General features: G+C 48.6%; 2 protein-coding genes across 4 annotated transcripts in view; both read right to left on the bottom strand.

The window, feature by feature from the left end:
* Positions 1-8,840: 8,840 nt before the first annotated feature.
* SPOCK2 (sparc/osteonectin, cwcv and kazal-like domains proteoglycan (testican) 2) lies at positions 8,841-38,735 on the bottom strand. Of its 3 annotated transcripts, XM_011927707.1 has the most exons (12): positions 38,650-38,735; positions 37,809-38,281; positions 22,264-22,272; positions 21,868-21,913; positions 21,509-21,623; positions 19,713-19,827; positions 17,587-17,701; positions 17,025-17,144; positions 16,307-16,525; positions 13,858-13,920; positions 12,826-12,963; positions 8,841-12,705 (listed from the first exon to the last, which is right to left on the bottom strand). In XM_011927707.1, exons 2-12 carry the CDS (start codon positions 37,995-37,997, stop codon positions 12,560-12,562), a joined length of 1,275 nt encoding a protein of 424 aa, XP_011783097.1. In that variant the 5' UTR covers positions 37,998-38,281; positions 38,650-38,735; the 3' UTR covers positions 8,841-12,559. The 3 variants fall into 3 exon arrangements, with proteins under 3 accessions (XP_011783097.1, XP_011783090.1, XP_011783104.1); XM_011927700.1 differs by lacking the exon at positions 38,650-38,735 and having other exon boundaries at positions 37,809-38,649; XM_011927714.1 differs by lacking the exons at positions 8,841-12,705; positions 12,826-12,963; positions 13,858-13,920; ... (5 more) ...; positions 21,868-21,913; positions 22,264-22,272 and adding an exon at positions 35,990-36,666.
* A 7,392-nt stretch (positions 38,736-46,127) lies between these two features.
* ASCC1 (activating signal cointegrator 1 complex subunit 1) overlaps positions 46,128-70,806 on the bottom strand; it is a 120,937-nt gene continuing 96,258 nt past the window's right edge. Inside the window, exon 9 of the mRNA XM_011927760.1 lies at positions 46,128-47,057. Coding sequence (XP_011783150.1) covers positions 46,941-47,057 — 117 coding nt within the window. The 3' untranslated portion in view covers positions 46,128-46,940. The remainder of the gene's footprint in view (positions 47,058-70,806) is intronic.

Raw genomic sequence — 70,806 nt, forward strand, 5'->3', positions numbered from 1 at the left:
TCACTCACCTCTTGTATAGAGAGGGCTGTTGGTTTTGTGTCTTTCCAGGGTCCTTCCCCTGGTAACAGACCCATGCCCTGGAGACAAGCATGGGCACATGACTGGCCCAGACCTGGCCAATCACTGCATTCCATCCACCTGGCAACAGTAACGGATCCAATCAGGGTCATTCCCTGGGATTAATATACAGATTCTGGGTGCAACCAGCTCTCTGTCTGCTGGGGCAGTCTTGTTCCCTGCCACATGGAGACAGCCCATCAGGAGTCAGACGGACTGAGGCCAACAGCTGAAAAGAAACAGTAAAGCAAAGACAGTCAGCATGGAGGAGCCCTGGGGGTGCTGAACTCACAGTTGCCATCCCCGAAGACCTGGTTCCTCAAATTCTTCCTTCAATTCCAAGACCTGCTGCAGGATCCCCACCTTCTATGAGAGCCAATACATTCTTTCTCTGTCTAAGCCAGTCGGAGTTAGGTAGGTGTCTGTCACTTGCAACCAAAGGCTCTTGGCTGGTACAGTCCTGTTTCTGAAACCCTGCCCCTGCGGACCAAGCAACCAGTGAAAGCAAAGGGAGATGGTGCCCATCCCGGCAGCAGCCCTCTCTCCGGTTCAGACAGATCACTCCAGGGCACTTTCTGGTGGGTGCTTGGTGCTGAAAAAGGTGACACTGAAAAAACACAGGGATGTGAACTGAAGTCAATTATGAATAGGGTAGAAAAGATAACAAATCAGACTCTCTCCAAAGGACGCACATGTCCACCCTCAGTCATTCCTTTGGATTACGGCTCCCTTTGAAATAGAAACTAGGACAAAAGTTCAGGAGGTAGAAAGTAGGCCAATTTTCCAAAATACCAACATGCCTTAGATGCAGCCACCAAATTTACTGGTGCAAATTTTGTAAATCAAAATTACTAAAAACTTGTTTCTTTTAACTAAAGATAACATTTTCAGAAATTCATGTAAAGTATTGACATTTTGGTTTCCAACAAGAAGCAGCTGGGATACATTGACTTGGAAAAAATTTACAGAAAGATTCTGAAGGGAAAAGTAAAATTGTTTAAAGTAACTGAAAAGAAATGAATCTCCAATGGTGAGAAAAAGTACTAGGAGTGCTTGTAGATGTTTTATTTATTTCTTTATTTATAGAGACAGGGTCTTGCTCTGTCACCCAGGCTGGAGTGCAGTGGCATGATCTCGGCTCACTGCAACCTCCGCCTCCCAGGTTCAAGCGATTCTCCTGCCTCAGCCTCCCAAGTAGTTGGGATTATAGGCACGTGCCACAACTTCCAGATAATTTTTTAAATATTTGTGGTAGAGATGGGATTTCACCACATTGGCCAGGCTGGTAGATGTTTTAGACATGGATGATATTCAAATGACAGGTAGAGAAGGTAGCGTAAGGGTGATGTCAGGGCTGAATTGGGTCAAGATCATTCATTCATGCATTCATTTCAATGTATGTCCTGGTTACCCACCAGGCCCAGGCCTCAGGGATACAGATGTGACAAGACATGATCTGTGCCCTAAAGAGCTTGGCAGGAGGAGCTTCAGGGAGTCAAGAAGATATGACCCAGTTCTATATCCTTATAGATATATCCCATATCTAGCCCAGGGCAGGGTAGAGGCCTGTGCAAGGCCATTAAGGAGCAGAGGCAGCCTGGTTCTCTCTGCCTTCGGAGGTCAGGGAAGTCATGATATTTGAGCTGGGTTAATTTTTTTTTTTTTTTTAGATGGAATCTCACTCTGTCACCCAGGCTGGCATGCAGTGGCGCGATCTCAGTCCACTGCAGCCTCTGCCTCCTGGGTCCAAGCGATTCTCCTGCCTCAGCCTCCTGTGTAGCTGGGATTACAGGCACCACCAGGCCAAGCTAATTTTTTTGTATCTTTAGTACACATGAGGTTTCGCCATGTTGCCCAGTATTGAACTCCTGGGTTCAAGCGATCCACCTGCCTCAGTCTCCCAAAGTGCTGGGATTACAGGCATGAGCCACTGCACCAGGCCAATTTTCTTTCTTTCTTTTTTTTTTTTTTTGAGACGGAGTCTTGCTCTGTCGCCCGGGCTGGAGGGCAGTGGCCGGATCTCAGCTCACTGCAAGCTCCGCCTCCCGGATTCACGCCATTCTCCTGCTACAGGCACCCGCCACCTCGCCCGGCTAGTTTTTCGTATTTTTAGTAGAGACGGGGTTTCACCGTGTTAACCAGGATGGTCTCGATCTCCTGACCTCGTGATCCGCCCGTCTCGGCCTCCCAAAGTGCTGGGATTACAGGCTTGAGCCATCGCGCCCGGCGTAAATTTTCTTTTTTTTAAGAGCAAGGGTTCCCTATGTTGTCTAGGCTGGTCTTGAACTCATGGACTCAAGTGATCCTCCAGCCTCAGCCTCCCAAATAACTGGGACTACAGACATGCACCACTGCACCTGGCTTGGCCTGGATTTTGAAGGATGTGTAGGAAAGTCAAGAAAGGAGTGGTGAACATTTTCAGGCAGGGGGTGCAGCCCTAAGCAAAAGGCTGTAAGGCACAGAGGGTAGAGGGAAAAGGGAGGACAATGAGGCTGGTGACAAGGGCGAGGACCAATTCTCCTGGCTTTCAAAAGGTGAAGGAACTTGACCTTCACCCTGTGGATAATAGGGAGTCATTGAGGGTTTTATGTAGGAGAAAGACCCCACCTCACCCATCCCAATGGTAGTTATGACAAAAATGGATGAGGAGCGCTAGAAAGAAAGGGGCTAGAAGCCCAGTTTGCCAGCTGCTGCAACTGTCCAAGTGACAGGTGATCAGGGCTGAGCTGGGGAATGCATTCATTCAGCAGGTATGATGAATCCATACTCAACTAGAAGGCAGACTTTATCCTGGACAGTTTGGCCTCAACTACTTCTCCAGTCTTCAGTTGAATCCTTTCCTGCCTCCCAGCCATAGCACACACAAGGTCTGCAGCCCCCTCTGCACAGGGTATGCACCCAGCAGACCGCCACTGTTCCCAGCCCTCCCTACTGTCACACAGGCCCCGTCACCCCTTCACAATGAGTTTGCAACCCCTGGGGAAGCATCTTCCTGCCCGAGAAGAATCACACTGGGACACATGTTCTTGTGTCTTTTTTATTGGACTGTGGGCTTCCTAAGGCAGGCCAGGCACTATTTCCCTCTGTATCCTCTTTTGCACCACCTAACTCAATTTCTCCAAGCCTGATAAGCAAAGAGCCTTGCATACAGCAAGGGTTCAATAAACCCATCCAAGTTGACATCCCATCTCCAAGGGTCAAGGGCAGATGGTGTAGCTCTAAGGAAGGGGCAGACCAAATGAGCTTTGACATCTCTGGGATTTGATGATCCCAGGATCCTGAATCCAAGAATCTGGGGTTGAATGGGCTCCTTGGAGCCCAGTGTGTGAGCAGAGGGAGAGGACAAGGAGCAAAACCAAAGAGACCCAGCCTCAGTGGAGTCCCGAGCCTGCTGGAAACAATGCTGGAGAAGGGGTACAGGGAGAGAAAGGTAGGAGCCCGCGTCTCCCTCGCTGCCCTCTAACCGCTGCAGGACAGGCCATCACCTGCCCATCAGCACCTCAGCAAGTGAACAGGCCCCCTCAGCCCTGGCCCAGGGGTCTTGCCTCGCCTGATGGGGGCCCCTCCAGGGTGGTCCTAGGGGCCCTGGGGCAGATCTCCTTCATGTTGAACAACTGGGCATTGCCAGGCCCCAGGCTGGCCCTCAGGGACAAGGGGAGTGCTGGAGAACCCGGCTGGAGCCAGCTGCCTGGCAGATTCGGGGAGGAGGCTGGGGCTGCGGAGGAGAGAGTGCAGTCTCTGTTGGTGTCACTGACTGTGATATCGTGATATAAGAAGAAATATGTATTTGGTCTTTGTCCCAGTTCCTGACCCAGAGTTCAAAACCTTTGTAATTTCCTGAGTAATAGGAACTACTGACGCAGAGCTCTGAAATCCCTTGGAATTTCCGGAGTGATGGAACATCTATTGTTCCAATGAGGTGACTCCTGGGGGGCTCCTGGATACCCTTGGAATAAGGGCTGGCTGCCAGGGGAACCAGCTCCCCAACCGCTGGGGAAAGGAGAGGGGCCAAAGGTTGAGGCGATCACCAGTGGCCAGTGATTTCATCAGTCATGCCTACGTAATGAAGCCTCCACAGAAACCCAAAAGACAGGGTTCGGAGAGCTTCCTGAGAGCTGAACACGTGGAGGTTCCTGGAGGGTGGTGCCCATGGAGGGCATGGAGGCTCCACGTCCTTCCCACCCACCTCACCCTATGCGTCTCTTCCATCTGGCTGTTCATCTGTGTCCTCTGTAATGTCATTCACCATAAATGGGTAAAGGTGTTTCCCTCAGTTCTGCAAGCCACTCTAGCGAATTAACTGAACCTGAGGAGGGGAGTGTGCGAACTCTGATCTGCAGCACACCACCATGGCACAAGTATACATATGTAACAAACCTGCACGTTATGCACACGTACCCTAGAACTTAAAGTATAATAATAATAATAAAAAAAAGAGAACCCTGATCTGTAGCCCGTAGGTCAGAAGCACAGGTCAGAACCTGGGGCTTGTGACTGGCATCTGAGGTGGGGGCAGCCTTGTGGGACTGAGCCCTTTTTAAAATTGTTAAATTCATTAATTTTAATTTTTTTAGATAGGGTCCCACTCTCTTGCCCAGGCTGGAGTGGAGTGGTGCAGTCATGGCTCACTGCAGCCTTGACCTCCCAGGCTCAAGAGATACTCCACCTTCAGCCTCCCAAGTAACTGAGACTATAGGTGCACGCCACCTCATCTGGCTAATTGCTTTGCTTTTTTTGTAGGGATTGGGTCTTATTATGTTGCCCAGACTGGTCTCAAATTCCTGGCCTCAAGTCATCCTCCCACTTTGGCCTCCCAGTTCGCCACTGCGCTTGGTGGGACTGAGCCCTGACCTACAGGATGTGTCACTCTCTCCAGGCAGTGTAGGAACTGAATTGAATGTGGGACACCTAGGTGGTGTCCCCTGGAGAACAACTTGGTGTGTAGAGAAAAATCCCCACACATTTTGGTGACCAAAGGGGAAGTCTTCTGTGTTGACAGAGTGAGAGTAGAAGAGAAAAAAATAGTTTTGCTTTTTTTCCCCTTCAGACAGACTGTAAAGGAGATTGAGGCCAGGCACGGTGGCTCATGCCTGTAATCCCAGCACTTTGGGAGGCCAAGGTGGGTGGATCACTCGAGGTCAGGAATTCCAGACCAGCCTGGACAACATAGTGAAAACCCATCTCTACTAAAAATACGAAAAAAAATAAGCCGGGCATTGTGGTGTGCACCTATAATCCCAGCTACTCGGGAGGCTGAAGCAGGAGAATCGCTTAAACCTGGGAGGCAGAGGTTGCAGTGAGCCGAGATCATGCCATTGCACTCCAGCCTGGGCAACAGAGCGAGACTCCATCTCAAAAATTAATTAATTAATTAATTAATTTAATTAAGGAGATTGAGAGGAGATAGTGCAGGGAGAGGCCTTCTTCCCCACCGGGGCCAGGGAAGCAAATATTCCTGGGAGATTTGGAAGGCATCCACCCTCTCCTCTACTGGCATGGTGGGAATCAGAAGACGATGGGCAGCCGGAGCAGGAGCTCCACCCCAAGGGTCAGCCCAGTTTTCTCTAGAGGCTGACCCATCCCACAGGGGTGCATCAAGGATGCCCATCCTTTTCCTTCCAGGGAAACAGTGGCAGAGTCACACCAAATGTGCAATGAGAGAGAGAGAGAGAGAGAGAGAGAGAGAAAGCAAGACAATCCTGAACCTAACAAGACATTTTCTGGACTCGTACCTGTGCATGTTTTTTGGGGTTTTGTTTGTTTGTTTGTTTTTTCACCTGTGCACGTTTTCACAGACTCACAACACTGGACAATTGAGTCCAATGCCCTCATCTTACAGATGGGGAAACTGAGGCCCAGGGAGAGGTGCTGACCCAAGTTCAGAAGCAGAGCCTGGCAGAATCTCCATATCCTACCTTCTTCTGTTCTTCCCCAGTACCCACGCTCCCATCCACATTCAACCATGACTTATTGATGAAAACACAGGATTTTCCACCGTGGGCATTATCTCAGTGCGGGAGGCACGCCAGGAGTGGCTACAGCCCTGGGCAGCTGACCTTGCAGTGAGCCAGGCCTGGAGCAACACCAAGGCTCCACCGCACACCCCTGCCTGAGCCAAGGTCAGCCCTGCGAAACGGAGTCTTCTCATCCATAAATGGGTCTGAGTGGCTGGTGATCCCTGCCTCGTGGAGTTGCTGAGGGGATTCAACAGCAGACGCGGCCTGGACTGGCTTATACCTGTGGATCCCAGCACTTTGGGAGGCTGAGCCCAGGAGTGCAGGACCAACCTGGGCAACCCCCATCTCTACAAAAAGTTTAACAATTAGCTGGGCATGGTAGCATACGCCTGTAGTTCCAGCTACTAGGGAGGCTGAGGTGGGAGGATTACTTGTGCTCAGAAGTCTGAGGTTACTGTGAGCTATGATCTCACCACCGCCCTCCAGCCTAGGTAACAGAGTGCGAAGCTTTCTCTGAATAATAATAATAATAATAATAATAATAATAATAATAATGATGTAAAGGGCATAGGGCATTGAAGGGAACATAAAAACATTTTTTTTCCTCTCCTCTCCCTCACCTATTTTGCTCAAATATAAAAAGTTCTGATTTTTGTTTGTTTTTGGTCAAATGCACCCCCTCCCCTCTCTGCGCTCTCCACAAAGGTGGCAGGTGGAGAGAAAGGCTGCCTGTAGGACTCTGTGTGCAGTTTGGGTTTTTGCTTTCAGATTTGTTCTCAGGCCCCAGTTATTCACTGGAGAGAAGTCAGTACACAAACCCTGTTCCCAGGAGGCTAAACACTGAGGGAAAGCGAGGTGCCCACGCATTTGGTCTCCAGTGACGGCTTCCCGAACGGCCTCAGCCACGTCTGTACTGCAGGTCGGCACCTGGGCCTGTCCCCGGCAATGCTCCGTTTGCTGCTGGGCTCAGGAACCCTGAGAACCCAGGTTGACAGGACATGGTGACAATGGAAGGATTGTTCCAGAAGCTGGGGCCCTGGCTGGCCTCTGGCTTCCCGTCATCTGAGCAAATGTCGATCCGCCAGGTACAAAAGCCAACATTTCCCTGACGATTGAAGACGCTCATTCAGAAGGCTCCCCCTCAACAGGCTGCAGGCTCCTCCTAGCCACTCCGAATCCGAAACCGCTGTTCTCATCACCACCCCTTTCATCCTACATGCTGGGAGCAGCCCCTTGGCAACCCCATTGCTCCTCACACCACCTTCCAGAAAGCTCCTGAGCCTCCAAGTCTGAGCCTACTGGTGGCAGCAAGGCACAATGAATAGCAGAAAAGGTCCCCCTCCTAAGGAGCCGCTGCAGCCAGACAGGCAGAGCCTGCCCTGGCTGCAGGCTGTCACCGGGGGCTTGCTTTTGCTGTTTGGAAAGCACAGGGTCTAGTTACCATAGGTGATCCATCCATCAGATCCTGGCCCAAGGTCACAGTTAGCAAGCTCCAGGGCTAGAGCTTAGAGCTCCTGTGCCCAGATTCCATCCCCCTCCACACCGCAAAAGGATTTTTCTAGTGAGGAGTGGGCAAGGCCTAAGAGAAGAAAAGTCACAGAATAATAATGACAGTCCCCCAGCTCAGATAATCCCAGAAATAAAAGTAAGACACATGGTTATTCTTCTGCCACTCTGGCTGGGCCTGGTGGCTCACACCTATAATCCCAGGACCTTGGGAGGCTGAGGCTGGCAGAGTGAAACCCTGTCTCTACTAAAAATACAGAAATTAGCTGGGTATGGTGGCACGCACCTGTAGTCCCAGCTGCTCAGGAGGCTGAGGCAGGAGAATCACTAGAAGCGGGGAGACGGAGGTTGCAGTGAGCCAAGACTGCACCTCTGCACTCCAGCCTGAGCAACAGAGACAGACTCTGTCTCAAAAAATAAAAAAAAATTTAAAAATAAGTAGAATCATGGGCTAGGTGTGGCGGCTCATGCCTACAATCCCAGCACTTTGGGAGGCCGACGTGGGAGGATCACTATAGGTCAGGAGTTTGAGACCAGTCTGGCCAACATGGTGGAACCCCATCTCTACTAGAATTACAAAATTAGTCAGGCATGGTGGTGGGTGCCTGTAGTCCCAGCTACTTGGGAGGCTGAGGCAGGAGAATCACTTGAACCTGGGAGGTGGAGGTTGCAGTGAGCCAAGATCGTATCACTGCACTCCAGCCTGGGCGACAGAGCGAGACTCCATCTCAAAAAAAAATTAAAAAATTAGAATCATAACGCTGACAAGTACGTAAGGGCCCGATACTCACGTACTCCACTGACGGCGCTGTCTCAGTTGGTTTTACCTTTCTCACAAGCCGTTTGCTAAGAGGTGGTTGAAGTCTTTGAAAAGCTCACACCCTGGATGAAAATGCTCTGGAGCTGGATTGTGGTGATGGCTGTACGACACGCGAATGTACTAAATGCCACTGAATTGTACTGTACTGTATTTTTATCTTTTAGAGATATGGTCTCCCTCTGTTGCCCAGGCTGGAGTGCAGTGGCACGACCATAGCTCACTGCAGCCTCAACCTCCTAGGTTCAAGCAATCCTTAGCCTCACACACTGCCCCCTCTTCCCAGCCTAATTTTTAAAACAATTTTTTTTTTTTTTTTTGATAGATACAGGGTCTCGCTATGTTGCCTAGGCCGGTCTCAAACTCCTGTGCTCAAGGGATTGTCCTGCCTCAGCCTCCCAAAGTGCTGGGATTATAGGTGTGAGCCACCACGCCCAGCCATAAATGCTGTTTTTGTGAAAAATAATACCAAGGGTAAGAATAATCCGCGTATTGCCAGCAGATGGTGTTTATAAAGATTTTATTTTCCATTTTCTTAAAAATAACATTTGATTTCCTTTATGCATGTGTGGAGTGTACTTGTTTCCTTACGCTGAGTAATAGGCAGATAAAGACGACACGAGGCAGCGTCCCCAAGTGGAGGCGGGGCGGGACGTGAGAGGATGGGGGTGCAGGGGAAAGGGGTGGCTGGATGACTCACGGGACGCTTGAGTGCCCATCAACGCACACACAGTCTAACACTTGGTTTTTCGATTTTTTAAAGACATCTAAAATTACTGAGAGATACGATTTCAGCACTTAAATCTACAGACGGAAATCCAAGCACTTGAACACAATTCCTAACTCTAAGCTCGGTTATTGCACATCACACAGTTTAAGCAGGCTTCAGGCTGGAAAGCAGTTTGCTCGCTGGGAACTTCCTCGGGATGTCTGGGTCTCCTTCTGCACCCGTGGTGTCTCTCCCCTGGGACTACCGCCAGCCTGCAGCCTCTCAAGGACCCCGGGAATCAAAGCTCAGCCATTCGTTCTCCCCAAGAGCTGAGGGCTCGGGCTTTGGTGAAGCAGAGGGTCCCATGTTGATGCCAACAGACCCCACTCCCTCCAAGGTGAAGTTGGAAGCAGGTGGAGCTCATGGAAGGCTGAAGCCAGGCGGGCTGGAGTGAAGAGGTGTGACCACCCCCTACGTGTGGGACAACAGGGGGCAGTCAAGATGCCACCACCCACCGCCCCTCCCTTCCAAGCTCCCAGGCCATGCTTCCTTCTCCATCACCCTTGGACCCTCTCTGAGTGGTCTCTCAAGGCACATTTATTTTCTGTGCTCCAACCTACCAGATCTGACATCCACCTCCCCCGGCACCCACGGGCCAAGGAGGCCTGGGGCAGCCAAGGGGAGTTCCAGGACCAAGCAAGCAAGAAACCATTCTTTGAACACATGGTTAAGCTTCTTCCAGCATGGCCCTAATTCCCTTACCTGCCTAAGCCAGGGGAGTGGGGGCAGGAAGAAGCAAGGCATCGAGGAGAGGGTGCTGGAGGGGCTGGGTGGCAGGCCCCTTGGTCAAGGGCATGAATCAAAGAGCTGAGGAAGGACCAATCTGTAACCTTGTTCGTGAGGAAACCTTCACCTTGTCTAACAATAAGCCACTTGGAGGCCGACCTTCAGCCCCACTGGGAGCTGCTGTTCTGTCTACTTTTGAGGGGCCCAGTCTCAGTGGAGCAAAAAGCAGTGTAGAGGCTTCAGAGACAGGCAAGGCTGGACCCCTGCAGTCCTGCCAGAGGCTAGTTCAATCCCTTTTGCTTTCTTCCTAAAACATATTTACAAGGACACACAAACGCATACAGTCAGAAGACCCAGAGACAGAGAGAGCACGTGCCCAGGAGCAGAGGGCAACAACAAGAGGACAGGGAACGCCCTTCCTCTGAATTCCTTCCCTTCCCAGGCCCCCCAGCATCCTTAACAACCTGCCTCCCCGCAGTAGGAAAGTTCCAGAACTCCAGCTGGGGCAGAGGGAAGAGACAGGTAGACTTCAATCCTAGCAAGAGCAAAGTGTCAAGTAGCTCTGAGTCAGAGGCGCAGCTGCCTCAGTGAGCAGAGGGCTGATGTGGAACAGCATTTCCCTGAACTGAGCCGGGGCTGGAGGAGGAGGTGGAGGACAGAGAGAGGACAGGAGGAAGAAGGGGCTGGGGGACCTGGAATGGCACGACATCTCAACAATCAGAACTGGGCTGAGGAATGGGAAGCGGTTTATGGGGCTAAGTGGGGCTCTGCTATTTCCCTCAAGAAGGATTCAGAAGATGGTGATTCCAGGGCAGAGTGAGGGGCAGACAGGGTGAGGCTCTTCTGTAAAGTCCAACAGACACTCGCAGATGCTGGGAGGCTGGGGACTGCCAGGTTGGGAGCTTCACCCAGAGAGCCTCACCGCATTGACCCCACGCCCACCACCCACCCAGCACACAGGAGGCCCCTCCTCACACTCCCAGGCCACCAAGACGGCCCCCAGGTTCACACACAGGCACACACACGCACGCTGCTCTCTCGCACTGAAGGGCATCATCACAGCCCCAAGTCTGGGTAAGAAATTCTCCACCAAAGGTGTTAAGGAATTTGCTTCCACGGGGAGAACTTGACGGCTGGGGGAAAACAGCAACAAACAAGCAAAAGAAATGCACGGGGCCTTTTCTCATCTGGCAAGATGAGCTTACACTGCTCAGGGGATGTTGGGAACAGCGAGGTGTGAGGTGTGGCCGCAGAGCCTAGCTGCACCTGTCCTGTCCCCTCTGACTTCTCACTTTTCCATACTGCAGGCTTCGAAACGGAGCTTGGGGAAGCCCCTCTGCTGGGGCAACCCTAGGGGATCTTCAGAGGGGCCAGAAGGAAACCCCGGGGGGCTGAGGGGAATGGGGCTGGACATGGCCTGTGGGTGGCTCTCCCCTGGCAGGAGGAAGATCATGGTCTCAGAGCACGGGAAGGCTGCAGCCTTCGACAGCTGCTTCTCTCTGGGGTCTCAGGGACAGGTCTCTCTGTTGGTCTGGGCAGGATGGGAGTGTTAAGGGTCAGGGAGGAGGTGAGCACACACAACCCTAGCCTAGACCCAGGCTCCTCGCCTGCTGCTGCTGGCCCTCAGGCGCCCTCAAGTGGACGAGGGGACCCCAGCAAGGGGGATGAAGGCGGGAGCAGCACCCAATGGGATGGGCTGCACCAACGGGGAGCCAGGCAGAGGTCAACTGTGTAACCACCGCCCAGTGTCCCCAAGAGAGCAGCCCAGACCATGGCTCCAACATGAGACCCAGAGAAAAGGGACAGGCTATTCCAGGGTCTTGGATTTAGAGCTACCCCTTCTCAACTCCTAAAAGCTCCTCCAGTCTCTGCAGCCACAGCCTCCTCCTGCTGAGCCAACCCCTCTCCCCACCCTGTTCTACCCGCACCACCTGGGCCCCCTGGGACAGACCTTGGACAGCCTAGCAAGGTACCCTGTCCCCGGCCTCTCAGCTGCTGCCCTCCTCCTCCTCCTCGCTGCCACCTTCATCACTCTGCCTTGGGTTAGGAGAGTTTCTCTAGTGCTTGGGGATCAGCAAAGGGACAGGGCTTGCTGTGGCTGGGCGTCCTGGCCCGTCTCATCTGAGGCTGGTGGGGATGTCACACCACATCGGCCCAGTTTTGGGAGGACCTCAGCTGGTAGACAGCTCCGTGCCCTCCCTCCCCTTTGCAATGGGGACAGGCTCGCAGGCCAGAGCTTGACTTCAGAAGCAAGAGGCAGAAGGGCAGGCAAGGGCCGGTTGAGCCAGGGTAGGAACCCAAGGGGTCAGGGCTGGGCTGGGGGACGCGGCTGGGGGCATCTCATTTCATGGATTTTGACCTGTCAATTTGTATTTGTGTGTGAATGTATTTTAAAACCAACAACAAAAGGAAAGAAAACAGCTACAAGGAGGCCAAAGCAGCCTTTGGGTGACTCACTCTGCCAGGAGCAGTGTGGATCAAGGACACATTTGTCAGCACATGCCACACACACACGCACACATACACACACGCACGCACACACGAACTCACACTGTCACCCATCCCAGCCATCTGTGCCACACTCATGCCATGCACACTCACACTCCCAGTCCCCCCGGGTGGAGCAGGGTCCTTCTGACTGCATTTCCGGATCCGTTCTCGAAGCTGCCTGCTGCTGCTCAGAGCTCTGCTGTTGAGTCCCCTCCGGCCGCCGGCTCCTGAGGGCATCTACCAGATGTAGCCCCCGTCGTCAGCCTCGCCTGCCTCGCCCTCCTCCTCCTCGGCCTCCTCGCCTGCTTCCTCCGTCTCCTTCTCCTCCTCGTCCTCCCAGCCAACGCCGCTCCCAAAGTCACCCGAGAAGCCCACGATGTCATCTGTGAGGGGACCAAGCCAACAGGGGTGAGGGAGCTTCTGGTACGCCCCCACCTGGCATCCTATGACAAGTGCCCCCCAAGCCCGGTCCCCCAGCAGGCCCCGAGCCGCCCAGCCCGTACCGCAGTCGGGGCTCCCGTGCGTGCGGGTGCCAGTCAGCTCCAGGCCCAGCTGGTCCACACACCAGCAGTCGCCGCTGCTCTGGTCACACTGCATCTTCCGGTAGTAGCCATCCTCGTCGCAGCTCGGGATGAAGATGCCTGAATGAGATGGGGCCAGGCAGGGTCAGAGCAGGGACCCGGGCTGTGGGCCCCTCAGAGAGGTGACCTCCGGCTCTACTCGCTGGAGATGAGGAAACCCGCTTCCTTGAACCACTGCTCAGCCCCTGTGCCAGCTCCCAGCCACCCCATCGGTTTCCCTGACTCTGTGGCCCAGATCTTGTAGGACAGCCAGTCTGACTTCACCGGGTTCGACACTCTCCACCCTCCCACAGTTCCTCCAGCCTGGCTGTCCCCTGCCAGGAAAGCCCAGCCTTCTCCTCCCAGCCACTCGGAGTCTGACCTGCCTCCAGGGCCCACTCGCTTTCCTGTAGGCCCCGCAGCTGAAGGTCCTGGGCGCCTGCGTACAGGTCACACTGCTAGTTCTATCTTTTCGGTGTGTCCATTTGTGTGTTGCGTGTTTCCTGACTGGCCCAAGCTAAAGGGTTATGAGGCCGAGGAGTGCGTCTGTCTTGCCTTCCGCTCTGAGCTGGGTCTGTTGCTGTTGTATCTCTGGAGAGGCCCCCAGGTGTTTATGGAGCATGTGAGGGAGTGTCTCTCAGGGAGCCGCCTCACTCAAACACTAGTCACATGCTTGCTGCAGGAAACTGAACTCAATGGAGGATTCCAGGGTCCTTCTGTATCCCAAACTCTAGCTCCGGCATGGATGGGCATAAAATTAGTGCCTAAAACACGCTTTTCTGGGGCGGATTGGGAGGCCCTGCCCCCCACAAGGATAGACACAGGAAGGGGGCATCCCTCTCCTGTCTTCCTAGGCCAGGGCCTCCTGTGGGCTCCATGTCTGCCATGAGGCCCAAGGCTTGAGCCACTGGGTCTCAGACGAACCCAGGAAGCCGTCCCCACCTCCTCCTCTGAGTGCCTGGTCTGGCCCCTCACCTGGCTTCTTCTTGGCAGCCTCCTGGATCTGGACACGCTCCAGCTCTGCCAGGCAGGGGGGCTCTGTGGGGAGAGAAGCAGTCTCTGATGGGGCTGTCCCCTGGTGCTGGGGGGATGCACCGAGCCCTTCAAGGCTTAGAGACCCAGGCAGGGGCTCTGCAAGATGAAAACACCCCGTTTCCGACACAGGGCCACCCCACAGCAGGGGGTGGGAAGCACAGGAGCTCTGTGGCATGAAAACACCCAGTCTCTAATTAGGGGAGCTCATCCCACAGCTGTGGATGACCTGAGGTTCCCCAAGAAGTCCTAGGGACCCATGAGAGGAGTAACAGGATTCAGAAGAGGAGGTGGGGTGAACACATAGACACCCAAAGGTGAGAGACCCCAGGGGAACGTAAAACTAGAGGGAACGTTAGAGAGAACTCCCAGGCCTGAAAATACAGCCACACACTACATGACAACATTTCAGTCAACAATGGATGGTGGTCCCATAAGATTACAACACTATTTTTACTGTACCTTTTCTGTTTTTAGCTCTTTATTTTATTTTATTTTTTGAGATGGACTTTTGCTCTTGTCTCCCAGGCTGGAGTACAATGGCGCGATCTCGGCTCACTGCAACCTCTGCCTCCCAGGTTCAAGTGATTCTCCTGCCTCAGCCTCCCAAGTAGCTGGGATTACAGGTGCCCGCCACCATGCCTGGCTAATTTTTGTCTTTTTAGTAGAGATGGGATTTCACCAAGTTGGCCAGGCTGGTCTCAAACTCCTGACCTCAGGTGATCCACCTTCCTCGGCCTCCCAAAGTGCTGGGATTACAGAAATGAGCCACCAGGCCCAGTCTATGTTTAGCTATGTTTAGATGCATAAATGCTTACCATTGTGTTACAATGGTAAGCATTTATGTGTTACATGTTATGTGTCTGCAGTATTCAGCACATAACATGATGCACAGGCTGTAGCCTGGGAGCAATGGGCCAGATGCACAGGAGGCCGCACCACCGGGGTCTGTGGAAGCACTCCTGTGACGCTTGCACAGTGAGGAAATCACCTAACGATGCATTTCTCAGAATGTATCCCCCTCGTTAAGTGACGCATGACTGTAACTGGCAGCCAGCCTCTAACTTGTCTGCGACCTTGGGAAGTCCCCACCTCTCCAAGCTGGAAGCCTGCCTGGTTGTAAAATGAGGACAGTTCCCAGCCTCCTGCCCAAGAAAGCTGCTGTACAGAATGGATGGAATGGCCTTCAAAGGCCCGGAAAGTCAAAGTGCTAGAGTGACACAGGTCACAGGAGGGCTGGGCAGTCAGAGTTGAAACAGATCACAATACCACGCATTTGCAGAGGGATTTGTGAATTACACGGTGCTCTGCACAGATTTTCTTGGCACAACCTCACAACAGGCTCCAAGATAGGTATTGTTATTTCCTGATGCAGATGAAGAAGCAGAACTTAGAAAGATGTGGTCACTTGCCGGGGATCCCTGACTAGCGTATGGTGGGGCTCGGGCTGAAGCTTTGGGCCCTGACTGCCGATCCCCCACCAAGATGGGGAGAATCATCCAGCGAGGAACACCAGGGCTTCCCCAGCTCCGGCCGCACAGGTCAGGTGAGCCCTGGGGACCTCAGTCTTTCCAGAGAGGACTCTGGTTTGAAAGCTCTGGCTTCAGGTATATTCAGCTGAGAAATTTCATCACATCTCTAAGGTTGATGACAATGTATGTAATCACTTATTTGGCGGCACAAAATGTAAGATATGCCCAAAAGAAGAATCACCGAGAAGCAAATGCATCTTCAGCTCTAAGATCCTCACTTACACAGCCCTTTCCCAAGCCCTCTGAGGGGCCCCAGAAAGTTTACATTTGTAATTTTTCATACTCTTTCTTTCCTTTTTTTTTTTTTTTTTTTGAGACAGGTTCTTGCTCTGTTGCTCAGGCTGGAGTGCAGTGGCACAATCTCAGCTCACTGTAGCCTCAACCTCCTAGGCTCAAGCGATCCTGCCACCTTGGCCTTTTAAGCGGCAGGGACCACAAATACATGCCACCACGCCTGGCTATTTTTTTTTTCTTCTTCTTCATAGAGATGAGGTCTCCCTGTATTGTTTGGGCTGGTCTCCAACTCCCGGGGTCACATGATCCTCCCACCTTGGCCTCCCAAAATGCTGGGATTTTTTTTAACTCTTTCTTAAAGAAGACCTCCAAAAGTATATAAGCATCAGGACCCACAAAATCTGGATCCACCTGGGAGCCTGCCAAGTAAGGGAGCTGAAAGTGTTGGCTTCCCCAGGTCTTAAAGGATGAAGCCCTGAGGGAGTACAGGAAGTGGGCAAGCTGGGAAAGTGCTGGGTCTGGGGACGTAGCCAAGAAAGAGCCACTCTGACTTCCCAAGAGAGCCTGGAACTTCAGGCAGAGCCCAGACGGGTGAGGCAGGGGCCTGGGAGAGGGGTCACACTCACTCTCCCTCCAGAAGCAGAAGCACCACTCAGCAGTGGAGACCCGGCCATCCTTGTAGGTGTCACAGGAGTTGAAGAAGGGACGGATGCAGATCTCGTACTTGTCCAGGTTGATGGCAGCCAGCTCCGTCTGGTCCAGGAAGAGGTCGGCACTGGTGTCCAACTTGGAGAACATCCAGCCAATGGAGTCCTTGCAGCTGGCCCCCAGGCTCTTGTCCAGCCCTGGGAAAAGACCAGGTTCAGGCACGCTTCATCTAGCTCTTCAGTCGTTTCTCCAGCCCTCCATCCCTCCACCTCACCATCAGCCCCAGCCCTCTGTTCTGGGTCTGGGCAGCTTGGAGTCTAACCATGGCATTGAGAAACTCGAGAATGGCCAAAGGTCCTTCCTTTCACCTCCACATAGGACTATGCCTGAACCATTCAAAACCCTGTTCTGAAAGCCCTTCAGGGAAAAGAATTCCTGCTTTCCCTGGGCTACCCATGTCAGGGTTTAAGCTCCCTCCACCCATGTTAAGTTCTTCCTACTAGCTAACCAGTATCCCTCCTGCTCTGGTGGAAGTCGACTTCTTTGGGGTGAAGGTTCTTTTGGACCCAGAACCTTCTGGGTAGGACCCAGAGTCCAGCAGGAGGGAGCAAGGGCGGGCTGGCTCAGCATACACCTGTGTCCTCAGCCCCTTCCCTATCTCCCTCCCTCCTCCAGGCAGAGCAGCAAGCTTCCTACCGCTGGCCGGGCTGGCTGCACTGCTGGCTGAGCCATTCTGCTTGGAGTTCTCATGAAGGAGCTGGAACCAGTCCCGCAGCCGATCTCCCAGGTCAGCCAGGTCCTGACCGGTGCAAGTCTCTGCAGAACAGAGAGAAAGCATGGAGGGTGAATGTGCAGGCTCGATCTCAGTCTGGGATCCTGCCCTACAGGCCAGGAGGCTGAGCAGGGGTCAGGGAGGCAGCAGCAGAAGGGAAGGTGGAAATTGGACTTCCTCTTGAGTCCTCTCCCATCTCCCACCACCTACTCCTTCCTAGCATGAAAAACACACAGCCCAGATTATCTGTGGCTGAGTCCCTCCCTCTGCCCACCTTCCAGGCACCCAGGGGAGAAACAAGGGCTGAGCCCAAGCCTCCTGCTCTGTGTTAACCTGGACCTCTGACCTCACAGCTCCCTCAAGCCTTTCTGCATTTTTGCCACTTCCCTCTTGCTCTGCACACCTCTTCTACCATCCTAGAGCCCTGAAGGAGGTGCCAGGTGGCCCTGCAGTGCCCCCAGCCTGGTGGCCCAGTGCTCTCCTCACCTGGTTTGCCATCAGCAGTGGAGGTGGCCGCCTGCTCCGTGGGGCAGGGGCAGGGGCCCTCGCATCGCACCGCCAGCTGCTTGTTGCTCAGGCACGCCTGTTGCTCCAGCTTACACTGCACACAGGGAAAGGTGGGACAGGGGACTGAGGGCTTACCCCAGGGGTCCCCACAACTGGGACACCCTCAAGCCTCCCATGGCAGCCTCATCTGCCTCCCCCGATGGAGCACCCACGAACAGCCTGAAGGGCCCCTTTGGTCCCTCTGCAGACCGAGGTGCACAGTGGAGAGAGGCAGGGCCCGGGAAGCGGGGTCCAGAGCTGGTCCTAGCCATGCAGGCTCCCATGAACCTGCTCGGCCCTCTCTGAGGATTTGTCCCTCCCAGGACACCCATCTCCCCTTCCCTCCCTGCCCCTGTGGCCCCTCCCCTGTGTTAGCTGTCTGTCACTCCCCCTGGTTCTCATGGCCTGTTCCTTGGTCCCTGTGTAATCAGCCATCAGCCCTTCCCTCAGTGATCTCCGCACAGTCATCCCAGTGGGCTATTCTCAGCTCTCCTGAGAAGACACAGCACCACCTATGGAGCATCTAACAATTCCTCGGCCTTCGCTAAGAACTGCTTCTGCCACGACTGCCTGCTAAAGCCAGGTTCTGAGTGCGGCTCATGCACTCCTCATCATGAAAGCCTTTTCTCCTGGTCATATCTCTTTTTTCTCATGGGGTGGCTGCTAATGGGAAGTGGGTCATCACAGCACTCGACAACATTGTCTCACTTGGGAGGCTTGGGTTTCTCCTGCTCAGCAGAGAACAGCAAGGCGCAGACAGGCCCAGTGACTTGCCCGAGGCCATGGGCCGGGGTGAAAGCCAGATTTCCTGCCGACCTCCACCTCCCTAAAGGACAGCGTGATCCCCGAACCGGGCCGCACTGCAGCGTCCTGCCCAGACCTCGCCCTGGCCTTGGGTTGTGGGACACTAGCTCCTCTTCTTCTCCTCCTCCCCCTGCCAGCTCTGCCAGCTCCTCTGCACCCTCCCACCTCCTAAATACAGCCTCTGCCCTGGTCTCTTGCTCATTCTCTCTCTCTCTCTCTCTCCTCCCTTTCTTCTCCCTGGTGACCTCATCCCCACAGCAACGTCAATTATCACCCACAGCGGGTGACTGAAATCTGCATCTCACTCCAGGAAGGCCCCTCAGCCCTGGCATCCACCCCGAGCCAGCTGTCAGTGCCCTCCCAAACCAAGCAATTCCTGACTCCTTGTTGCCAGTAAAAACATTCATAATCAGCATCTGCATTTCTATGTTACTTTTTTTTTTTTTTTTTTGAGATAAGGTCTCACTCTGTCGCCCAGGCTGGTGCAATCATGGCTCACTGCAGCCTCAAACTCCTGGCCTCCACCTCAGCCTCTCAAATAGCTGGAATCACAGGCATATGCCACCACACCCAGCTAATTTTTATATTTTTTGTAGAGACAGGGTCTCACTATATTGCTCAGCCTGGTCTCACACTCCTGGACTCAAGCAATCCACCCGTCTCAGCCTCCCAAAGTGCTGAGATTACAGGCGTGAGCCACCATGACCAGCCTAAAATTTTTTAAATGCTTTCTCAAATATTGTCTCCTGAAATCCTCACAAAAATCCCCATAAGGTGCAAATTCATTCTCCCAGTCAGTTCCTTCTTCCATCGCCTTCTTATGGAGGATTATTTCCTGCTGCCCCAGAAGGCCCCTGCTCACTGGTGAACACTGGTGCCTCCCTGTGGAAATCCTCTTCTTCATCCTCTAACAACTGGATGCCAGAGCTCCTTCTTCCACACCCATGGACACTTGGTTGAGGCTTCCCTCAGTTCCTCTGACTTGCAGTTACCTGACCACAGAGTCTCCTTCAGGCCCCACTCCCTACCTGCACCTATCCGCGGTCAGGTACAGACAGGGTCTGGCTCCAATTCTCAGGTAGTCCCAGCCAGGGCTGCAGGTGGCCCCAGTATGGCTGGCTGCATTGAACGCACTGACCTTGCCATCTGGCCCCACCTCAGTCCTGGAAACCCCTTGGAAGGCCCCAGCTGGGTCATCCTTTCTGCTTCCTGTGGCCTCGGGTGACTCCACCCCCACCCTACCTGGGGCCAGGGCTCCTCACCACAGAGCTGTACGTGTGGCCATCTGAGCCGCAGACAGAGGCAAGCTGGGCCATGTGGCAGGGCTTGCAGATGGAGTCTTTGTTTCCATGGAGTTTCACGGTCGGCTGCTTGATCCTACAGGAGAGGATGGGGAGCACACCAGGGTGGAGGTGACAATGAGGAAGGAGCAGGGGAAGGGAGGGCTGAGGAAACCTGTTCCAACAGGAAGGCAGCAGCAACCTCCAGCAGATCAGCCCCTTCCTGCCCCTGCCCACCCTCCCCACACTGCTGCCAGATCTTCCTCCAGCTCAGAGGGTTGAACCAACTGGGCAAGGCATAAATTCCCCCAGCTTTGCTTCTTCCAGGCTTCACTGAGTCCTATGGGGCCTTCAGGTAACAACTCCGGGTCTGACAGCCAGAGGTAAAAGGGAGTCACACTTCACTTAAGGGGTCAGACCAAATCTGAGGTTGCAAACTGATGACCTCTGGGCCATATTTGGCCACCAAGGGTTTTTTTTTTTTAATTGAGTTATTTATGCACTAACATTTACCAAATGGGAGAGTTCACAAAAATACCTGGATTCTTGGCGTTTCTTTGAAAAACGGAAGACGTGGGAGTCCTGGACTTGCATTCCCACATAATGGGCCAGGGCCAAGAAGGAGCTGCCAGGCCTGTGCTCCACAGAGCGGCCCGTGAAAAAACCACTCTTCATGCATTACATTACCGGCCATGCCCCTGCAGCCTTCTAAGACTGCAACTCCATCTTTCATCTTCTGTGATTCAGGAGAGAAGGGAAGGAACTGGAACCTTTTCCAGGGTCTCGAAGCCAGACAGAGCCTTGTCCTTGGGCTAGAGCTAAGACTTCCTTTTTTTTGTTTGTTTTTTTTTTTTTTTTTTTTTGAGATGGAGTCTCACTCTGTCACCCAGGCTGGAGTGCAGTGGCATGATCTTGGCTCAGCCTCCCAGGTTCAAGCAATTCTCCTGTCTCAGCCTCCCGAGTAGCTGGGACTACAGGCACAAGCGACCATGCCCAGCTAATTTTGTATTTTTAGTAGAGACAGGGTTTCATCATATTGGTCAGGCTGGTCTCGAACTCCTGACCTTAGGTGATCCACCCACCTCGGCTTCCCAAAGTGTTGGGATTACAGGCGTGAGCCACCACACCCAGCTGGAGCTAAGGCTTCCTTAAATGTCCCTCACTCCTTTCTCCTCTGCAAGCTACAACCTCTCACAAGCTACCACCTTAAATATTTCATGAAGTCACTGCATGTCAAAGCTGAAAGGAACCTCAAATTATCTAGTCTAACCTATTTGTCTTAGAGATACTACATCAAGGCCCAAAAAGGAGATGTGACTTTCCCTGGATCCACAGTGTTTGGTAATTGTTCTTATATGGTGTGACTTTCTCCTCACTAATCTCTTGAATGACTTACTTTAGGTGAAGGCAGCCGCCATGTTGTAAGGACACTCAAGCATCCCTATGGAGGGGTCCACATGACCAGGAACTGAGGCCTCCCACCAAGAGCATAAGAGCGAGCTTGGAAGTGGATCCTCTAGCCCCTGACAAGCTTTCAGATGAAACAGCCCCAGCCAGCACCTTGATTATAACCTCAAGACAGACCCCGAGCCAGAACCATCTAAGAGAACAACTTCTGGATTCCAGCCCTCAGAAATGATGTGAGATAATACATATTTGCTGTTTTAAGCACTAAGTTTTATAATTTATTTCACAGCAGTAGATGGCTAATTCATAAGGAGAGGGTCAGTTCTCTGAACACACCCCCTCCAGGGCTCCCACCTCCCCAAACCCCTCACCTGTGCTCCAGCTTCTTGCGACTGATGCACATGGCCCGCTGGTAGCCCTGGGCGATGCACACTTTGTGGCGGCTGCACTTCACCTTCTGGCAGGGGTCCTTGGTGGTGTCCAGGGCTACAGGGGCACAGAGTCAGGACACAGGTCACCTGGGAGAACCCAAGAACCTCCAGCCCCGCTTCTGAGCTGGGAGGCCTCTCCCTCCAGCAGCCCTTGATAACCAGAGCTCCTGAGCTCAGGAGTACCATCCCCACCGGGGCCTGGCTGCTCAAGGAGCCTCCAAGCGGGGTCAGGGCTTGCCCTCTGGTCTCAAGTCTTCACACTTGTCAGTCACCTTTCCCTGCTGGGAGAGTCATGTTACCTTCATCTCCTTGCTGATTGTCCTCCCAGCTCTTGATGTAGTCGTCCTAGAGGACAGAGAGGGACAAGGGAGAAGGGAAGGGCTAAGATCCATATTCCAGAGGTTCAACTGCGGGGCCAAGGAGAGGCCGGGCCAGCGATGCCATGTGCCAATGGCCGTCATCCTGGTGGCTGACTCCTGTCCACCCAGGCCCTACCAGCTGCCTTCCCCACACCTCCATCCCTGTAAACCCATGTCTAGAATCCTTTCCAGCCTCTCCCGTGAGCTCCTTATTGCCCCCACGCCACACTGGAGGCTGGCAGGGAAGGCAAGTCAGAGTGAGGGTGTGGAGGGACAGGAGGGGAGGGGGTGTGCTCTGCAGAGACCACACAGACTGGGCCCCCCGGCAGTACTCACCTCCACTTCCTGGAGATCAGGGAACAGCCACAGGCCATGGAAAACGGAGCAGGAGGAGAAAGGGAGAAAGACGAGGATATCAGTGTGAGGCCCTCTGGTGTTTCTGCCCCCCCCCCCCGTCATGTGGCCATGGGTGCTGAGCAATGGCCTTTGATGGCTGTGTTCCTCTGACCCCCAGGAACCCCAATAGGAGGCCAGTATTCTTATGTCTTCACCACAGAGCTTAAGACTGGCCTTAGGAGAAGAGGCGTTTTCTTTGAGAGGGTGGGGCACCCCCCACTCCATTCCCAGCCCCACCACCAAGACAGATGTCCCAGGGGCCCACACTGCACGGGAACAGAGCTTCTCATGCCTGTGCCCTGGGTGTCCCAGAAACTGCCTGAGAAACGGAGCACTGTCTGTCTCCTGCCAAGGCCCCTTCCTTGTCAGTCCCCTCTCCTGACCTCTGCCCACCATGTGAGTGAGGCGGCAGGAAGGCCCTCTCATCCAGGCTGCAAAGGGATGCTTTTTGCTCAAGGTCTTACTTCTCTACAGAGCTCAGCTGGTGCACGGAGTGAGTGGGGAGGCCATGCCTATGATGAGGCTTCCCCAGTCTTCACAGTTCAGCTTCAAATCCTCAGAGGCAGAGGACCCAGAAAGGGTCCTACGAGGTCACCTGGTCCAGCCCCTTCTTTGTGCAGGAGAAAGCCCATAGACAGGAGATGACCTGAGCCAGGTCCTCCTGTCACAGAACCCCGGGCTCCCGACACCCAGCACAGGCCACTCTTCTTGCTACAACACACTCTCTGAGGCCTAAGACACAAGGGAGACCTTTTCACCCTGCTCTGGCTGCAGGGGCCTCTCGGGCCATGGACCACAGAGTGGCCAGAGGCAGAGCGCCTCCCACCCAACCCGGCTCCCTGGTAAGAACACTCAACTTATCTGGCTTCCTCCCTTTCCCCTACAGGGCAGAGATAGTTGCTAAAAAACACCAAACAGTCCCAGGGCACTCCTGGTGGAAGCTCTGCCAGGCAGGCAAGGAGGGGGCTTCCCAGGCCTGGAGGCTGGCAGTTACAAGGACCAGCTGCCCACTTCCTCTGCGTGGGGCTCCAGGAGGGGCTCTGGGAGCTGGGGGGGAGAAGGACATGAGAAGTCACGCGCAGCTGCCCCCTTCATCCTGAGTTCTGCCCTAGCCCAAAGGAACAGAGATGTGCAGGGGTGAGCAGAGCTGTCAGGTCTGGGGGAAAAGCACATGGGGCCATGGCACCAAAGGGCACCCATATGCATGCAGCAGTGGGCACACAGAATGGTTCCTAAAGGGCTTTGAAATTCCAAGGCCTTCAGGCTTCTGAAGCCTCCCCTGGAAGCTGGCAAGCATCAGAGCAGGCAGGGTGAGGCCTCCTGGACAAAGGCCAGAAGGGGCCAGACCCAAGCAAGCAGCTGGCATCACCACCGAGAAAGACGTGGTGTGCACAGGCATAGATCCGAGTGCATGCTTCTGTGCGTGTGTGCGTTTATGCAGACCCAGGAGCACCCATGCACACTCACAGGTCTGTACCATGTAGCGTGTGTGTGCAGGTGCGTTTGTGTGTATGCACATCCTCATTTATGCACAGGTGGACATATGCACACACGTGTGTAGCTACAGTAGGAAAACAAGGACACTAACAAGGACATTGTTCACCCAGTGCCAGATGGTTTTTATCCAGAAACGAGGTGACAAAACCCACTCTGTGAGCAGCCTCCAGTTTCGCACTCGAGGTTCTCCCTCAGGCTGGCCTTCCTGCCTCTTCCACAGTGCGAGAGGGAGGCAGCAGGAGACAGGAAGGAGGGAGAGGGTGTGAGGACCACAAACTGCTCCCGTGAGGGCCCAGGCCGGCTCTCTCCCTCTCTCTTCTTCTTTCTCTTGCTTTCACCTGCGTCCCCGTGTGTTCCTGTGTCCCTCTCTCCTCTGTCTCTCTCACTGAGCCTCTTCCCCACCCCTCCGCTCGGCCCACACCTGGCCCACACATACCTGTCCCAGCAGCCAAGAGTCCCGCAACCCCTGGGCCCAGGAGCAGACAGAGGAAGGCTGCAGGGGTGCTTCCTGGGAGCCTGCGGGGCACCTGGCCTCACACCCACCCCATCCCTGGGGCTTGACCTGAGCGCTCCTGAGCTCCTAGGCAAGCTTCTGCGGAGGCTGCAGGCACCACTTCCCTCATTTGCTAAAACCAACAAAGCCTTCTCCAGGAGCTCCTCGGAGTTCAGGGGTCCTCTGCTGGGGGTCCACCCCATAGGAGATGGAGGGAGGCCAAGAGAAGTGCAGCTGCTGAGGCCATGATGACAAGGGTTGGGGCAAAAGTGGCAACTGGTCTCCATCAGCTGGGGTCTTCCCATCTGTACCCATCATCCCCTGGGGCAGGGGTGGGGACAAGACTGCAGGTGACAGGAAATGGCTGGGTTCTGGGAGGGAGGTATGAGCCCTCAACCATACCTGCCCTCAACCAACAAGATCTGTGTGCCCATAACCCACCTGCCCAGAGTGGGAGTACGGAAGGCACCTCCAGCCTCTGGGCGTCATCTGAGGCCGCTGATACTTCCATTCTCTGGCCCAACCCTGCTGCCTTAACCTCCAGCCAGGCTGTGAGTGGAATCTTTGGGACTCAGTACACAGTGGATTCTCAAAGATCAAGACCAAGAATTTCTGATTAGAAATTTGGGGGAAAGTGGGGATGGGGTGGGAGTTCTAAGAAAGGGACTTCCCCAGCAGCTCCACCATCCCCCACACCCCTCCTGACTCAGTTGGCAGGGAGGCAGCCCCTTCTGTGCAAAGCACTGCCCCAGGTTAGAGCCTCTGCTTTTTGCCTCTGCTGTGGCCAGGCTGGGCGGGAGGGATGGAGGGGCCCCGGTGGATCTGGATTCCAGGACCCTCCCTCCCAGGAGAACAAAGACAGCCAGCCAGAGAGGGACGAGGAGAGCAGGGCCCTGGGGTCCTGCAGATCCCCAGGCTTCCCCTGACCAGCGCACCTTGGGCAAGCACCCGATCTCAAGGGGCTCAGTGCCTCACAGGACTACTCAGAGATTAAAGCAGATGGCACCTGTGGGGTGCCTGGGATCCAAGAAGCACTTAACAAATCAAAGCTGAAAAGGCCCCGGACTGTGGGTGGGGAAATGGGGGACAGAGATGCCACATGAGGAACCCCGAAAAAGTGGAGAGGGAGAGGCCACCACGGGGACAGCAGAGACCATAGGCGGTGTGAGGAGAGTCCCCCAGGGGGTCTTGCGGAGAGGCAGGATGAGGAAGTCCTGTGGGCAACTTGGGAGTGGCCACTCTGAGGGTAAAACCCAGGGACACACTGAGGGGCCCCTGAGGCCAGGTGTGGGCTGGTGCCACCTTTAAGCTGAAAAGAAGGTGTTTGTTGGCAAGTGCGAATAATGCCTTTCAGTGCAGCGTTGTCTATTTCTGGCACCCCAGTGGGCTCATTGCAGTTGTGAGAAATGGTCTCATTAGGGCAGCTGGGGCTTCTCAGGAAACAGAGGCCCCATTCTACACCTGAGAGTGCTGGCAGGTGGCTCTGCTGCCAATGTCACCTGGAAAATGGGGATTTGGAAGAGCCCATGGCTTGTATTGCATGGTGCTTAGATATGCTTATCTACCTACCTACCTATATGAGTAAAGCTTTTAATTAAAAAACTTTTTTTTAATAGAGATGGGGGTCTTGCCATGTTGCCCAGGCTGGTCTTGAACTCCTGGGCTCAGGCAATCCTCCTGCCTTAGCCTCCCACAGTGTTGAGATTACAGGCGTGAACCACTGTGCCCAGCCTGCATAGTGCTTTTAGAGTAAGTTCTCTCCAGGAATTTGGATGGGTCTGCCTTTTATCTTCACAGTCCTATGAAGTAGTCAGAGCCAACAGGATCAACACCAGAAGAAAGGAGAAAACGAAGGTTCAGAGAGGAAGAGCAACTGGCCAGAGCTCGCAAGACAAAAGAGGAAATGAGCCAGGGTTCCCCATCCCCTACTCCCACCCCACAAGTTAGAGTATCTCTCCTTAAGAGAGGACCAGTGTCTGCACCGAGGAGGAGGAGGCAGAGAGAGGACACAGAAGGGGCATTGGACCAGGAGTCCACTTTCAGCCTGGCCCACGGCGTGTCCTCGAACCAGTCACTTCCTTACTGTGCCATGAGGACCTCAGTGGTGACTGTGCCTTAGAATCAGCCGAGGAGCTCTTTATTTTTATTTATTTATTGAGACAGGGTCTTGTTCTGTCACCCAGGCAGGAGTGCAGTGGCATGATCATAGCTCACTGTAGCCTCAAACTCCCAGGCTCAAGCGATCCTCCTGCCTTGCAAGTACCTGGGACCACGGGCATGTGCCACCATGCCTGTCTAACTTTTGGTGTGGTTTTTTTCATAGAGATAGGGTCTTGATGTGCTGCCCAGGCTGATCTCCAACTCCTGGGCTCAAGTGATCCTCCTGCCTCAGCCCCCCCAAAGCACTGGGGTTACAGGCATGAGCCACCGTGCCCTTTCCTGAGGAGCTTTTTAAATCTTCCAGCACCCACGTGCTACCCGAGACTTCTGGAATCCCATGGGCAAGACCCAGCTTGGGCCAGGCTTCTGCACCGGCTCTAGGCAGGCAGCTTAGAGACCACTGGGCCAGCCATGAGGCCTCAGGTCCCTCCCGCTCTGTGCTTATGTCTAATACTTTGCTGATGTTCTTGGGTGTCTTCACCCCAAATACGGGGCCTCTGGGATGAAAAAGAGTAGCCATTCTTCCTCCCTCCGAGGGTGCCTCACACAAAGCAATACAAGGTGTGCTGAGGAACAGGCTGGTCCCGGGAGAACCCAGGCTCCTGCTTCCCATTCCAGGCCTGTTCCGGCAGCAGGCTCACAGCGCCACCCTCGCCAACCCAAAGACTGTCCTGCCTCTTCCCCTCCCAAATCCCTCTTGCCTGCCCTCCCTGCCCTCCACCCACTGGCCTGGACCACCCCAACTCGAACAACTGCAGCGCCTCCTGAGGATCTCCCTCCTCCCACCATCTTCCACATGGCTGTGGCCACCCAGATCCTTCCAGAACACAATTCTGACCCGGTCTCTCCCTCCTTGAAACTGAATATACAGTTTGATCTCATTTTGGGGAAAAAGAAAGTGAGTAGGTGAAAAGGATTTATACCAAAATGGTAATAGTCATTTCCTCTGCTGGGTAGGAATACAGAGAATTCCGACATCTTTCTGCTTTTCCCCAACTTTCCCCAAAATTTCTGCAATGAACATATATTACTTTGTAATAAAGGGAAAAATCATAATCATAATCATAATAAATATAAATAATAAAATAAAATAAATTCTAAAAATAATAAAAAATATAATAAGGATTATATTTTGAAAGCCCTTCACGGGTTCCCTGTCACCTACAGAAGAAATTCCACCTTCTCTTGATCTCTCCCTGGCTACCCTGGCTCCAGGTCCCTCCTGCAAGGTTCCAGCATGGCCAGCACAGCCTTCGCCATCTGGAATGTGAGTTCACATCAGCCCCAGAATTTCTACTCATCTCCCAAAACCCAGCTCAGCCATCATCTTCCCAAGCCCCACTCCTTATCCTTCAGGCCAGCTGCGCCTCACAGAAGTCTACCATTGCTCCAGTGACACCAGGCAATGTCGCCTCTGCCTCACTCCGCCCTAGTTAGATGGCCAGTTCCTTGGATGCCCTCCTTGAGGGCAGAGACCACGTAAATTTCTTCTCTCTATGCCCAACATCTAGTAATACACACTCCTAACACTGGCTGACATCTTTACAGCAATTACCACGTGGCAAGCATTATGCTAAACACTTTACATTCATTGGCTTGTTTCCTCTTCACAACAATTCTAAGAAACACTACTACTATCTCCATGTCTCAGATGATAAAATTGAGACTCAGAGAGGTTAAGTGACTTATGCAGGGTCACACAGCAATTGCAAAGGAGAAGAGTGCTGCACCCAGAAATGTGATTCCAGAATCTGTGCCCCTAACCAGTACTCCATGAATGTTAGCTGATGAAAAAAGTCCCAGGCCAGGGGTGGGTCCCAGGAGGCCCACAGGTGGTTTCTCCTACCACACCAACTCAGCTTCAAGCCCTAGGCAGGGAGTTTTGCAGTTAGGAGGGGAGGGTCTGGCAGTGGAAGGGGAAGACACCTGGGAGCCCCTGTTCTCCAGGCATTTTTCAGAAACCCCTTCACACGACCCCTGGTTTGGCTGGTTTGGAGCTAACCCATCTCCAGCTTTGATCTCTGCAGCTCAGCTCAGTTGCCATGGAGACGGTGCCCACTGCGCCAAGCTGGGGAGACAGCAGTGAGTGTGCAAGCCTAGTCAGGCTTAGGGGGCACATGCTGGGTGTTTCCAAGTGCTGTTTACTTCCTGTCATTTTAATTAGCACCCAAATCACCCGCTCACTTCACAGCTTGAATTAACCCAATCTCTCCCAGCTTCTCCATCTGGTGGGAAGCTTGGGACCCAGCAGCACATCAGCAAAGAAGAGCAGCCCTCCAGATCCTGGCTTATGGGGTCAAGATCCACCTGCTTCTTTGCAGCACAGTGTGACAGGGAGACCTTACCCCCTACACCCCTCACCACCAAGGATTCGGGGGCCTGGGCTTCTGCTTGGTCTTGCCACTGACTGCCAGCAAGTGCGTTGCTTCCCTTGCTGGACTGGGTTCCTTGGCTGCAAAATAAGGATGACCCCCTTGCCTTCCCCTCTGAGCTACAGAAGAACCCAAGCAATCATGTCTGCAAGGGCACTTTGTGAACTGAAGCTCTGTACTTTCAAAAGACACAAGACAGGACACCTGAACCCCAGGTTCTCTGGCACACACCAGGCGAGCGTAGGGGCAGGGCTGGGCAGAGGCTCTGTAGGGTCTCAGTGTTACAAGGGGCCTCAATATGGGTGTCTGACATTGTCTCCACTTGCCACACAGCCAGAAGCGCAGCAAGAGGATGGAAAGAAGACGGTCATCATAAGACTGAATACACCACAACTTCCCTAACCTTGTTACGGATTTCTTCATTTTTTAATAGACCAAGGATCTCTAAAAATGGAAGTGGGCCAGGCCTGGCTCAGCATCTGAGAGGCCCTGTACCTGCCATTATTTTGGCCTCATTCCTCAGGCAAGGGAGCCTGTGATGGAGGCCAGTCCACCGAAGAAGGCCCAGGACTGGAAAGAAGCTGGCCTCTGTGGCCTTCTCCTGCCCTCCCTGGAAATAGCCACAGGGCACAGAGAGAAGGACCCAGAAAAGAGTGAGGCGGGGCCCAGTGGTGACACCTGGGATCCTCCTCTGCTGAGGATTAACACCCCATCACACGCCCGGGAGAGGGCACTTGGGGAGGCAGCGTCCCTGCGAGGGGGTGGGGGTGGCTGGGCAGGGGGGTGGGGGGCAGAGGGGCCAGGCATAAATACTTGCCTCTCTCTTGGAGGCGGCGGCAGAGGCTGTGTTAGGCCTGGATAAACAGAAGGAGACAGGCATCTAGAAGACTCCAGCCTCCCACCTCCTCTGCCCTCAGAGGAATTTCCTTGGAGGGCAAAAATGTGCTTATCATCACTCCCCGCGTGCCAGGAGCCGGGCTGGGCCTGGGCTCAGGTATGCCTGTGCCAACACCCACCTGATGCCCGGGGCCTGACCTCCCTGCTGGTCCAGTGGCATTTTGGTGGTTGCCCTAATCCTTGGTCCCTGCCCCAATAGTCTATAAAGGGCAGAGAACAGTAGGTGGAGTGAGAGGCCCGGGGCTGTGTTCTGAGCTGCCTCAGGACCCTGGTTTCCCTTCTGGAACATGGGGATGGGGGTCAGAATTCAAGCCCCAGGGAGGTTTGAGGGAGACCCCGGGGCTGGAGCTGAGCCACAGGCCATGGTGCAGGGAAAGAGCCCCGGGCCGCAAGAGGAGCGGTGTCGCAGGTGCCTGCCCTTTCTCTGGCCCTGTTTCTTTTTTTTTTTTTTTGCCCTTTCTCTGGCCCTGTTTCTCTTTTTTTTTTTTTTTGAGACGGAGTCTCGCTCAGTCACCCAGGCTGGAGTGCAGTGGCCGGATCTCAGCTCACTGCAAGCTCCACCTCCTGGGTTTACACCATTCTCCTGCCTCAGCCTCCCGAGTAGCTGGGACTACAGACAGGCACCCGCCACCTCGCCCAGCTAGTTTTTTGTATTTTTTAGTAGAGACGGGGTTTCGCAGTGTTAGCCAGGATGGTCTTGATCTCCCGACCTCGTGATCCGCCCGTCTCGGCCTCCCAAAGTGCTGGGATTACAGGCTTCAGCCACCGCGCCCGGCTGGCCCTGTTTCTTCACCTGTGAAATGTGGGGCTCAGTGCTTCTGAGCCTCCAGGGTTCTGCTCCCCCAGTTCTTCCAAACTGAGAACTTGGAGATTAGCAGAATGGGAGCCTGAACGATTTCACACTCTTTGCGTCCTCTGCCCTGTGCCAGGGGACAAGGGGTCAGGGAAGGAGTGAGTTGTTTGCATCCAGGCAGAGGTAAGACACCAGCGGGGTCTGGCTTACCCTTCTGTACAGGGCAGCCTTGACAGATTGGCAGGTGTCAGGGCAGAGAGCAGGAGGGGGCTGCATGCCCCGCCCTACAGAAGCTGTTCTCTACCCGAGGGAGCCCCGTCCCCACCATCCACATGTCTGATAGGTGACTGGCACATTCTGTGGGCATAATAAAGTGTGGGAGTGGGGAAGAGGCTCAGAGCACCCTCTCCACAGGATAAAGTAGGAGACCGGCTGCAGCCAGGGACAGGCACAGAGGGCTGAAGGACAGGGAGACACCTGGGGACAGTCGTCCTTCATTTTTTTTTTTTTTTTTTTTTTGAGGCGGAGTCTCACTCTGTCGCCTGGGCTGGAGTGCAGTGGCCGGATCTCAGCTCACTGCAAGCTCCGCCTCCTGGGTTTACACCATTCTCCTGCCTCAGCCTCCCGAGTAGCTGGGACTACAGACAGGCACCCGCCACCTCGCCCAGCTAGTTTTTTGCAATTTTTAGTAGAGACGGGGTTTCACAGTGTTAGCCAGGATGGTCTCGATCTCCCGACCTCGTGATCCGCCCGTCTCGGCCTCCCAAAGTGCTGGGATTACAGGCTTGAGCCACCATGCCCGGCCAGTCGTCCTTCATTTTATCATTCACTTCCTTATCCCACAAATGAATCACTGAAATTCAGGGAGCTGAGCATGTTGCTGTGTTTGTCCCAATGTTTTGGGGTTCAGGAAGAGGTAGAGATCTCCCCAAATCACCAGCACAGTCAGATCAGCACCCTAGCCCCTGTTTATTTGAACCCACAGCACTGCTACTTGGAGAGGAGAGGGAGGGGTGCAGAGAATGTACTGGATGAGATCCTGTCTGGCTCTAACATGCCACAGTGCACACGTTTACACTGAGCACCTACTGTGTGCCAAACACCCCATGCAATGCTCTGGGGATGGGGTGGTAAGCTATGCAAGGCAATCTGTTCCCAGACCCTGTCCTCAGGGGATTACGATGGGAGGAATGTGACAAACATACATTACAAATACCAGCAGGAGGACTCTGAAGATACAGCCCGCAGTTTAAGTGATGCTATGAGGTGGCATCTAAACCTGTGCCAAATGAGTTATGGCCAATAAATGCTGCAGGAACCCCAAGGAAGGAGCCACACCTGCAACTGGATGCTGGCCAAGCCCTTGGGCGGTCAGAGTCTGGCACACTTCAAGAGCCACAGCCAGGCCAGGTCTGCACACTGAGGCTGGGCACAGTGGTATCTAAATTCTGTATCCAGGCCTAGGCCTGGGCATACATTTTTCCCATCCACAACTCTAAGAAGACCCACATTGCTCCTGCAAGGAGACGCACAGAGATGGCGTTGTAGACTGCATGTTTGTGTCCCCCCAAACCCAAATGCTGAAATCCTGATCTCCAATGGGAGTTGATTAGGAGGAGGGGTCTTGGGGGGTGGATTCAATTTAGGTAAGCCATCAGGGTAGGGCCCTCATCGGGGTCTGTTTAAGAGGCTAGAGGCTGGCACGTGGCTAGAGGTGGCTCATGTCTGTAATCCTAGCACTTTGGGAGGCGGAAGGGGGTGGATTCCTTGAGTCCAGGAGTTCAAGATCAGCCTGGGCAACATGGTGAAACCCCCTATCTACAAAAAATACAAAAATTAACCAGGTGTGGTGGTGTGTGCCTGTGATCCCAGCTACTTGGGAGGCTGAGGTGGGAGGATCGCTTGAGTCCAGGAGATGGAGGTTGCAGTGAGCCAGGACTGCATCACTGCATTCCAACCTGGGTAACAGAGTGAGACCCTGTCTCAAAAAAAAAAAAAAAGGAAGAGGCTACACAGAGCTCATGCTCTCTCTCTCTCTCTGCCATGTGAGGCTATAATGAGAAAAGTGTAAGCCAGGAAGAGGGCCCTCATCAAACACCAAGTCTGCCAGCATCCTGATCTTAGACTTCCTGGCCTCCAGAAGTGTGAGGATAAAATAAATCTCTGTTGTTTAAGCCACCCCATCTCTGGTATCTTGTTACAGCAGCCCACGCTAACTAGCTAACTAAGAGAGATGATACGTGCATCCTCAGCCTGGTGCTTGCCCCAAGATGCCATTAGGCCCCATTTCTCAGATTTCTTAGTCTCCAGCTAATACACACTCTCCCCTAATCTGGTCACAGGTACTTTCTCTGGAGAAAAAAGAGAATCTCTTCCTTAAACCCAAAGACTTGCTGCCCAGCCTGTGGCGGTGGTGTGGTAGGATAGGCAGGCTATACCTGTGGGTGGCCAGGCCATTGCCAGGCTCTTCCTGGAGTCACAGCATGCTAAAGCCTCTGTAGATGATTTGGTTTCGCCTCCCCACTAAACCACCAGGAAAATCAAGGCCCAGAAAGGTGAAGTGGCTGCTCTAAGGTCACAACTAGTTCTATCCCCTCACTGGGAAGATGAGCAGAGCACTGTCTCTGGCCCTTGGGGCTCAGGGTAGGACAGAGCTCTTCTGTGCTCCAGGTAGCCTTCTGACCTCTTCGAGAAGGGGAGGGGAGGGTGCTGGCTTCCCATCCTCTCAGGCTGCTGCAAGACTGGAGTAGCATAGGACAGCCTCTCCAGGCAAAGAGGGCTCTTCTCTCCCTCTCTTCCCAGGCTTGGAGTCTTGCTGGGTGTTCAAGAGCCCATCATTCTGCTGACACTACTCCAGTTAGAAGCCAGGGTGGAGGGGAGGTCAGGGAAAGGCCCACCCTTGCATTCTCAAACCTCAATTGTTGTTGTTGTTGTTATATGTTTTGTTTTGTTTTTAGTCACTTTATCTGGCAGAGGACCCAAACCCCAATTATGAAATCCATCCTGACCCACTTTTGGGTTCTTCTCACACACCCACACTTACCCACAGACATTGGCGCAGCACATCCCCACACTCACGCTGGTTTAGGTGTGTGGGGTGGGAAGCAGGGAGGGGTGGTCAGGAGGGAGCCCCTTTGTGGCTACTTGCTACTTGCCTTTTTGGTGTTCCTAAACACATGAGACTCATATGTAGCCAGCAGGTAACAATATCCCTGGACCAGACCCCAGGATCATGATGAAGTCCCTGGCATACAGGAAGTGCTCAGATCTGCAGTGAATGAGTGACAGTGAAAGTGCAGTAACGTCTTTCTCACAGGGACAGGCATGGTGTGGGCCAGCGCCAGAAATGAGGGCCCATCTGGTGGTTTTTCCATGGGGGAGGAGCACAGTACCTGCCCTGGAAGCCCTGCAGCCCCTTGACAAGGTGCCTTCAGGCTTATGTGTCCCTTTTAGTTTCCTAGTCTGAAACCGAAGCTCAGAGGGGTTATGTGACGTGCCCGGTATCCTGGGGCCAGTCAGTGGCAGAGTCCAAACATGCACCCAGGCCAGAGCTGTCCCAGCACACTGCACCCCGGCCCCTCCTGGGTGGAGAGCTGCCTCTGGAGTGTTGCTAGGCCTGGGTGGGGAGCAGGCTATGGGAAGGCTGCTGGAGACACTGGGGGCTTTGGCCCACCTTCCTAGGAGGTGACACTCCTACTCAGGGCATCCTTGAAGACTCAGAGGACACGAGCCAGGGTAGACTTTGTTCTTCAGGGTAGACCCTTCCTTCTCACTTTTGCTAAGGGTGAGCCCTAGAATTCCCTGAAAAGCAAAATTAAGTGAGATGATTTGGATTCAAATCTCAGCTCTGCTACTTACTAGCTATTTGACCTTTGGGTAAGTTACTTCTGTGTGCCTCAGTTTCTACAACCATAAAATGGTAGTCTGTAAAGTAACAATAACTATCTCCCAGGTCCTCGACAGGCACAAGAGACCACTCAAATTAAAGTGTTTTCTGTAGGGACTGGCAGACATGAGTGCTCACTACACCAGAGACTCAACTTATATGAACTGTGTGCCTCCTGGGTGCCAAGCACTGTGCAAGACACTCATAAATATAATGAAAACTTCGTAGAAGTGGAGTACAAAGTAGAGAAGAACCAAGAAGAAAGAGAACAGTCAGTTCTTCACAGCCAAGCTCTGTGGAGCCTGCCCTGAAGAATGCTGTGTAATGGACCTGTCTCCTCCAAGTGTCCATCCCTCTAGGCCCTAGATGCTTTGTTCCAAAGACCTGCATTAAATTCCACCCAGTTGTGCAGGGAGTGAATTGGGAGGCAGGAGCATTGGGCAGCAGGGCTTGGAAAAGCCCATGACTGCCCAGGGCAGGGCATGGCTAGATCTGTGGGCCAGGGAGCCAGGTGGAGTCCACAACCTCCCTGCTCCTCTGCCAGAATCCCCTCCTCCCTGGCAGTCGGGCACCCAGCATTAGAAGAGATCTACCCAGGCGCAGGCTGTGAAAGCCCTGAGCCCACTGGAGGGGAGGATTACTCAACTGGTAAATCCTGCCTTCCCTATAATCCTGGTGCTCAGAGAAAGATGCTAAGCTGCGCTCCCTCTCAACCAGCTCTGGCCAATTCCAAAGTGGAGCAACTCCTCAAGTTTTCTTGCTCTTCTTCATTCTCCTGACCCTTTCAACATGATTCCTTCAACTTCCCCCTTCAGTTCTGTCCACATCATTTAATGAGGCATTTCCCTCCCAATCCTGTTGCCTGAGAGTATCCCATTCCTCCTGTTTGCCTCCACCCTACTTGGGCAAATGAGGGGCCCTGTACCATTTTGAGGTTATGAACAAAGTCCCAGTTCAACCTTGCAACCCTTAAGGGGTTCAAATGAAATTCCCATCTCTCCTTTGAGGAACCAAGGAGCATATTTTCCAAAGAGCTGGCCTAATGGAAATACAAAGCCCATTGCTACTGGGCCCAGTTAGAGTGCCTTCAGCCCTTAGGCAGGAAGTAGAGCTTCTTCTGGCAGAAGAGGGATATGTTTCTAGTGCTGGTGGGGACCCTGTATGCTGTCTGTGCACTGCACAACTTCAGGGGGCGCCATTTCTATTGTGACACCCCCAGAGTTATGCAATGCAGTGGTTCTGAGCTAGCAGCCTCCTTCCTGCCTTTCTGCAGAGGCTGTCAACAGATCCCCAGGGCCAGGCCCTCCTGCCCAGCCTTCTTTGTCCTACTTCTCTCCCTGACCCTGTCCTCCTGCAGCCAGAACTACCTTCAATGGGGTTTTAGAGGACATCTGCCCTACAAAAGCCTGAGGCTACCAAAATCAACACACGCCTAAAGCTTTCCCATAAATATTATATGTGCAAGTCCTGAAGACTTTCAAATCTAGTGCCCTTCTTCTGATGAGCATGGGAGGAAGGGGGAAGTGGTTGGCACCAATACAGGGAGACAGGTGGGCAGCCCAGCGCTATGGGGTCAAGCAGTAGGTCATTTATTCTCACCCACTGAGCTGGCTATTAGAAGCAGGTGGAAGAAGGGAGGTGGGGAGGAGGAATCTTTTATTTTAAATCTTTCCTATTCTGATTAAGCATTTCTTTTCCCTCTGACCTTCACTGGTCTCATTTTGGCAGATCAAACAGCCAGTGAGTCGGAGGGAGGCCCAGGCCAGTGACACATGGATTCCGGATGGGCCAGCCCGCTGCCACCCCCTCGCTGCTGTGGCCGGGCTGCTGCCCAGGAGGCGGCAGGAGACTGCGGCTCATCTGCGCCGGGCCTGCAGGTGCCTCGGGAAGGCCTCGCGGGGCTTCAGCCTCCTGCGGCTGGACAGGTCGCAAGTGGGGCGAAGGCGGAGATCAACAGCCCATCCGGAGCCCGGCCACTCAGCCTGGAGACCTGGCTACCCGTGGTTCCTGCTGTCCTCTGTGAATTACAACCTGCCAGTTTGACTTTGGGGAGAAACAGTCACTTGTCTGACGGTAACAAAAAGATCCAAATCTCTGCCTCTTTCCATTACTTGGCTGGACAGCCAATGAAGCAAGTGTGTTTTAAACAAATTTCCAAGGAACTTGTGGATGCACGCAGTTTAAGAGAAAACCGGAGAGGTCATGGTGTGGCCTGCGTTGTACTGGGTGGGTCCGACGAGGGAATCTGGGGAAGGAGGAGTAAGCACCGGGGTCCTAGAAGTTTTCTGGTGTCAGGGCGATGGTGAGCACCAGGTCGCCAGGAGCAGCCGGCGTCGCCTCTGGCGCATCCGGGCCCATCCCCTACAGCACCCACAACGATCTCGGGGTCCAGCCACACCCTCCGCCCGCCCTGCCTCACCCCTGCTTCCCCAGCCCACAACCCGGCCCGGCCCGGAGGAAGGAGCCGCCCCGCCGGGCCGCCGCCTGAGACTTCCCCTCTGATCCACAGGTGCCGGTAAACAAAAGTGCCGCAGCCGTCCCCCCGCCCCCACCCCGCGGAGTTCGGCCCAAGGTTACGCCAGGGTTCGGGCGGCGCCCGCCAGGGGCCCCCAGACCCAGCTTCTGGGCTCTCCCGGGCTTCTCAAGCCCACCGGGTCCGGAGCCTTCCTGCGGCCCCGAGCTGCTCCCCTCGCTCCGAGCTGGGTCCCCCCTGAAAGATTGGTCCAGGAAAACCCTCCTGGGTCCTCGCGCGCCCTTCTGCACGGGAACCCCAGCCCACCCCCGTACAGGCACGCCTTCCACCATCTCGCCTAGGAAGGCTGCTGGGACCCCAGACCCAGAGCCCTGGCCACACTCCCGTCCCCTGCTGCCCCCTCCCGCAAAGCCCACGGTGGGAACACAGGGCACCGCGCGAGCCGATGCCACCCTCACTGCCGGCCCCACCCAGACCTGCCGGTGCTGCAGTGCCCCGTATGTGCAGCCTGCAGCATCCCTGTGGCTGGGACAGGCCCGGGGGCGGCTCGCACAACGCAGCGGGAAAGCGGGTCGGGGTCCAGCCATAGCCAGAGCCCGGGTTCCCCCGGCCCCGCACCCCTTCCCGCTCCCGGCCCGCAGGGGCGACCCCGGAGAGCGCGCCCCCGGAGCGTCGGGCGGGTGTGGGGCTGAGGGTCCCGGGGCTGGGGGGTCCCAGGGCCGCCGGCCAGGGCCACAGGGACAGGGGAGGGGCGCCAGGCTGTGACCCCCCGTACTGTTTACTCTCCGTGTAATTAGCCGGCCGGGCGGCGGAGCCTTGGGCTGCGACGTGCGGCGGCCACTCCCGCAGACCCTGGAGCTCACTCCCCTAACCCGCAACCCCGGGCCTCTGCCCGGGCGGCCCTGCGGACTCACGTCTCGGAAGCGGTTCCAGTGCTTGATCTTGCCGCTGTACTGCGAGATGGACGACAGCCATTGCTCGTCCTCCATGAAATTGCCGGGGGTCTCGCCCTCCTTGAGACCCTTGGCGTCACCTTCGGCCAGGGCTGCCGCGGTCAGGAGCAGCAGCGGCAGCACCAGCCGCCCGCAGCCTGGGGCGCGCATCGTGGTCCGGGTTCTACCTGGGGGTCTTGACTTCTGCAGTATTTTAATGTCCTTCCTCCCACCCCGCTGCTGGTGAAGAGCACGCGGCTGTCCTCAGCCCTCCTCCCGCAGTCTGCGTCCGGTGACTGGCAGAGAGTGGGTCGCGGCTGAAATGTGACCTGGTTAGGAGATGCACTTGTCTGAAAAAGCCCAGCACTGGACGCGGAGAGGGAGAGAGAATCAGAGAGGCTGCGCCAGCAGGGGCTGTAACTGTAGCATCAGCATCACGTTTGACATCATCATACCTGGTTAAAAAAAAAAAAAGGAGTGGGTAGATTTCAAAGCGAAGCGCTCTCTGGATGAGAGCGCCAAACGCCAGCCAGCCGCAGCGGGGCCCAGCCCAGCCTGGCACACAGGGAGTTGCAGACCAAGAAATCAGAATCCCGAAATGTCCCTGAGCTCCCTCCAAGGATGGAGAGCAAGAAGGGCCCCAGGATCTCCCCGGGGAAGATGGGATGGGGGAAAGGGCGCAAAACTCTCCGGTTACAAAGCCAGCCAGGCTCAGGTGTCGGAAAGAGAATTTGGCCAGACACCGTTTTTCTCCCCTTGCCTCCCACCCGCAGGGGCCTGTGCCACAACCCTGACAGCTGGCTTCCTGGAGTTATGGCTCTACCGTAATGGGTGGCTTCGTTAAAACAAAAGCCGTATAACAACTGCCTGCTCAGAACCATTGCTCCCCAGCGGCACCGCGTTGCGCAAAGCAAGGCCTGAGCACTGAGTGGCTGGTGAAACAGAGGCAGATGTCCTCCTCCCCAAGCAGCTGTTTAGGGGCTGTCAACCTTTTTGTTAGCTCTTCCTAGAACAACCCTAAAAGGCAAATGTCTGACCATTTCATCTGCCTTGGAGGCTGCAAATTTGGAAAAGGCATATTTGCTTACGGTTTTTTGACTTCAAGTTAGTTTGAATAAGCCACTGGGGAAGCTGGGACGTGGGCGGGGGCGGGGGTTGGGTGCTGGTTTTGTTTAAGGTGTTTTGTTGAAACTGTGACCCTCCTTATTGGTTGTAGATTTAAATGTTGACATACCAGCTGGGAAGGTTGGAGGCCGGCCACAGTCCCAAGATCACAGCAGAAATGGGGAGAGGTTTACATTACAAATACATTAAAGAGGAAACATCATCTAATGGGACAAAACATAGTGAACTTTTGTGACCCAAGGCCTAGACTGTGTTTTTAAAAAGACTTAGCTTCTGTGATCTAAAAAATAAAATTTTAAAAGGCAATGAAAAACATGATCTTAATCAGTAGGAAAAAACATAGCTTACAAGGTTCCTCGTCACCTGAATCTGGCCTGTCTGGGAACTCTGAATGCCTCAGTGGCTCAGGCTGGAGTCTCGTTGGGAAAACAGAAAACAATAGCTCCCTTTCCGTGTTTTCTTGTTTCCTTTGCTGTTGGATTTAGTGGTGGTGCTGCAGTGAGGCCCTGGCCATTGACGTCTTCATCTCACAGTAATAAAGCATTCTTCCTGGGTGTGTCCTGGCGCTCTACAGTGGGAGAGCACAGCTTGCTGTCATGGAGACTGGGGGACAGAATCCCACTTACTGGCTAGATTCTTGAGCAATTACCTATCTTCTAACTAAAATTAATGGTAATACCATTAAAATCGCTGTAAAGTGCAAGCAAAATTACATACTAAGTGTCTGGGCATAATAGGCATTTTTTAAAAAGTTACTCTTCCCTCTGGTTGGGAAGAGAAGGCTACGGTGTCCCATAGTTCTGAAAATTTATGAAAATTTGCCATCTTTTCCACCATCTCAATCCTACAATCCTAGTGTGTGCGTGTGTGTGCGCGCACGCATGTGTTTTAGCAAAGCTAACTATATATGTCTAAGGCACTTAGGAGATAGGTACCAGATACCACAGCTCTCCCTTTCCTGTGCTATCTTAGGGGCTTCCAGAGTTACCAAAGTTGCTAAATGAAGAGTTTGGAAAGGTGCTGTCAAGATGCCCATCAATATGACAATAGCTGTCTCCAGACTCAGGGTTAAAATGGCTCCCACAGTCCCAGATAGCTTCTCCAGTGGGACTCGCCTTCTGTAGCACCTTCAAGCTGGGTCAATACTAGTCCTGTGTCGAAAGCTAATCAACAACATTCCAGTCGCATTAGTGAAGCCAATAGTAACGCTATTTAGGAAGAAGAACCCAAATTTCCAGATGACTGATGTAAAACTTGTAGGAAACAGCCAATAGTTTTAGTTTACAAGGAAGAAAAAAAGGGCCACATGTGCTGATTCACACCTGTAATCCCAGCACTTTAGGAGGACTAGAGGCAGGAGGATGGCTTGAGCCTAGGAGTTCCAGACCAGCGTGGGCAACATAGCGAGACCCTATCTCTATTCAAAATTTAAAAAATGAGCCAGGGTGCACGTGCCTGTGGTCCCAGATAATGCGGAGGCTAAGGCAAAAGGATTGTTTGAGCCTGGAAGCTAAGGCTGCACTGGGCTAGGATCGTGTCACTGTACTCCAGCTGGAGAAACAGAGCGAGACTCTTTCTCAAAAGAAAACAGAAAAGAAGAAAAAGAAAAGGTTTTCCTTTCTTTTTTTTTTTAGACGGAGTCTTGCTCTGTCGCCCAGGCCGGAGTGCAGTGGTGTGATCTCAGTTCACTGCAACCTCCACCTCCCAAGGTCAAGCGATTCTCCTGCCTCAGCCTCCTGAGTACCTGGGATTACAGATGCCCGCCACCATGCTCAGCTAATTTTTGTGTTTTTAGTAGAAACGGGGTTTCACCATGTTGGACAAGCTGGTCTTGAACTCCTGGCTTCAGGTGATCCGCCCTCCTCGGTCTCCCAAAGTGCTGGGATTACAGGCATGAGCCACCACACCCAGCTTGGTTTTCCTAATGTTTGAAAGAATTACTGGCAGGTCAGCCTTTTCAAGACAATGGCCCCAAACACGAGGAACTGCTAGGTATATGTGCTAAGTGGTACATATATTTTACACATTTTTCTGTTTGCACTTAATATTTAGCAATTCTAAAATGGAGAAGAGAAACCTTAGTTTCCTAATAAGAAACCCAAATGGAATAATACATCTTTTTTTTTTTTTTTGAGACGGAGTTTCGCTCTTGTTGCCCTGGGTGGAGTGCAATGGCACGATCTCAGCTCACTGCAACCTCTGCCTCCCAGGTTCCAAAGCAAATCTCCTGCCTCAGCCTCCTGTGTAGCTAGGATTACAGGCATGCAGCACCACACCCGGCTAATTTTGTATTTTAGTAGAGATGGGGTTTCTCCATGTTGGTCTGGCTGCTCTCAAACTCCTGATCTCATGTGATCCACCCGCCTTGGCCTCCCAAAGTGCTAGAATTACCGGCGTGAGCCACCGTGCCTGGCCTGAATACATCTTAAAACCCATTTAATTCCATTTCTAGATGACCCCACAAGCACAAAAAGATAAATGCACAAAGATAATTGTTCATAATATCTTTGAACAATTATCTGGAAACCAATTCAATGCCCATTAGCCATTAAAGGATAAAACATATCTATAACAGACTACTGGTCCAGACATTAAAAATAATGATGTAGATCTGTATCTATTAAAGACCAGTGTGATCCACTATTTTGCTGGGTGAGAAAAGCTCATTATATAGATCATATCTAATAGGATCCCATTTGGAAGTACAGTATAGTGTAGTCATTCTCAAACTTTCTGGCATCAGGAGCGCTTAACACTGAAAAATTATTGAGGACCCCAAAGAACTTTTGTTTAGGTGAGTTATATATATAGTGATATTTACTGTATTTGAAAATCAAAGAATTAAATTTTTTTTACTTTAAAATAAATGTAACCATTTCATATTAACAGAATATTTTATGAAAAACAACAGTCTCTACCCCTCCCCCAAATTAGTAAGACAGTGGCACTGTTTTACAGTTTTACAAATCTCTTTAGCATCTGGCTCAGAGGAAGACAAGAGTCTCACATAAGCTTCCGCATTACAGCAAGCGTATCCGTCGCTGGGGCTGCCGTAACAAAGTACCACAGACTGGGTGGCTTCAACAATAGACAATTATTTTCTCACAGTTCTGGAGGCTCAGAGTTCAAGATCAAACTGTTGGTAGGTCTGGTTTCTCTGAGCCCTCTCTTCTTGGCCTGCAGGATGGCCGCCTTCTTGCTGTGTCCTCGTTTCCTCTGTGCACACACTAGTCTGGTGTCTCTGTGTGTCCAAATTCCCTCTTTTTGTAAAGACACCAGACAGACTGGATTAGGGCTGACCCTAACAGCCTCATTTTAACCTAATCACCCCACTAAAAGCCCAATCCCCAAATAAACAGTCACATTCTGAGTAACTGGGAGTTAGAGCTTCAACATGTAGATTTTGGGTGGTCATGACTCAGCAGCAGGTATAAATGAAAATAGCTAGTAAGAGCACAGTAGAAGCACTGGCAGCAAACTGAGTTAATCTCTGAAAACACATACATTTATACCCTACACCTATCAATTTACAATATTCTAGAAAACAAAAGTACACACGCACACATTCTACTAACCGTCAGAGTGATGTCACCACGTCACAGAGCCTCTGGAAAACTCCACTGAACACTCGTGAGAGAATGAGTTTAAAAGGCACATAGCACCTTAGTATTCTTGTGAAGACAGTTTGGACTTCCTCATAGACATCCCCTAAAAGGTTCCTGGGGACTCCTAGAAGTCCGAAGTCCAGACTCTGAGAGCTACTGGTACAATCTATATGACTTAAGGCAATTTTTTTTTTTTGTTTTTGAGACAGGGTCTTACTGTCACCCAGGCTGGAGTGCAGTGATGTGATCATAGCTCACTACAGCCTTGCCCTCCTGGGCTCAATTGATCCCACCTCAGCTTCTGAAGTAGCTGGGACTACAGTCACATGCCACTATGCCTCGCTAATTTTCTTTTGTACTTTTATTTTGGTAGAGACAGGGTTTCACCATGTTGCCCAGCCTGGTCTTGAACTCCTGGGCTTAAGCAATCCTCTTGCCTCCCAAAGTGCTGGGATTACAGGTGTGAACCACTGCCCCCAACTTTAAGGAAAACTTCTTAACCTTGTTAAGCCTCGGTTTGTAAAATGGGGACAATATTACCTACTTAAGTGGGCTATTGTAAAGATTGAATTAATGTACAAAAAATAACATATGTGAGCATTCCACTAATATTAGTTATTATTTGTGAAAAAATTTAACTTCTCATATTTTATATATGTCTAAATGTGTAGGGAGTAGTTACCTCTGGAAGCTAAAATTTATTTTCATTTATTATTTTTTTTTTGTAGAGACGGGTCTTGCTAGTTTGCCGACGCTGGTCTTGAATTCCTGGCCTCAAGCAAACCTCTGGTTTCGGCGTCCGATTTAGATTGAAGTATAACACATACTGACAAAAGCACAAAGCATAAACTTGGTTATTTTTCATAAAGTAAACTTGTCTTCATTTAAAAGGGCATTTTACCAAAAAAAAAGAAAAAAAGATGTTAATAAAAACCATAATGGCAGCCACTTCTAGCAGCATAGGCTTGAACATTCATGCTCCCTATGGTATCAAGATGGAAGCTGACAGGTGTTCCACTGACTCAACTCAATACACCTCCAGTGCTACTGAGTTCCCTTGAGCTCCAGGACAGTGAGCTCCAGCACAGTGCAAGGGAAAACAGGAACTAAATCTGAATTACTATGATGCTGGATTCTACTCAAAGCCCAGTTTTGGAAACTCTAGAGCTCGCTTTAAAAATAATCATTACAAGAAACATTTATAATGTGTCTAAAATAAAAATTACTCTCCATAACAAAGTTCCGTGTGTAACAACACAAATTCTGTGAAGTAGCAAGTGAGAGATTTTTTCCCCTCTTCCTCTTAGAGGAACTGAGGGTGAAGTCAGTGCCTCAAAAGCTGGCCGGAGCAGTGTTAGGTACAATGAACTATTTCAGTGTAGAATGAATTACAAAACAGTAGTATGAAGGAAGGTTTGATTGTAAGCACAGCAGCAGCAAATCCTCCAACATTTACCCCATTATCATTTGGTGAGAGGGGGCCTGAATCTAGAAAAATTCTTTTCTAACCCTAACTCTAACCCTTTTACTGTTGTTGCTCTCTACCATTTTGCTTTTTCATAAAAGTTCTACATCAAAACTGTTACTCCCTCTTCCACCACAGCCCTGAAAACTGTATTTCCTTAGAGCTACACTGTCCCCCAATTTGGAATACAGACCTCATGAAAGAACATTTTATGTCTGCCTACCACAGCACGCGAAAAAAAAGGAATTTTTTAAAATTTAAATTTAAAAAACTTTCCAATTCTACCAATACCTACCAACTTACAAAACTCTAGAGAACACAGAAATACACACACACACATTCCATTAACCACCAGAGTGATGATGCTGTGGTGTCACAGAGCCTGTGGAAAACCTCACTGTATAACTTGTGAGAGAGAGAGAGGGAAAAAGGCAAACAACTTGAGAAGAATTACTTAACAAGATATAGGGAAGAGTAATCGCTAAATTCTCAATAACACAATTTCCAATTCTATTTAGAATTTGGTATTTGGGCCCAGTGTGGTGGCTCACACCAGTAATCCTAACACTTTGGGAGGCCAAGGCAGGAAGATGGCTTGAGCCCAGCAGTTCGAGATCAACCTGGGCAACACAGAGACCCCATCTCTGCAATTTTTTTTTTTTAAAGTAGCCAGGCATGGTGGGGCACACCTGTAGTCCCGGCTGCTCGGTAGGCTGAGGCGGGAGGATAGCTTGAGCCCAAGAGGTCAAGGCTGCAGTGAGCTGTGATTGCGCCACTGCACTTCAGACTGGGTGACAGAGTGAGACCTTGTCTCAAAAAAAAAAAAAAAAAAAACAGAATTTGGTATTCAATATATAAAGCTAAATTTTCCAAAGACAAAAAACTTAAAAAAAAGTTCCTACAAATGTTAGTCATAAGTCTCAGACACCCAAAAGAAGTGGCATTTACTTCCTGGCTGAGGTTGCCCAATGGCTTGTCAGGAAGAAACCAACGAGACAGAGGCACACCAAGAGGAGATGGGGCATTAACTCCACAGTCAGCTTCAGAATTCAGCACTGTCCCTGGAGCACTCATTCCCAAGTGCCATCTAACAAGAATCTGAGGTGAGGTAACATCTCAATTTATATAGAAAACGAATATCCGTAGAAAGAGGAGGCCTGGGGGAAAAAATCAACCTTGCACCGGGCGCGGTGGCTCACGCCTGCAATCCCAGCACTTTGGGAGGCTGAGATGGGTGGATCACGAGGTCAGGAGATCGAGACCATCCTGGCTAACACGGTGAAACCCTGTCTCTACTAAAAAATACACACACAACAAAAAATTAGCTGGGCGTGGTGGCGGCTACTTGGGAGGCTAAGGCAGGAAAATGGCGTGAACCCAGGAGGTGGAGCTTGTAGTGAGCTGAGATCACGCCACTGCACTCCACCCTGGGCGACAAAGGGACTCTGTCTCAAAAAAAAAATCAACCTTGCAGGTACTAATATGTAAGTCCTCCATGAATGACACAGCTATGCTGGTAAATAAGTGAGGGCAACATTGTATTCAACACAGGAAGGGGGTAAAATTCAAACTATGTGATTATACTAACAGAAAAACCGTTAAACATTTTATTCACAAGTGATTTGTGCAGTCCCAATAATAAATCTCAGTGTTAGACACAGTCCTCACAATGTAGCAACTTAACACAGAGTTCAGAAGTGGACTTAAAGAATAGAAAGAAAGTAAGAATCAAGGTAAGAATAAGGAAGGAGAAGGAGGAGAGGGCATGGAAGGAGAAGGAGGAGAGGGCGTGGAGGGAGGAAGAATGTGAGGAGGGAGGAGTGGGAGGCTGGGGCTCCCCAGCATTCCCCTCTCTCTCTGCTGGTCCATGGTGAGGGAGGAGAGAGTGCCTCCTGTGGCTGACATTCTTCCAGGGAACTCTGCACAGTCCTGCTGATATCATCAGTTTCTTTTGCTGCTGCCTTGAAAAGTACACAAAAAAGGGCTACAACACTGCAACTCCATCAGGGGCATGGGAAGATGAGGGTGGGGATGGGGTGAAGGAACAGGAATCCAACAAATATAAAGAGGACAAACTTTGGTAGGAAAATGATAGATCAAGCAAAGTAAAAGGCAAAAAACTTTAATAGTTATTTTGCTAAAGATAAAACTCTGGGTGGTAAAGGAATTAAAGGCAGAGTCTCAAAGAGATATTTGCACACCCTTGTCTGTATTAGCACTACTCCCAATGGTCAACAGGAAGCAAGCCAAGTGCTCACTGATAGAGAAACAGAGTGTGGTACACAAATGTAACAGAACATTCCATTATATGTATAATACAGGAAGGAAATCCCGTCACCTGACACAACATGGATGAACCTTGAGGACATTATGCTAAGTGAAATAAGCCAGTCACAAAAAGACAAGTCACTGTATGATTCCACTTATATGAGATACTGAGAATAGTCAAAACCAGAGAGACAGAAAGCAGAATGGTGGCTGCAGGGGCTGGGAGGAGTGGGAATTACTGTTTAACGGGTACAGTTTCCATTTTACAAGCTGAGAAGCCTATATAGATTGACAGTAGCGACGGCCGCACAGCAATATGAACGTATTAACAGTTAATGTTACTGAACTGTGCACTTAAAAATGGTGAAGATAGTATGTTTTATGAGTATTTTACCACAATTTAAAAATTAAAAGGAAAAAAAACAGAACACACTAAGGGTTATAGGCACAAATTCTCCTTATGCCCACCACCATCTCGGCCGGTAGTGTGATGGCTGTAGACACCATTAGAGGCAACGGTGAATCTATGGGGCACCACCCAGGAAAGTCACCATCCAAATGTCCACATCTCTGCTTGGCAATTAAAACGAAGACACTTTTCTTCAGCACCTGGTGAGGATGTTCAGTTTCTAGTGCTTTCCAAGATCTACCTCAGGAGAAGTCAATTTGTCCACAGGAAGCGTAGTTTCCAAAGCTGTCTATGGTGAACCTCTGAGAGATATGAATTGAATTCAGCTTCAGGGAGCCAAAGTAGAAGTTCTCAAACAACTAAAAAGGAAGAATAAAAACCCAGAATGAATATTTACAGTATAGATGAAAGTATTAAACATCAGATTCTCTTGTAAAAACACCAAATCACAAAATCCCAACAAACCTCTCATGCTTTTTCTTTTCAGTGTTTACTCTGAATAATGATCCAGGAGAGGAGGGATGGGGGTGGGAGTGAGAAAAGAACAGCCAGCTCTTCTCTCTGATTAATTCTAAAGTCTCCCCTAACAAATGCACCAGAGAAAGAGGTTCTGAAAAGTCAAATCCGATATTCACCTATTGACCAGATATGACCAAGAATTAGTAGCAAATGCACCGTGGCCACACCCTAACTCACAGAGCCTGACCAGGCTGCTTCTGACTTCCAGTGACTGACCATGCAGGGATCCCGGCTTTGTTGCACCAGGGTTAAATTTGACATAACATGTGCCTAATCAACGCCATTTGTTAGAAGCGCTGACTAAAATAAATAGAAGATAAGGCTCTTGACTCACAAGTGATTTAGACAAGCCACTGAGGGGCACCGAACATGCACACACACACAGAACAACCCGAGGGACACTTCTACTTGCCAACAGAACAAGTACAAGTGATTACTTATCAAATACCTTTATTAGACTTGGATTCAAGCCAGCAACCTAAAATAAACACTTTTTACTGTAATCCTGTACTTTATAAAAGCTGTCAAGTGTGTCAGAGGGAGGGATGAACCATACATACTTCAAGAGGGACTGGTCTTTGTGATTACCACATTTATAAGGCAGGACCCAAAATGACATCAGAATCCATCCCAGGAAAATGCAGCCATACTGCCTGAATAAGGACTGTCAAAGAGTCAAGCATGTACCTTCCTCTGTTAGGATGTAGGAATTGCTCTTTCTTAAAATGTCAGTACAATCCCAAGAAAGCCTTTGCTTGTTTTTTAGAGATAGAGTCTCTCGCTCTGTTGCCCAGGCTGGACTGCCTTGGATTGCAGTAGTGCAATCATGGCTCACTGTAGCCTCAACTCCTGAACTCAGGCAATCCTCCCATCTCAGCCTCCCAAAGCATGGAGATTACAGGCATTAGCCACCATACCTGGTCCCAAGAAAGCCTTGTGATACACGTCCCCAACGATGCTTGAGGGGACCTTTGCACATGGGCAAGTGACTGTCTTTTCACTTATTTTTATACAACCTCCACACACGGACCTTGACCACCATTGCTTTTCCTCTTCCTGCAATTAATGGCCTAGCAAAATGCCTGAGGGTTCATTAAAGGTTAACTTTATAAAGTCCAGTAAATATTGATTCTTCAACATGACATCAACTTGACCCCAAAGATCTATTTAGAGGTTGTGTGCTGCATTGTCTTGTGTTTCAGAAAGGTGATCAGCTCTTGCCTGCATTGATTTACGCAATTAACTTCTCTTCCTGGCTTTGGCAGCCTACTCAAACCATATCCACCCTTTTATGTAAAGAAATTCAGCCTGAAATGGTTATCTGCTAATCCCTTTGCTGAACATTAATTTGAAGTGAAAGACACGTCACTAAGACTGACAGATTTATAGCTCTGCAAACTGAAGCCTTCTAGGTACAGAAAAGCTATAACCAAAGAGGCAATAAAAGACAATACAAAAGAAAACTAAAAGGAAACTCATAATACTTTCAACAAGTTACTTTTTAAGGATTGGCAGCCTGTGGGTTCTCTACCTTCTTCTCTTTGTGCCCATGTTTTCAAGTAGTGGGGAGGCCGCCGTGAGGAGCTGCAAGTGACCCACCCATGACTTAACTTCGCCTTATGCAGATGGCCTACAGACAGCATGAATCTGCCAGGGATATTCTCCTGCTCCAGGTTTAAGGAAACAGCAAATGTAGCAATCATGAAGTTAGCTGGGATGTGACTGCAATGCAGTAACAGAAAAATTGAGAGAGAAAACTGAACATAAGTCTACTAAGGCAAGAGCAAGCTGTGGAAAGACTGCTGGATTCTAAATGTATGCCCAGACATGTAAGCTGTGTGACTGTGGGTAGAAGACACCACCCACTGCACCAACCACAACAGGGGCAAAAGATCATAATGGGCAAAGACCTCATAAGAGCATGACAGTCAAACTTACTTATAAAATTCAAACCTGGCCGGGCGCGGTGGCTCAAGCCTGTAATCCCAGCACTTTGGGAGGCCGAGACGGGCGGATCACGAGGTCAGGAGATCGAGACCATCCTGGCTAATATGGTGAAACCCCGTCTGTACTAAAAATACAAAAACTAGCCGGGCGAGGTGGCGGGCGCCTGTGGTCCCAGCTACTTGGGAGGCTGAGGCAGGAGAATGGCGTGAGCCCGGAAGGCAGAGCTTGCAGTGAGCTAAGATCCGGCCACTGCACTCCAGTCACTCCAGTCCGGGCGACAGAGTGAGACTCCGCCTCAAAAAAAAAAAAAAAAAAATAAAACCTACTTATAAAACCTTTTATATCAAACCTACTTATAAAATACACAAGTTAAAAATATTTATCAAACCTACTTATAAAAATACGCAAGTTACCTCTTCCTTTGGATCTTTATTTCTGAAGGCTCCCATGTCATATAAAGCTTGTATTAAATAAATTTGTAGGCTTTTCTCTTATTAATCTGACTTTTGTTACAGGGGCCTCAGCCATGAACCTAGTGATGGGTGAGAGAAGAAATCTTTCCTCTCCTACAAAATAAAGGTAAAAAACTGAGATTCACACCCAAACAGCCTCACTCTAGAGTCTGAGCCCTTTGATTCCTCTACTCTACTGCCCCTTACTGTGGGTGGCTCCCCTTGAAACACAGCCCCATTAAATAGCCACGGTGAGGAATGCTGACCCAGACAACTCCCAAAGACTGAAATGAATATGTTCTTTCCGTTGCTGTTCGTATATTCACTGCCACTGCTTTTCCTGGACCTGGTTTAAGAATCGGATGGCTCTAGCTCAGCTGGAAGCATTTTAATTGAATTCTGGATGAAAATAAGCACGAGTCAACTAAAAGACTATATTTAATTTGGTATTTGAATGGGGAAAGAAGAAAAAGCTTAAACTACAAGTTTAAAAAAGAAACTTGGTTGCTCTTTTGAACCTGAACTAAACATGAAGAGCAAAGTGTTGTATTGTTTAGAAAATAACAGACCTAACAGGAAAAATTTAAGTTGAAAAAGCATCTAGTTAAGGTGTTTGAATCATGTTGAATTTTTTCTCCTGTTGTTTTATAACAATTCCCTTGGGGATTTTGAAACCTAAACCATTTTCTTTCTGAAAACATTTTTCCCTGACACGCGCACACACAGAGCCCTGTTGTTATGGAAGTCAGTATTTTCTAAAGCCTGCTATAAAGGAACGTAACAACGAACAGTACACAAAACTACAAATATTTAATGAGGAAATGGAAATAGGATTAAAACTGCCAATCGCTGTGATATAATTAGTAAATAATAAGTACTGACTTGGACGATTTAAAAAAAATTTAAAACCGGGCCGGGCACGGTGACTTATGTCTTTAATTCCAGTACTTTGCAGGGCAGAGATGGGATGATAACTTTAGCCCAGGTGTTCAAGACGAGCCTGGACAACATGGCGAAACCCAGTCTCTACAAAAAAAATACAAAAATTAGCCAGGCGTGATGGTGTGCATCTGTGGTGGTAGGATCACTTGAGCGAGTGGTGGGGACAGAGGTTGCAGTCAGTGAGACCCTGTCTCAAAAAAAAAGAAATGTAAAACCTAAGTAAGTGCAAGTATGACATTTGAAAACTGTTATGCACACAGCTGCTATCCTCTATTGAGTACTCATAATGACAGAGACAGGAGGCAGAGAAATTCTAGGCAGACAGGGGCAGGTCCCCGGCAAAGCCCCACCTTCAAGCTGAGAAGCCTGAAACCCGCAGACCAAAGTGAGAACTTCTATCCCTGTTTGCCCACTCTCTCCCAATTGGTTCTTCATAAATCACGTCTTTTTACCAATTGAATGTTGCCTTTTCCAAAACTGCCTACAGCTCACCCCGTCCCCCATCCTGTGCCTATAAAGACCCCAGATTCAGTTGATAGAGGGAAAGAAGCGGCTTGACTGGAGAGAGGCGACTTGACTTCAGAGGGATGGCTGGACTCTGGAAGAGAGATAGCTGGACTTCCGGGAAGAGCCAGCCAGAAACAGGCAGACTTTGGGGTAAGATTACCTGCCCGTCCCGTCCCTTCTCCAGCTCCCACGTCTGCTGAGAGCCATTTCCATCACTTAATAAAATTCTCCGCCTTCAACATCCTTCAAGTGTCTGGGCAACCTCACTCTTCTTGGATTCCGGACAAGAGTTCAGGACCCACTGGGTGCGGGTACCCAGAAAAGGCTGTCACACTGGCCCTTTGCCCTCACTGGCAGAGGGCAGCCACCCCACATGACAAGGCAAGGGTACCACTGAGCTGATCACACACTGCTGTCCATGGACAGTGGGACTAAGAGAGCATTCTAACATGCCCTCTGGGGCTTTGGAGGTCGCTGGCACCCTCACCTGGGCACTGCCACAGGGTCCACACGGAGCCTGCTTCTGCCAGCACCCAAAATGGCCAGCCAGATCCCATACTCACTCGCTCACGTGCTCCCTCCCACAAGGGTTGAGCACAGAGAGCCAAATAAATTGGGCCACCCCCATCACAAGTTTGACGAACGGGTCAAGAAAAATCCTGCATCAATAATATTTTTAGAAAATTAAACAAACTTTTCCTATCACCAAGTAAAGACAGAAATGTGGACCTTTGATGAAAGGTTTTTGACCAAAGAATGGCAAGATAAAATCCAACCATCCTGCTGTCCCCTGCTCACATGATCCGTAAAGCCTACCATTTTCAGTTTGTACATGTTTCTTTCCTAGGGAGAACACAGACGGAATTATTGATTTCTGGTAATGTTGTGGTATACACTGAAAGAAAACAAATAGCAAGATTTAAGGGCTCACTGTGGTTATTTTTCCTTGCATTCGTTTCAAACCTTCTACTCCTTCCCCACTGCCCTGTGACACAGCCATCAAAGACCAGAAATAACTCCAAATTCAACAAGGCTGCCAAAATGAAACCTGCAATCTCAAACAGAGGTGGGGAGGAAGGTGGAGAGGGGCATTCTCTTCTCATATCTGTGACCTCGGGCTACAAAACCGAATGAATGACCAGTCTGCAACAGTACAGTGACAATCTGCTGGGGATCCCTGCTCACTTGGCTTCCCCAAATGAGGCTCACTGTTTTTCTTCAATCTTAGACAAAGCTATGGTTACTCTCTTCCAAGATCCCTCTTAAGAAAATCTACTTCTTGTGCTGGTGGTCTCGGTGAACTATTTGCTGTCTCAATACTACTTGAATAAGAAGAAATTCCGTTTTGAAGTTACAAACGAAAATTCAAAATATTCAAGTCTTATGCTATTTATAATCATTTTTGACATACATGAGATAAACCAACCCTTAGGATGTAATCTGGAGCAACTAAAAGTAAGTGCAGGGGGTTCAATTAATTCAAATATTTAGAAGGATGTACTAGGTCATATTTCTCTCTAGGAAAGGATGCTATTGTTATCATGTATGGCAATCAGACTTTTGAAACTCAAAGCAGAGTGAACAGGAATAGCAAATGCATGCTACTTTGAGGTTTTCCCAGTGTTTTTCTTCCATAGTCTGTTTTACCAACTTCTATTTCTCACAATTACCCCTTTACAGATAAAAGTAACAGTAACAACACTATTTTGTACTTAATAATAATGCTTAACCACCTAACCTCCCTACCAAGGATGGTATGAGGATGAATAGAAGACAGGCTGACAAGTACTTTGAGCTCTTTGGGAAGGTACTCCCAGTGTGAAGCCTTGCTGTGGTTAAATAACACCTTTCATCTAAGGATCTAAAAGTGTCTTACAAAGCCCAGCTCATTAACTCCAAAACATTGCTATGATATAAACCAGAGCTGAGCATTATTATCCACATTTATATAAGAAACAGGGACAAGCTAGGACCACTAATACTGTGAGAGAAATTTAAGAGTTCCTGGGATGAGGCCTAGGATACAGGCCAGTAGAAGGCCATGTCCACAAGGCACTGTGTATGTGCCTCTCAATTCCATTAACAAATATGTACCAAAGAATGCCAAGTCGGGAAGCAGGTCCATCCTCAGGCTGTGCATATACAAAAAGATAGCAAAGAATGAGAAGCAAATGATGTGAAAAGCTATCATCACAGCCCTTGGAAGATCCCAATTGCAAAACATCAAAACAAATAATGGTATATTTCAGATGCATTCCTCATAAAAGGGGCATCGAGGTACAGGACTAGTATGACTTCAGGGAGTAAACAGAAATATATAAATAACAGACTAAAAATATAATCGATTTTGAAAAAAAAAATCAAGGTTCTTCATGTTACTAATCTCACTTAGAATTAAGATCACTTTAATGGGAGTTAAGTCATCAAAAAGAATTAAGTTCACAAATAAGTTTCACCCTCCAAAAAAATAAATTTTGTTTCAAAGTTATGTTTATTAAAATTCCTCAAACTTAAAAAAAAAAGATTCTGAGTTTCTGCCAAATACAATGCATTTGTCTTCTGGGCCACCTGTGAGGAGACCAAATGTGGGAGGTACGAAGAGGCAACAAGGAAATGGAATCCACCACATCCGGGGTACAAAAAAACCTTCCATCTACTTTAAAAATATTCATATGGGCTCTGCCCAAGTGGATTCTTTCTAAATATCATCACAAAAGAATGTAATTGAACCTGTTTATCCTAAGGTAAGTCATGCTCCTCTACATAGAGACACACATACGTTCACCTAGGTACAAAAAATAGAAATTTCTTTTCTACTGAAGAAAGGGGACAAAAAGTTTCTTGGGGCAGACTTGACTTTAATGCTTTCCTATTGTGAAAATATGTAATTCAAAATTTAAGCTGTTGGAATCTTAACATATTGTAAGGCTTAAGGGAATGTGATTGTGTGGGTCACTTAAACTTGTAGCTGTAACCTGGGCAGCTGTAAGTGTTGTTTTCCTGATTATAGATTAGCCTTTTGCCTCGCCTACACTGTTTTGTAAATTGTTGTAAATGAATAAAGGGTGCCAAAGACCCCTTCCCTTTTAACTGTTGCTCTTCATCACAGATTAAACTTCCCTCTTACACTTCTTATACAGAGACTTAAAAGACTATCACATTGTCTAGGATGGTATGTTAAATACACTCTTTTTTTTTTTTGAAACAAGGTCTTACTCTGTCAGCCAGGCTGGAGTGCAGTGGCGTGATCACAGCTCACTGCAGCCTCTGCCTGCCAGGTGCAAGCGATCCTCCCTCCTTAGCCTCCCGAGTAGCTGAGACTGTAGGTGCATGCCACCATGCCTGGCTAATTTTTGCATTTTTTGTAGAGACAGGGTTTTTCCATGTTGCCCAGGCTGGTCTCAAACTCCTGGGCTCAAGTGATCCTCCCACCTCTGCCTCCTAAGGTGCTGGGATTACAGGCGTGAGCCACCATGCCAAGTCCTATACTCTTCAGTTGGAAAGGAAGTGAAAACAAGCTGTACAGAAAAGAAAACAAACTGTAATTAACGAAATTATAGCTCATAAACCAACCTTGTATAGAAAATGTTACAATCCTACTAAATTTCTTTGTTTCTGCCTATATAAGCAGGACTTTAACTTTTAACTTTAAGCACTGACCTCATTTCTCGGAAGTCCCTCTTTCCCGAATGGCCATTCCCAGCTTTTCACTTGAATAAACTTTTAAAAACTGAGTTCTGATCCTTTCCATTATTGTTGGTCGACATTATCAATGACTACAGACCCACTCCCTCCCCTCAATTTCTCCATCTTTAAACAGGGATGATCCTTTAGAAGGATGTTCTGCAGTTACAGTAAGATAAATTATAAGATGAAATTTTGAGCTCTGATTATTATTGTCACTCACTGACTATAATCTCTAATGCATCACTGCAGGAACCAAAATGCAGAGTATCCTTAAAAGAAAAAAGGAGAAGGTTTATCAGGTACTCTGACAGCTTACAGTCTCTGCAATCATTATCTGGTCTCATAGGGCTGTAATATTTTTAAAGATCAAAATAGGAACATCTACTTCAGAATAAAAGACAACGAGATTGGCAGGTAGTGACTATCCTAGAGTCATCTCCAAATACAGCCTTAACTCTGCCCAAGATGCCACTTTTAATCTGAAACATCAGACTGCAGTATCAGTGGTGTGAGAGCCAATAATATTATAGTAGCTAATAATAGCCAATAAAAGAGAGGACATAATGCACTTCCAGGAGGCCTGGGCACCTCAGATGCAAGGAACAAGGTCAAGAGCAGTCTGTGGGAGGAGCAATTCTTATCAACATCGTGGCCCCTGTGAGGAGAGCAGCAAAAAGGCTGTCAAGTCAGTAGAACAGCTGTGATTTTTCAACCCATCAGCAGGCCACTCTTGTTTTTGTCTCCATTAAAATAGTACCAAAAGGCTTGCACATCCCCAGAGCCCAAATCCCCTCTCCACTGACTGAGATGGCATTCCTTGCATAGAAGGAAACAGGAACTTCCCTCAGTCATCCTGCTCTCAAATCACCCGCCTGTCTTGCTGCAGTGAGCAAGAGGAATGCTCAAATGAGCATTAGCCTGACCTAAGGATGTGCTGGCAGAAGGCAGACAAACAGAGCCAGGGAGGGAAGGTTTAAAAACTTCCTTCAAATAAACACTCAGGGATGCACTTTGGGAATTTGGCCTGAGGCTCACTGCTGATGTAAGGATTATCAAGTTTAAGACTGCGAGTAAGGCCAAATGACTTATTAGAGGGCAAATTAAAACCACTATATACAAACAGGATGCCAGGCAGTTCTGCTGAGCACCTCAATATTCAAAATGCCAAGGGATTTCCCCTCTTTGCAGTCTTTCAATTTTGAAAAGCAGCAAGAAAAAAAATATGAGTGGGGGTAGGAGGTGGAGGAGAAAAGAGGCTACACTGACACGGCTGGAGAATCCATACCTAATCTCCGCACAGGCTAGGCATACTCTGCCCGTTTCCACATTACCTCGCAGAATTAGTCTCAGAGATGAACTTGCTGCATGATTTACTCCCAAGGAGAAGCCTTGCCACAGGGCATGAATATTACTGCTCTACCGGACAAAACTGCCCCTGGGGCTGATGGCTAGCAGAGACTCTTCAAGCCTGTGACCAGCAACCCTAAGGGCAGGCACCCTTTCAGAACTAACCTAGATGATGTTTCTGCAGCTAAATTCTCTCCCTTAGAAAAATGCCTCTTCTTGGCCAGGCGCGGTGGCTCACGCCTGTAATCCCAGCACTTTGGGAGGCCGAGACAGGCGGATCACGAGGTCAGGAGATACATGGTGAAACCCCGTCTCTACTAAAAATACAAAAATTAGCCGGGCGAGGTGGCGGGCGCCTGTAGTCCCAGCTACACGGGAGGCTGAGGCAGGAGAATGGCATGAACCCGAGAGGCGGAGCTTGCAGTGAGTGGAGATCGCACCACTGCACTTCAGCCTGGGTGACAGAGGGAGACTCCGTCTCAAAAAAAAAAAAAAAAAAAAAGAAAAATGCTTCTTCTTATCGCTCTTATTTCTGGTGTGGTCATCTTCCCTCAGGTATTATTCATAATGGTCCCTCAAACAAATGCAACAGAAGATAAATGTTTGGTCTCCATATCACACAGTAGAAAGGAAGAGCAAGTCAGCAGAAATGAATCCTTACAGGGGAATACATAGGGGACAGCAACAGGGTTTCTTCCTGGTCCCCGGCTTTTGGGAGGCTGGGCACAAAGGGATTGACTATAGTGCCAAGGCAATAGATTCAGGAGCAGCATGGAGGAAACCAGTCACCAGCCTCAGGCCATCTCCACTCTAACATCTCAACCAACAAGGCAGCATCCAGAAGTTAAAGAACAAATCACGCTGGGTGCAGCGGCTCATGCCTATAATCCTAGTACTTTGGGAGGCCAAGGCGAGTGGATCATGAGGTCAGGAGTTCAAGACCAGCCTAACCAACATGGTAAAACCCCGTCTCTACTAAAAATACAAAAATTAGCTGGGCATGGAGGCACGTGCCTGTAATCCCAGCTACTCAGGAGGCTGAGGCAGGAGAATCGCTTGAACCGGGGAGGTGGAGGTTGCAGTGAGCCGAGATCACACCATTGCACTGCAGCCTGGGCAACAGAGCGAGACTCTGTCTCAAAAAAAGCAAATCAGACATCCCTAGGCAACATCAGACAATGCAAAGAGTACACATACATATAAATAACAGCAGTCCAAATAATGGCTGGCCTTGGAATGGCTCCCTAGAAGAGGGGAGAGAGGCTGCCACATGTTATCAACTAAGTTATTTTCAACTAAGTTACCTCATTAGACTGGAAGACATGAAATACTGCATCCTCTGTCAGAACCAAAGGAAACACGCCTTGAGTAGCATCACTGTAACTTTACAGACTACAACACACACTTTTCTATAACCTAATTCAGATGGCCCTCCTTGCCCTCTGCAAAGGTGTGGGCAAGATGTCAAACAAGCAAAATGCCTTGGAAGAGAGAGAGGGTTGTCTCCACGCATGTCACAGTGATAAGGCCACTACAATTTAAGAAACTGCTATCAGGCCAGGCGTGGTGGCTCATGCCTGTAATCCCAGCACTTTGGGGGGCCAAGGTGGGTGGATAATTTGAGCCCAGGGTTTGAGACCAGCCTGGGCAACATGGCAAGACATCTCTACAAAAAAATACAAAAACCAGTTGGGTGTGGCAGCACACACTTCTAGTCCCATCTACTCAGGAGGCTGAAGTGGGAGGGTCACTTGAGCCTGGGAGATTGAGGCTGCAGTGAGCCAAGATGATGTCACTGCACTCCAGCCTTGGGTGACAGAGCAAGACCCTGTCTCCGGAAAAAAAAAAAAATCACAGTTTTAACCTACAATTGAGAGAATAAACTCTGAATTGGATTTCCGGTTGATTTATATCGTTTTCTTACTTTTAATTTGTAATAATAATGTTCATATTTGAGTATTAATTCTAAAATTGTTTCATCCCTGGGATATGGGGGAAGAGAGCATTTTCTTTTTTTTTTCTTTTTTTTTGAGATGGAGTCTCTCTCTGTAGCCCAGGCTGGAGTGCAATGGTGCAATCTCAGCTCACTGCAAACTCCACCTCCTGGGTTCACACCATTCTCCTGCCTCAGTCTCCTGAGTAGCTGGGACTACAGGTGGCCGCCACCACGCCCAGCTAATTTTTTTGTATTTTTAGTAGAGACAGGGTTTCACCGTGTTAGCAAGGATGGTCTCCATCTCCTGACCTCGTGATCCGCCCGCCTCGGCCTCCCAAAGTGCTGGGATTACAGAACATAGTTTCATTTGGTCTGGTCTCTAACAAAGGGCTGCTTCAAAGAAGACAGTGCCCTGTCACCATCTCTGCGTTCAGATTTATATTCTGCTACTGGTTTGTTTATACTGTAGCTAAAAACACACGATGCAGAATACATGTACAACGTAATAATATTCAGCCTCAATAAGGAATGAAATCCTGACACATGCTACAACATAGGTGAACCTTGAAAACGATATGCTGAGTGAAACAAACTGGACACAAAAGGACAAATGTACAATTCCACTTACATGAGGTACCTAGAGTAGTCAAATTCATAGAGACAGAAACTAGAGTGGTGGTTACCAAGGGGAAGGGGAAATGGGGAGTTGTTGTTCATTAAAATGAGTTTTAATTTGGAATGATGAAAAAGTTCTGGAGATGGATAGTGATGATGGTTGCATAACAATGTGAATGTACTTAATGCCACTGAATTGTACACTTAAAAATGGTTAAAATAGCCAATCTTATGTATATTTTACCACAATTTAAAAAAACAATGGCCAGGCGCAGTGGCTTACACCTGTAAGCACAGCACTTTGGGAGGCTGAGATGGATGGATCACTTGAGGTCAGGAGTTTGAGACTAGCCTGGCCAACATGAAACCCCATCTCTACTAAAAACACAAAAATTTCCTGCGCATGGTGGCATGCACCTGTACCCCAGCTACTCAGGAGGCTAAAGCATGAGAACCGCTTGAATGCAAGTAGTGGAGGTTGCAGTGAGCTGAGATCCTCCACTGCACTCCAGCCTGGGAAACAGAGCCAGATTCTGTCTCAAAAAAAAAAAAACCAACATACAACTCATTTCATCAGTGAACTACATCCAAAATAATATGAACAGCCTAGAAATGAAAACATAAAAGAGATGAGTATTTTCTATAAGAACAGACATCCCAAAGAGTTCATAAGAATGACATCACAGGAACCACAGACAATTGAATATTTATTCCCCCTCCCTCAAATGCACCAAGCAAGCATGTAGCTTAGTGTTTTATATTTAGTAGGTATTCAATAAACATTACCAAATATTTATTTTCATTCTGATAAGAACAAGAGATGATTTTAAGAAAGGCAATGCTGACCTCTTAATCTTTTTCTATTTTCCCTGCCTTTGCCAAACCATGGCCTATTTCTTGTTACTGTGCTGGCTGGGCCCTTTCAAAACCCTGCATCATTTCCTGACTGAGCCAAAACAACACATGGAAGTATTCCAGTTCCACTGCAAAGAGGAATAACCTGTGAACATGAATTCAAAAGACAGCAAAAAATATAATGTAGAAACAGATAGACCAGGGAAGGTGCATCTTCCCAGAATAAATGCTGGCTTCTGCCAAAAATCAGCCAATTTCTTGTTTTTCAGTTCCATGTTAACAATGGTTTCACCTCACTGACAGCCATATCTTCGGATGCTCTCATTAGACTTCACTGTCCAGGCAAAGTAACACATAAAACACATTTAAAAATTCCAAGGAAAAGTTTTGATGAAACACAGCTTAGATTTGAATTTTCCTTTCCCTCACCCCCTAAACAGACTGAAATAAGAAGCTACAACACCAAACTGAAGCATTTCAAACTGTACTTTTTCCTTATATATCTGATGCTCTAAGGAACTGCCCAATCACCTGTCAGAAGTCTTTCAGATCCTTTAAAACATGGTCTATTGTTTTTCTATTGCTGGCAAAATATGAAAAGCCCCTAATAATCTTCTGCAATCTCCTATTTTTATGAGTTTCATTTTTCACCATCAAAGAAGGGAGGCAGAGCCCTATCTTATCACTAACAAAGCACCATATTCTAGCAAGATGTCTCATCACAATCTCCTTCCTAAGCTTTCACATTTTTCTGACATGCATGTTAATTGTAAAATTAGCACCATTTACTTGCAAGTTCAGTGCACTTTATTTTTCATTCAATATTTTTTATTAATAGCTTCTGTAATAAGGCATAAACGAAGCTGCAAACAAAATCACTGTCCATGTTTCAAGTTAATTAGTGCATACCACAGAGAAGCACACAATTAGTTTTGGATGTATTTTGAAATAAAAGAAAGTTAAATGTAAATTTAAGCTCATTATTATCTTTATCAGCTGAGTGTTGCTATGTGTAGTAATAAAGTTGCAATCAAATTTAATTGAGAAATGAACTTGAAAGATTGTGAGTATGAGCTATAGGTATATTCAGTTTGTGGCTCTCTTTTCTTGAGTTGAGTAACCTCATTTTAAAAAAGAAATAAACGGATGGGCGCGGTGGTGGCTCACGCCTATAATCCCAGCACTTTGGGAGGCCGAGGCGGGCAGATCGTGAGGTCAGGAGATTGAGACCATCCTCACTAACATGGTGAAACCCCGTCTCTACTAAAAATACAAAAAATTAGCTGGGCGTGGTGGCTGGCACCTGTAGTCCCAGCTACTTGGGAGGCTGAGGCAGGAGAATGGTGTGAACCTGGGAGGCGGAGCTTACAGTGAGCAGGGATCGCACCACTGCACTCCAGCCTAGGCCACAGAGTGAGACTCCATCTCAAAAAATAAAAAAATAAACATTTGCTAGAAATGAAAATAAACAGAAATTCAATGGGATTGACTGTTACTAACTAAATCTTTATGACATAATTAGTTTATCTTGAAGGCCTATTAAATAAGTGCATCATATTTAATCATAAAGCAAAATTGTGTTGGATGAAATAAAAGAAAAACTAAACTCTAACCTCTAAGACAGGAGTCAGCAAATTTTTCCTTTAAAAGGCCAGGAGGCCACATGGATTCTACCACAACTACTCAACTGTGCCAAATGGTGTGTAAATAAATGAGCTGAGCTGTGTTTCAATAAAGTTTTACTTATTTGGATTTCACATAATTTTCACATCATGAAATATTACAGTATTCTTCTTTTGATGTTTTTTCAATCATTAAAAAATGTAAAAACTAATCTTCGTTTGAGGGCCATAAAAAAAACAGGTGGTGGGCCACATTTGGCCTTCAAACAGCAGTTTGCCAAGTCCTGCTTTAAGAGTTTATTATATGAAGTACAAGGCAAAAAATATCCCCTCTGGCAAATCCAGTGTTCTATTGATGCATAAGAAAAACTCTTTTTCTCCTCTCCTTCCAAAATCTGATGTCTGTAGAAAACAGTTCCAAAAAAGTTTCCTGAGTGCCTGCCAAGTGCAAGACACACTGCTAAGCACTGAGAGGCACCTAAGAGGTCTCTGAACAATCAAAGTAGGGAGAGGCGGGGTGCTGAGAGATGGGGAGAGCTCCATTGATTTGGACGGCTCTTAGCATTAAGGAAGAGGTAATATCCGTATTGGACTTTGAAGAACAAGTATCATTTGAATACACGAAGACTGAAGTAAAAGAAAAACACAGAGATAAGGACAAAACCTTAGGGAGTAGACATATTATGGAGTGAATTTTTTAAAAAGCAGCTCCAGAGTCAGGAAGAAAACCAGGAGAGCCAATTGCCCCTGAAGCCAAGAGAAGAAAGCATTTGAAGGAGAAAAGGGCTTAACACTTTCCATGCAGACACTGGGGAAAAAGTAAAAGTAGATCAAGGCACTGAACAAATAGGGGCTATCAATGACTTTTTACAGTGCTATTTTGGTATAATGATAGAGGTGACAGACAGGTTGGGGAGAATAAATAGGGACTAGTCTGAAAGGGACGGTGGTAGGAAGAATGGCTTTACAGTGCTTACTCAGACTAGAGAAATGGGTTATCCTTTCTTAAAACAAAAAACACTCCCATGAAAGATGCAGCTACCTTCTTAGTAAATTGCTCTAATATGAAACACTGTAATCAGAAAGTTGTTCTTTATACCAATTAAATTCTTACACTCTTTGAAGTCAAATGGCCCAATTTATGTGGTAAGATCAACAGTTAATAAAAGGTTCATCTATTGTAAACATTGCAAAAAGACACAGCCAAGAATCAACAAACTTTTCTGGAAGGTGCTATATAAACACACACCCACCCCAAATGGTTAAGTGTCCTACTAAGCTCCTAAGTGCATGTCTGTCTGTCCTTCTTTCTTTATAAAACTTTTTATTTCAACATAGTTTTAGACTTACAGAAATGTAATAAGAATAGTAAAAGGAATCCTGAATACTTTTATTCTTCCTTCTTTTTTAATAACCTACTTTAAGAAATGCATTCTTTAGCTGAATTTCCTGCTTTTTATTCTTTGTAATGTAGATATTCCCATTAAATTTTGGCCATCAGTTTAAATACTGTTAGGACTCAAGTAGTTTAGTTAATGTTGTCCATGATTCAGCCACAAGTTGTAAGAAAGCAAAGTACAACATAAGCTCACTTAACAGAGTTCCTGTTTAAAATTCATCGGGCTTCTTTAATCTTTAGATTGATGTCTTTCACCAACTATGCCCCATTCTCTCCTTCTGAGGTTCCAATTAAATATATGTTAGATCTTCTCACTTACTATCCTGAATGTCTTGCTCTCTTTCTGTAATTTTTATCTCTGTCTATGCATCATTCTAGATAATTTCTCCTGATGTTCTGGTTCACTATTTCCCACTTCAGCTATGTCTAATTTGCTGCTAAACCCATACATTGAGCTTTTTATTTCAGTTATTGCCTTTTATAGTTCTAGCATTTCTATTTGGTTCTTTTTCAGAACTGTTATATTGGTTTTTCTTTTTAATAGTTCCCAATTCTCTAATAAAAATTTCAAGCTTGCCAGCCAGACACAGTGGCTCATGCCTATAATCCTAGCACTTGGGAGGCCAAGGAAGGAGGATCACTTAAGCCCAGAAGTTCGAAACCAGTCTGGGCAACATAGTTAAGACCCCATCTCCATATGTTAAATTTTTTATTTTCTGAGATGGAGTCTCACTCTGTTGCCCAGGCTGGAGTGCAGTGGCGTGATCTCAGGTCACTGCAACCTCCACCTCCCAGTTTCAAGCGATTCTCCTGCCTCAGCCTCCCAAAGCGTTGGGATTACAGGCGTGAGCCACCATGCTTGGCTTTTTTAATTTTAAGAATTAAAAAACAAATTTAAGCTGGGCTTTGATTTCTTCGAACACAGTAAGCATAGTTGTTTTTAGTACAAGTCTGATAACTCTAGTATGTCATATATTTATGAGTTTTATAAGTCTGTTTGCTTATTGTGACTGGTTTCCTCTTATGTCTAATCACCTTTGACTGTGAACTGGTCACTTTTGGAGAAAAAGTTCCCTGGAGGAATATTTTTAGACAGAGGATGATGGTACCTTCTTCCAGAGATTTCTGTTTGCTACTGCCATATGCCTGGGAGCACTACCAGTTCAGAGCCTCTCTCATCCAAATTCAAGACCTTAGGGACTACTTCCTTCTTTTAGAACCCTGATAGTTAATTTTTGCACTGATTGAGAACCCTGTTTGTCATATTTTCCCCTCATATTTTCTCTTTGCCATTTGCTAGAGATTTCCTTGACTCTTTCTTCCAATCTTTGATTGAATATATGTATATGTGAGTGCATATATGTAATCTCCAAGGACTCTCTCCTTCTCTAATTGATCCTTTCAAATAACATTTTTACTTTCCAAATGATTCTTCAGAAAGTTGTATATCTGTCTGTTTCACTGACAATTATCTACTTCACATGATTGTCAAGAATAATGTAATTGCTTTCAATGCTATATGTAAACGCTATTATAAAATATTAGTATGGCCAACTGAACTGCAGTTTGTGTATTAGCATTAAAAGCCTGGAGAAGAAGTGACATCTGCTAGTGATTTTACTTAAACAATATTAAAATGTCCAGTCATAGAAATATAACTAAGTAAAAAAGGCAGAAGAGGCATGGTGAAAATCAAGGGACAATAACTTTATCCTAAATTCCATTTGCTGTTACATATCCTGCTATAATAGTGCAATGGGACATTCAGCAATAGACAATCAAGGAAAGACTTTCTGAGAAATTTGAGTTTTGAGGAAAAAAAACTAAAGACCCAAGTGACAAAGAAATAATTTTCAAAAACGGTACATAATATGGCTGAATATTGAACTGAATAATAAAACTGGATAATAAAAAGACACAATGTTTTCTTCCTCTAATGAAATAATATACTTTCTGGCTGGGCATGGTGGCTCACGCCTATAATCCCAACATTTTGGGAGGCCAAGGCGGGTGGATTACCTGAGGTCAGGAGTTCGAGACCAGCCTGACCAACATGGTGAAACCCCGTCTCTACTAAAAATACAAAATTAGCCGGTCATGGTGGTGCACGACTGTAGTCCCAGCTACTCGGGATGCTGAGGCAGGAGAATTGCTTAAACCTGGGAGGTGGAGGCTGCAGTGGGCCAAGATCGCACCATTGCACTCCAGCCTGGGCAACAAGAGCAAAACTCTGTCTCAAAAAAAAAAAAGAAAAGAAAAAGAAAGAAATAATATATTTCCTAAATGCTAGTCTTCCTTTGCAAGCATTAATATCTTTTTTAAAAAGCTACAAGACTTCTAGTTTACAGTCTAGCATGAAGGAGTTTGGAAGTCGCCACTCCATCCTAACAAGTGAAAAGCTGAACAAACTAAAACCTTGACAACTCTTCGTAGGTCTGTCAGAGAGGTGAGGTTGGGGACAAACTGCTGCCCCCAAAACTGGAGATACACACAGGTAGATACAGAGAATCACAATGGAGCAGAAACCCACAGGAGAAACATCCAGAGAGTGGAGAAACCTAACTGTAATTGACAAACTGCTACAGGCTGTGTGGACAAGTCTAAAAGTTAGAAACTCCAGGGAACCAACTCACCAAAAGTTTTTGTAGTTTTACCTCCAGGAGCTCTACTTGGCCTCCTGCTTCCAGCAGGGGGAGGAATAAAAGAACCATTCTGAAATACACCAGACCACTTAGTTCCTAACAAAGCCTGCCCTCAGGAGAAACTATTTTACCAGAGCCTAACCTGCTGGGGTTTTATGAAAGCTTAACAAACCTAGGGGAAGGATAACACCCAGCTCCAGCCCCCTCTAGCCATCCACAATGGGGAAGAGAAATATCCAGCCCTAGTGGGCACTAACCTTCCATGTGCAGGAACCCCACCTCAGCTCCCTCCAGCCTTCCACATAGGGGCCCCTCTAACCATCCCGTCCCACCTAACGAGGGTGATGAGAAGCATAGGTGATATTCACAGTCCAGTGGCACAAGCTCACCAAAAGACTAAGACCTAATCACAGAATTACAGAACACTTCCCCTCCCTCCAACCTCACCATCAAACCACAAAAGGCCTTTTTACAGGAGTCCCTTTCACCAAGTACATCATGTTCAGATTCAACAAAAAATTACAAGACATAGTAAAGGGCAAAAAAACACAATTTGAAGACACAGGGCAAACATCAGAACCAGAGTCAGAAATGGCAGGGATATTGGAATTATCAGACCAGGAACAACTATGATTAATATGCTAAGGACTCCAATGGATAAAGGAGACAACATGCAAGGACAGATGGATAATGTAGGTAGAGAGATGGAAATTCTAAGAAAGAATCAAAGAGAAATGCTAGTGATTAAAAGCACTGTAACAACTGGGCACAGTGGTTCACGCCTGTAATCCCAGCACTTTGGAAGGCCGAGGCAGGTGGATCACCTGAGGTCAGGAGTTCAACACCGGCCTGGCCAATGTGGTGAAACCCCATCTCTACAAAAATACAGAAATTAGCCAGATATGATTACGGGTTCCTGTAATCCCAGCTACTCGGGAGGCTGAGGCGGGAGAATCGCCTGAACCCAGGAGGTGGAGGTTGCAGTGAGCCGAGATTGTGCCACTGCACTCCAGCCTGGGCGACAGAGTGAGACTCCATCTCAAAATAAATAAATAAGTAAATAAATAAATAATAAAAACACTGTAACAAAACTAAAGAATGTCTTTGATGGGCTCACTAGCAGACTGGACATGGCTGAGAAAGAATCTCTGAGCTTGAGGATATGATAATAGAAACTTCCCAAACTGAAAAGCAGAGAACAAAGACTGAAAAAACACAACAGAATATCCAAGAACTGTGGTACAACTACAAAAGATATAAGGTATACACGATGCAAATACCAGAAGAAGAAGAAAAAAGGAATGGAAACAATATTTGAAGGAATAAAGACTGAGAATTTTCCCAAATTAATGTTAGATTCCAAACCACAGATCTAGATAACTCAGAGAGTACCAAGCAGAATAAACGCCAAAAACAAAAAACAAAAAAAAAAAACTGTACCTAGGCATATCATAGTCACACTTCTGAAAACCAAAGATAAAGAAAAAATTATGAAAGGAGCCAAACGGAAAAACCAAATACCTTTCCTACATAAAAGCAAAGATAAGAATTACATTTGACTTTTCCTCAGAAACCACGCAATCAAGAAGAGAGTGGAGTGAAATACTGTTGAGAGAAAGAAACTCCATCAACCCAGAATTCTGACCCCTGTGAAACTGTCCTTCAAAAAATGAGGGAGAAGCAAGTATAAGCGATATGCTAAGAAAGGAGAGAAAAAGAAATTATATATAATGCTCAACTAAAACAAAAAAGGCAGAAAAAGGGTGGGAGGCAAAACTAGAAACAAAGAACAAGGGCAATAAGTAGAAAACATAACATATATAATAAACACTAATCCAACTATATTAATCAATAATCACTTTTTTTTTTTTTTTGAGACAGAGTCTCGCTCTGTCGCCCGGGCTGGAGTGCAGTGGCCGGATCTCAGCTCACTGCAAGCTCCGCCTCCCGGGTTTACGTCATTCTCCTGCCTCAGCCTCCCAAGTAGCTGGGACTACAGGCGCCCGCCACCTCGCCCAGCTAGTTTTTTGTATTTTTTTTTTTTTAGTAGAGACGGAGTTTCACCATGTTAGCCAGGATGGTCTCGATCTCCTGACCTGGTGATCCGCCCGTCTCAGCCTCCCAAAGTGCTGGGATTAGAGGCTTGAGCCACCGTGCCCGGCCAATAATCACTTTAAACATCAATGGTCTAAATACGCCAATTAAGAGAGAGTGTGTGTTAGATTTAAAAAAAAAAAAAAAGCACCCAAACAATATATTGTCTACAAGAGACCGACTTTTTATTTCTTTCTTTATTTAGAGATAGGGTCTTACTCTGTCACCCAGGCTGGAGTGCAATAGTGCAGTCATAGCTCACTGTAGCCTCAACCTCCCAGGCACAATGATCCTCTCACCTCAGCCTCCAAAGTAGCTGGGACTACAGGCATGCACCACCACGCCCAGCTAATTTTTAAAATTTTTTGTAGAGACAGAGTCCCACTGTGTTGCTTATGCTGGTCTTGAACTCCTGGGTTCAAGTGATCCTCCCACCTGGGCCTCCCAAAGTGCTGGGACTACAGGCATGAGCCATTGTACACAGCCAAGAGACTCGATTTAAATATAAAGACACACAGAGATTAAAAATAAAGGGATGTCCCAGCATACATGGGTTCTTTAAAAAAAAAAAAAAGAAAGAAAAGAAAAAGTAAATAAAGGGATGAAGAAAGATATGCTATTCTAACACTAACTGAAAGAAAGTTGAGTAGCTATATTAATTTCAGATGGAGCAAACTTTAGAGCAAGGAAAGTTATTATGAATAAAAGGGAGCAATACATAATGATAAAAAGATCAACTGTCCAAGAAGACCTAACAATCCTTAACACATATGTGCCTAAAAACAGTGTCAAAATACATGAGGCAAAAGATGATAGAAGCAAGAAGAAACAATGAACTCACTATTATAGTTGGAGACTTTAACCCCCATATATCAGAAATGGACGGATCCAGAAGGCATAAAACCAGTGAGGATATAGTGGAACTCAACAGCACTACCAACGGACTGGATATAATTGACATCTATAGAATATTTCATCCAACAACAGCAGATTACATGTTCTTCTCAGGCTCACAGGAAACACTGACTAAGATCACATTCTGGGCCACAAAATACTGCTGTAATAAGTTTAAAAGAATAGAATCACACAGTGTCTGCTCTCAGGCCACAATGAAATTAAACTTGAAAGTAATAACAAAGATAGCAGGAAAATCCCAAAATAGGTGGAAATTAAACCACACACTTCAGCCAGGTGCAGTGGCTCACGTCTGTAATCCCAACACTTTGGAAAGCCAAGGTGGGCGAATCACAAGGTCAGGAGTTCGAGACCATCCTGATGGGGTAACACCCCATCTCTACTAAAAATACAAAAATTAGCTGGGTGTGGTGGCACACGCTTGTAATCCCAGCTACTTGGAAGGCTGAGCCATGAGAATTGCTTGAACCTAGGGCGGTGGAGGTTGCAGTGAGCAAAAATCATGCCACTGCACTCCAGCCAGGGCGATAGAACCAGACTCAGTCTCCAAAAAAAAAAAAAAACACACACATACACTTCTTACCAACACATGGGTCAAAAAGACCTTAGCTACCACACCCTTAGCTGGTTTCTCTTAGCTGTGTGTGGTAGCTCACTCCTATAATCCCAACATTGTGTAAGGCTGAGGTGGGGGGATTGCTTGAACCCAGGAGTTAAGAGAACAGCCTGGATAACATAGTGAAACCCCATCTTTACAAAACAATTTAAAAGAAAAATTAGCCAGGCATGACAGTGCATGCCTGTAGTCTCAGTCACTTGGGAGGCTGAGGTGGAAGGATTATTTGAGTCCATAAGTTCCAGGCTGCAATGAGCTATGATGTGCCACTGCACTCCACCTTGGGTGACAGAGCAATGAGGCCCTATACCTAAAGAAATTAAAAATTAACTTTTAAAAAGTAAAACTCAAAAGAAATTTAACACATTTTAAGCTAAATGAAAATGAAGATACAACTTATCAAAATGTGTAGGATACATCAAAAGCAGTGCTTAGAGGAAAATTTACAGCATTTAGTGCACATGTTAGAAAAGAAAAATGATATAAAATCAATAATCTAAGCTTCTACCTTAGTAAACTAGAAAAGTAAGAGCAAATTAAATCCAAATTAAGCAGAATAAAAGAAATAATTTTAAAAATCAGAGCAGAGGCCAGGCGCAGTGGCTAACACCTGTAATCCCAGCACTTTGGGAGGCCGAGGCAGGCGGATCACGAGGTCAGGAGATCGAGACCATCCTGGCTAACACGGTGAAACCTCGTCTCTACTAAAAACACAAAAAAAGTAGCCGGGCATGGCAGCATGCGCCTGTAGTCCCACCTGCTGGGGAGGCTGAGGCAGGAGAAGAATGGCGTGAACCCAGGAGGCGGAGCTTGCAGTGAGCCAAGATCGCGCCACTGCACTCCAGCCTGGGTAACAGAGCGAGACTCCATCTCAAAAAAAAAAGAATCAGAGAGGAAATGAATATAACTGAAAAGAGGAACTCAACAGAGAAAATCGGAGTGAATCCTAACGTAAATGGTGGTCAATGTGGCCTACTGATTTTAAAGAAGCATCAATCTGGTGTCAGATGCCAATAGTGGGGGAGGCTGTGCGTGTGCAGGAATGGGAGCATTTGGGAACACTGTATACCTTCTGCACAATTTTGCTGTGAACCTAAAAAAATAAAGCTCATGAAATTTTTTTAAAAGTGACCACATAGTTCTAAATCTCATGTCTCTTCTCTGTCCTCTAGAAAAAAAAATTGAATTTCTCTTTTCAACACTCTTCTAATACTTCAAAACAAAATATTCATTCAAAACAAGCCTCTCCCCTGAGAGTGTTTAAGAAGTTAATTGTGCTTTTGTTCCCTTAGGACAGACTGACTAAACAGTCTCCTGGGAGAGGCATGGGAGGCAGACTCTACTCTTTGACCTTGGTAGTAGTCACACTGTTCATTTTATGACTACTTGTTCAACAGTAAATGTATGTCTCATGTACATACATATATATATATATATATATTTCAGCAAAAAAGAATAAACAGTATTTTTAAAAGCTTCCTTCATAAAAATGTCTCTAAGTAAAGCAAACTAAATAAAGATCTCATTTAAATTTATTCATTCTAATTGTCCTTTTAAAGGCTCTAAAGAACAGAGATGGGACAAAACAAAAACTGAATGAAATACATGGGTGACTCAGTCACATCTTTCAAGAAAAGTCTCTGTGCGGCTAGAGATTTAAAACATTTTCAGGGGAAAGTATTTAAAATTAATACAGTCAGTTTAATACTGCCAGTTTCTTCTTTCTCTAAATTTAAAGATTCTTATATATAAAATAGAAAAGGTACAAGTTCATTTCCCTTTTACATGGCTTATATTTTCCAGGATTTTTAAGTGTCTAAAGATAATCCACTTTTACACTATCCTCTGACTTTTGACCTATAGTACTTTCCATTCTTTCCCAAATAAATCACTGCCTTTATTTGTACCATACCACCTTCTCTGATGACTGCAACCTAGGGCTCTAATGCCTCCTCTTCACTCTGCAGTCAGAAGCTATGCTTTTGAACCCCTGGTTCAATCTGCTGAGAGCAC

The sequence above is a fragment of the Colobus angolensis genome, unplaced genomic scaffold (assembly GCF_000951035.1).
Source record: "Colobus angolensis palliatus isolate OR3802 unplaced genomic scaffold, Cang.pa_1.0 Scaffold12, whole genome shotgun sequence".
Classification (NCBI taxonomy): Eukaryota; Metazoa; Chordata; class Mammalia; order Primates; family Cercopithecidae; genus Colobus; species Colobus angolensis.

Coding starts and splice junctions, on each gene's coding strand:
- SPOCK2 (XM_011927707.1), bottom strand. CDS start 37,997: ATGCGCGCCCCAGGCTGCGGGCGGCTGGTGCTGCCGCTGCTGCTCCTG. Junction 13,921..16,306: donor CTTCTGCTTCTGGAGGGAGA/GTGAGTGTGACC, acceptor CTCTCCCCACAG/AGCCCCCCTGCCTGGCAGAG. Junction 12,964..13,857: donor GGCTGCCAAGAAGAAGCCAG/GTGAGGGGCCAG, acceptor CATCTCATTCAG/GCATCTTCATCCCGAGCTGC.